Genomic DNA, 72,089 nt, shown 5'->3' on the forward strand with positions numbered 1-72,089 from the left:
AGGCTGGTTGCCTCTGCCAAGCATTTATTTTTTTCATCCCTAAGGAAAACTCACACTCACCTTTGCTGAGAACTCCATTTATTTTTATCTGTTATTTATTCTCCTGACTCATGAAATTGCACCCTTCAGGATGCCAGTACAAAATGTTTTAAAAAATTAGTAAAAATGCATGAAGTGGATGAAAGATGTTAGGCTTCTTTTATCTTCCAAAATATAAATTTAAATACTTTCACTTTATGATCCCCAGAGGAAGAATTAAATAAAAAGTAAGCACAAAAATTTTTATCAAACTCTTACTCCTTCCAACTTAAATGTTAAAAGTAAAAACAAAAACAGAAAGAGGAAGACCTTGGCCCAGCACAGGAGCGTGGTTCTCAAGGCGGATGAGACGGGCCCCTGACGACCCATGGAGCTGAGACCTCGTGACCTTCAGTCCTCACTCGGTGCCTCCCACATGCAGGTGGCAGCACAGACTGTCTGCCCTGGCTGTGGCACTGGACGCGAGGACGGATAAGCATCAGGGCTTGTTGGGGTCAAGAGGTGGACAACACCCCCAGCCCAAGCGTCCACACTAGGCTCTGTCCAGCGAGGATGTGCTGGCCAAGCGGCTGCCCTCACCGAGAGAGGCAGCACAGGAAGACAGCCCCCATGTACCAGAGCCTGCCAGGGAGGCAGATGAGCTCATGTGGGTGCCCGTGGCAGCACACAGGGAAGTCCGAGCCAGAAGGTGGAAACAGGTTCATGGAAGGCCACTTAGAGCAGGGCCTCCCAGCCACCTGGAGCCCCCCACCCCAAGCCCCGTGCCCAGCCCAGGACCCTGCAGGCCTGAAACTGGGGCGGGGGTAGGTACCCAGCTTCTCCTGTGGGCTCATTCACTAATAATTCCTAGAGGGGCCAGGGGCTGGCAGGCTGAGGTTTTGTTTCAGAGCATCAAGGGAAAGAAATGGGCTGGAAGAGAAGCAGGAGGGAAAAAGAAGCTTTAGATGGGAAAGCCTGGGAACAGGTCAGAGAAGCCAGGCCCCCTTCCCAGGGCGAAGGCAGCGATGGAGACCTCATCAGGGCGCTGGTTAGCCCAGGAGTCCCTCCTCTCCAGAAACAGCCCTCAGTGCTGCCGTGGCACACAGAGGATGGGAGGATGGGAGAGACGAGGGTCAGGGAGGCCACCAGGGGACGGGGCTGGACTCCACGAGTGACAGCCATGGCGGGGGCGAGCCGGGCAGCCTGTCGCAGAGCCACAGCTTCTGGGGAAGGCTTCCCTGAGCCTGGTCCCTCATTTGTGCTGGTGAAATGTCCCATTTTGCTGAAGAGGAGACGGACATGGAAGCCTTTGTCTTTAGTTCACGCTTACAAGTGGCACGGGGACGTGCCGGGGGATGAGTCCTGGAGGGGCTCCGGGTGGAGGCTTCCCGGCTGTCCCTGAATTGAAGCACAGGAAGGCGGCAGGGGGTCTTGGGAGGTCAGAACTAGAAAGTGCCTTCAAGATCTTCGTCCCAACTCCCTGTCCCCTAGACAGAAAGCCTCAGAGCTGAGGAGCTACGCTGACTCATCCAAGGTCAAAAGGGAGCTGGTGGCAAAGCCGGGGGACCCCTTGGCTTCACAACGTGGTCATCACAGGCCCTGATGGCATCAGGGCAGTTCACCCCCAAAGCGACTCGGGACACATATTGTGACGTAGTAGGGACTGGGGAAGGGGAAGCGAGTATGGTGGCTCAGATGAAGTAGTTAAAAGCAGAAAACGGGTAACTGCAGAAGTGCTGGTTGTGGGGGGATTTACGCTTCTTTTTCCTCCAAAGCACCTTGTCCTGGAAGTGCCAGGTGCCCTCTGGGAAGGCCCCACTTAGATTGATTTCTCTCTCTTTGGGCACTTTCAAAAGGTCCTCTCCAAAGCGCAATCCATCGACTCCGCCAATCTGTCACCAGGCAGCTCTGGGAACGGAGCCAGGGACTTGCAGGTGTGGCCTCAGCAAAAAGATGAGCAGGGTGGTGCCTCTGCCAGGGAATCGCCTCTGCCAGGGAATCGCCTCCGAGAGCTGAGCCCTAAGGCACGCTGGGCCCCGGCCTGATGGCGCAGAGGGAGGCTCCCCACCCTCCACTCCCTGGCTTTGTGCTTTGGGGCCAGGCACCTGTGTGGGGTGGGCTTCCCAGGACACAAAGGCTAGATTCAGTGAAAGTGATTCCTTGGTCAGAGGGAGATTTTCAGAGGAATCAATGGCTGTGCGCTTCACTGTCTTAAAGTGGTCTATGCCTCCTGACTACTTTCATGCTAAAGCCCATCTCTCAGCCTAAGGTTGAGGCCTGCAAATGAACTGGTCTTATTCTCCTGTGCGGATAAGCCACCTGTCAACCCCCGCTCCCCAAAATACACACCCAGTGCCATCCCCTGCTGATACCTCAGCTCAACATGCATTCCCAAGTCCATGCCCGCTGGGGAGCCCTATCTGCCCCATAAACCCCCCATCAGCCACGACCTTCACCAGGACAATGCGGGGTGCCGGGTGTCCTCCCCAAGCTTCTCAGATGCAGGTGCTGCCTGAGACAGCAGAAGGGAGGATGGTTCTGAAGGAAGCGTAAGCGGGGGCATCAGTCACGAAGCTTGGCCACAAAGAAAGTGAACAGCGGGAACCGAGGCTGTGGCTTTCCAGGGACCAGCAGCTGCAGGGGTGGGGCACGCGGCATGGATGGGGGCCACGGACAGATTTGGAAGGCAAAATCTGCTGAAAAGTTTAGAGAGGATAAAGCGGGGGGCTCTGATTTAGATTAGCCGTGGCCTGGGGGCACACAGCCCACCCAACTGCTTCTGCACACTGGCTCCTGGAAAGGGAAGCAAGTTGGGGCTGGGGAGGGGGCTGGAGGGCCCTGGCTATGACAGCTGGGTCTCCTCAGGACACCGAGGGCACATGAGGCAGCTGCAGGGGTTGAGCACCCCCAGACAGGTGGCCCAGACCTTCAGCCTGGGTAGGAGCAGGAGGACACTGTAGCATCCTTGGCCCCCCGCCCCCTTTTCACTCCACCGCCCTACGTGTGGATGAAGAGAAAGGACCTGGGAGGAGAACTCCAGGAACCCCAGCTCCTCCTTCACCCTCGGCTAGAGTGGGGACCAAGAAGGGCCTGTGCTGAGGCTGCCACACGGCCTGGCCTGGGAGGAGACAGCAGGCTAGATCACAAGGACCACTGCTGGTGCATGGCCCCCATAGGCTGTGAGCCACACACAGGTGGGGAGGGCAGGCCAGGCCAGGGTTCCTTGAGCACCGACCACGTGCTGGACGCTCTCCTAAGTGTCCTCATCTCATTTGAGACCCGCAGGAACCATGTGGGGACCCTGTACTCTGACAGTGTGAGTAAGTCCTGCAGCCAGTGCCTGGTGCAGCCAGAAAGCAAGCCGGGGCCATCAGAGCCCCAGGCAGGACACTGAGCAGCTGCCGTGGGAAGATGCCGGATAGAGTTTCAAGATTTACAGCATTAATTAGAACTCCTGTATTATTCAGAATCGATATCGCGGCTGGCCTCCATTTTTTAAGACTTGAAGTCAGAGGAATTCTGTATTCTTCTTTCCTAACAGTCAGCCGAAGCCACTCATCTCAGGCTGAAGGGGGGTTTTCTTCTTGTCGGGGGGATGTCCCTGGAGGAAGACTTTCCCTCTGGGGTCTCCCAACACAACATAGACAGAGAACCAGCCGAAAACAGGAGGCCACCCCTGCAGGCCAGAGGGAAGGCGCCCTGGAGTCTGAGCCGAAGCCTCAGGCGCATGGAAGGGCAGCTCAGCCCCAGGCCTCCGATGGTGGAAGTGATGTCAATGCTCCAGATAACACTTGTCCCGGTTTAAAAATCACTCAGCCATAGATGCAGGATTGAAAGGTCAACCCTCACTCCCTGCTAAGACTTCCTAAATTTTAGATGAACTGAAATCCATCTTAACAAAGTCTCCCTCAAGACAGAAGCATTCTGGACTTTGGATGGAGCAGGGAGCAGCCTGGGCGTGGGTGCTCATGATGCTGCTTGGGGCAGGGAGAATGGGGGACCTGGGGGCCTCAGGTGGGAGGAATCAGGACAGGCTTGGAATGAGGACCATTTCCAAGACAGAAGCACAGACTGCATGCATTGGCCAGAGAGGCTGGGAATCCAGAGAGACCTGGGATCCCCCAGCATCCTTTCTAGGCCCTGGTTTCTGCGTTTGTGAAGTGGGGAATTAGTTCCTGGCCAGGAAGTTGCAGCGAGGATGGGATGAGACCCCGGCAAAGCATGCGGCGCTTAGCAGGCATCCCGTGACATGGGTTCCTTCCCTCCCTCTCTCCCTACCCACTGCAGAGTTTCCTCAAGGGAAATTCCTCTGGCCAAGTGTTATGTGGGGCCAATGGGTGATGTTGGAGCTGGCGTCTGTTGGCACCTTACAGGGCACCATGGTACATTATGAATGTGGCTCCTGGCTGGAAGAGCCGGGTTCAGGAAGGGCAACTTCCCAAGACAGAGTTGCCTGCAGCTCAAGCCAGGACTTACACCTGGCTCTGCCCAAGTAGAAACCAGGCTCGTTCCCACCTGGGTGTTTCAGGGGAACCAGCCAAGGGCCTGACTGGGGACAGGAATGGGCTGTGGGCCACCCCTTGCCACCCATAGCTCATGATGTCACTGGTCACACAATATTAAAGCACTTAAAATAAGTAGTGGGCCCTCAAATACCTTAACTTGTGTTTCTAATTAAAACAGGAAACAAGAGTCAGAGAAGAGAGGTATTTAGGGGCATTCGTGATTGAGGTGACTTCCTGGAAGAATGGGCCATAAACCTGCCTGTAACAACCCGTAATGCAAGGCCATGTGTCCAGGAAGAGCGGCTGCAGGATTCAAGGGCCAGGGAAATCCATGGGAGGACAGCATCCACCCACCTGGAGATGGCACCGCCCAGGGCGCCAGGGTCCCCACAATGTTTATACCCCACAAATTCAGGTGTTGAAGCCTTAGCCCCCACTGTGATGGTAATTAGGAGGTGGAGCTTTGGGGAGGCAGTTGGGGTTAGAAGAGGTCATTAGAGTGAGGCTTATGCAATGGGATTCACGTCTTTATACAGAGACATAAAGAGTTCCCCGCCTCCCCTCCATGAGAGGACACACCTGTAAACTAGGAGGTGGAGCGGCACCAGGACCCAACCCTGCCACACCTTGATCACAGAGTTCCCGCCAGCAGGGCTGTGAGAAAATAAACGTCTGCTGTTTGGGTCCAGTCTGTGGCCTTTGGCTATGGCAGCCCCAGCTGAGGAAGGCACAGTTACAGGGAAGTCTTTTGAGAAGAGGGCCCTCCAGCTGGGTCTGGAAGGGTGGAGAGGGCATCTGGAGGCAGAGCCACCGTGCAAAGCAGGTGGTTACCAGGGTGGGTGCTGGGGTGTCCTAGAGGTCCCCGCTCATGCTGGCAGAGGTTCCAGGAAAGAGACAGAGACTGGCTTCTCCTGAGGACTAGGGAGGTGTCCGAGGATGCATTTGGGGGTTCACTGGCAGTTGGTCTGATCAGAGAATCGGGAGGGCATTTGGGGAAGGAAGAAATGAGATCTGTACATCACGGTGTATGGTGCCCACCACAAGCGTGGGACGGTGAGGTCTGCTGAGGCCAGCAAAGCGGGTTGGGGAAAGATCTTAAATCTTGGGAGGTCTTCAATTCCATCATCAGAATTTTATAATTTATAGAGGAAGGGAAAGAGGATGAGGCATACCTTTAAGCAGAGAGATACCTCTCCTGAGCCTCAGTTTCCACGTGCGCACCATGGTGTCAGACCCACCAGAGCCCACAGAGCTGGAGCTTCCATCAATCTTGCACTCTGAGGGTTTGCACTCTGAGGCCGGGAGACCAGAGTAAGGGGGTTGACAGAGACGCCTCTTGCAAAGGTAACTTTCGGGGCACAGCCATGAGGGAGGGCGCTGGTGTCTTCAGTCTGAGACTCCACAAAGTGACGCTCTTCTGTGAGGGACCTGGGTGCAGGATGGCCAGCGATGGCAAGTTCTGGGCCAAAATTCATGTTCTCTGGTGACCGTCCCAGCCCCCAGGTGACAGAGAAATCACTGGACTGAACGTCATTTCCAATGCAGAGTCTAATTATGATTCATGGTGTGTATCTGTGTTCTCGTGAGACTGTTATCAAGTCTCCTGAAATGGAGCCACATTCTCAGGGTGAGGAGAGAGGTGTTACCTACATCAACCCCACCCTGCGTCTGTCTCCTCCCCCCAGGCCTGCTGTCTGGTTTGGAGAGGGGCCTTGATAACTGGAGTCATTGCAGCCTTAAAAATCTCTGCCCATATTAATTGACTCACCCCAAGTAGAGAGGGGCTGGCAGATAACGCTTTAATATAGAAAGAGGCGCTTCCATTTTAATGAGATCGTAGCAGCCACCTGCGGAGCCCAAGGCTGGAGCGCCTCATTAGCAAGAGTAGAGCAGCCTAACTTTGAACTTGAAAATCGTTACAGAACTTGGGCTTCAAGTACTTCCCCAGAGACTTGGGGTTTTCTTTGCTGTTCTAATAGGAAATCTTCTTCCAAATGAGTTTTTCTATTTTTAAAATGTCTGGAAGAAACTACAAAGTGCAGGATTCTACTCCTCTGCAAGGTGGAGACTGTGAAAATATGTTGTTAATTGTGCAATTATGCACAATCCACTGGGACGGCAACGTGGGACATGGACTTCAGGATCTTTTAAAGAAGATGTGATGTGAGTTTTGTGCCAAATCAGCACAGGACACGTTTCTTTAAACCAGCCAAAGATTCCATCAGCCAAGTCCACGTGAAGAAACCCATCTCAACCCATCGAAAACAAAAGGAGGTGCTATCTCTCTGAAAGTGATCCAAGAGGAAAGCAAAGCCTCTTTTCAAAGGTGTGGGGAGAAGAACTTTGTGTTTGTTTGTTTGTTTGTTTTTTGGGTTTTTTTTAAATTTTATTTTACTTTCAGTTCTGGGATGCATGTGCTGAACGTGCAGGTTTGTTACATAGGTATACACGTGCCATGGTGGTTTGCTGGACCTATCAACCTGTCATCTAGTTTTTAAGTCCCGCATGCATTAGGTGTTTGTCCTAATGCTCTCCCTCCCCTTGCCCTCCTCCTCTTCAACAGGCCCCGGTGTGTGATGTTCCCCTCCCTGTGTCCATGTGTTCTCATTGTTCAACCCCCACTTATGAGTGAGAACATGCCCTGTTTGGTTTTCTGTTCTTGTGTTAGTTTACTGAGGATGATGGTTTTCAGCTTCATCCATGTCCCTGCAAAGGACATGATCTCATTCTTTTTTATGGCCGCATAGTATTCCATGGTGTGTGTTTGCCATATTTTCTTTATTCAGTCTATCATTGATGGGCATTTGGGTTGGTTCCAGGTCTTTGCTATTGTAAGTAGTGCTGCAATAAACATATGTGTCTTTATAGTAGCATGTGTCTTTATAGTAGAATGATTTATAATCCTTTGGGTGTATACCCAGTAATGGGATTGCTGGGTCAAATGAGATTCCTCAAGGATAAAGAACATTTTTAAATGAACGATTGGGAGGAAGTTTCTAGACTAAATCCATGCACGCTTGGCTTTCCTGGTGACAGGTGAGGCAAGTCCTCGCCTCAGCACTCCCCACATGCTCAGTGTCCACTCAGTGTCCAGCAGCTCTCAGAAGCTCCCCTGTGTCCTCTGACAGGGGTACAGGCCAGGACCCCACATACCATGCACAGTGAATAAGTAAATGAACGCACAAGGAGGGGGTTGTAATGTGGAGCTGTGTTCCTCCATATCTCAAGCCAGAGTGGATTTGATGAATGGTTTTGAAAAGATGCAGAATTTCCTGTGTGAGTCGGAAGGCTTATGCTTGAAATATTGAGGTTTTCTTGACACATTATTTGAAAATAATTATTTAGATAAATATTAATCTTGGATGACAAAGAAGCCAAAAAGCACAAAGAACACCAATAAAGAAGGAAGGTGGCCAGGCGCAGTGGCTCTCACCTGTCATCCCAGCGCTTTGGGAGGCTGAGGCAGGTGGATCACCTGAGGTCAGGAGTTCGAGACCAGCCTGTCCAACATGGAGAAACCCCATCTCTACTAAAAATACAAAAAATTAGCCAGGCAAGGTGGCATGTGCCTATAATCCCAGCTAATCAGGAGGCTGAGGCAGGAGAATCACTTGAACCCGGGAGGCGGAGGTTGCAGTGAGCCGAGATTGTGGCGCTGCTCTCCTCCATCCAGCCTGGGTGACAGAGTGAGACTCTATCTCAAAAAAAAAAAAAAAAAGAAGAAGAAGAAGAAAGAAGAAGGAGAAGCAGAAGGAGAAGAAGAAGGAGGAGGAGGAGGGGGAGGAGGAGGAGAAGAGGAAGAAGAAGAAGAGGAGGAGGAGGGAGGAGAGAAAGAAGAAGGAGGAGGAGGGTGATTTTTGTCATGTGCAGACGCTTTGTCGTGTGACTAGACGGATGTATATGGTTGCATCTTTGGACAGACAACCTCAATCTCTGTGCCCTACTCTGCCTCATCCAGAGGACTGTTGTGACTAAACATTTCACTCATTAAATGTTTCCTGAGCACTGAGGCCACTTTGTTCTTATTATACTGCATTGTGCAGAAAATGCGAAGTCAATAAAACACATCTCTGGCCCTCAAGCCCATCGTGGGACACAGAGGGGATGACGGAGGAACTGGAAAGTGATGTGCACAGTGACTGGTGCACTGATAGTCCCGGGCATGGGATGCCGTGAGCACCCCATGTGAGGTCACACTATCTTAGTCAGCTCGGGCTGCTGTAACAAAACACCACAAACTGGGTGCTTGAACAACTGGAATTATTTTTCTCACAGTCCTGCGGGCCAGAAGTCCAAGATGGAGGTGTTGGCAGGGCTGGGGCCTGGTGGGGGCTGTCCCTTTGGGTGGCAGACACCCACCCTCTCACTGTGTGCTTGTGTGGTCTTTCCTTGGTGTCTGCACCTGCAGAGAGAGAGTGAGTTCCCCGGGGTCTCTTCCTGGAAGGGCACTAATCCTATCCCTAAGGGATTCCTAGGCCCACCCCATGACTCCATTTAACCTGAACTAATTCATTTGAGACTCCATCTCCACATATGACCACACTGACGGCGAGGGCTTCAACCTAGGAATTTTGGAGGAAACAAACACTGAGTCAGGAACAAAAAGCCAGGCAGGCTGGAAGAAAGAGGGACACAGAAGGTTTTGCAGAAGATGACAGGTTCTTTTGGGCCAAGGCTACATGCAGAGCCCAGAGTGGTGGAGAGGGGGTCAGTGACAGAAGACACAGAGCATAACATGAGTGTGAGTGAGTGTGTGTGCACGAATGCATGTCTGCGCTTCCACATGCGTGTGTGATTGCAGATGTGTGTGTGTGAGCATGTATGCACGTGTGTGTTGTAGAAAGAGAGCTGGGCTGGAGCCCAATATCAGAGGTAGGAGTTAAGGTTGCAAAGCCCAGAGATAAAGAGCCACAGAAACCAGACAAAGGAGCTGGAAGTTGATCTTGAAGGGCGTGGTCCCCACTAAAGTGATTTACTAGAGAAGCACTTCAGAGAGATGTCCATTTAAGAAAGAGATTCTGTCTGTAGTGTAATGAACTTGGTGGAAGTGGGCAAGGCTGAAAGCCAGGAAGGCCAGGCCTTGGGCATCCCGCCAGGGTGTATTTTGTGGGATTGTTGTGAGAAGTGCAGGGAATAATCCACATAAAGGGCTGGAGATACCGAACACTCAGCTGGCACAATGATCTTTTTACAGGCCCTTTATTTATTTATTTATTTATTTTTTGAGGCGGAGTCTCACTCTGTCACCCGGGCTGGAGTGCGGTGGCGCAAACTCAGCTCACTGCAACCTCCACCTCCTGGGTTCAAGGGATTCTCCTGCCTCAGCCTCCCCAGTAGCTGGGGTTACAGAGGCTGATTTTTATTATTATTATTTTTAGTAGAGATGGGGTTTCACCATATTGGCCAGGCTGATCTCAAACTCCCAACCTGAAAAGATCCACCCTCCTCAGCCTCCCAAAGTGCTGGGATTATAGGCATGAGCCACCGCACCCAGCCAGACCCTTCATTTTTAAGGTGGTTCGGGTTCATGGAAGGAAGGGTCGGGTATTTTTTAATCCTGGAAAGTGCTGTTCCCACTAGAGTGTCTGGCACAAGGGATGTCCCATTCAGGTTTACAATGGGGAATTATACCTGTATGGTATTGTACCTCGTGGTGTCCCAAAACCTATTGGGGTGATTAATTAGCAGCAATGTAGATCTTTTAGCTCCAGAAATAAACAGCTCTTTCTTATTCTCTGTAGTTACTGGTTTTTGGGGGGGTTTACTAACATGGCTATCATTTTTTTACTCAACACTCCTTTTGTATCATTTTCCTTCTCTCTGAAATAAATACATTAGAAATGTCTGTAGTGGTATAAACTCTATCAGGTTTAATTATCCGAAACATCCTTTACCTTCATTGCTGAATGATAGCATCGCAGTTGAAAATGCTAAGGTGCCTCTTTGAAGACACAACTTCTCCTTCTTTTGGTTTCCATTGTCATGTTTAACATGTGCGTTGTTGTCATAAGTCATTTCCTTGTAAGTAATCTGAGTTCTTTTATCATCTTCTTTGCCTTTGAATTTCATGGTCCTTCACTGATGTAGCTTGATATTAATTGATTTATATTTCTCCAGGTTGGAATTAGGCTCTCAGTCTATGAGGATTCCTAATTTTAATTAGTTCTAAAAACTTTTTTGGCATTATGTTCAATACTCTCTGGGTTCCATTTTTTTTTCTGTCTCTTCCTCCCTCTCTTTCTTCCGCCCTGTTTCTCCTTCATTCTTTTCTTTTTCTGGAAGTCCTATTGATATGTAGACAGTCTGCCTCACTCTACCTTCCACTCCTCTCAACTTTCCTTTCATATTTCCCGTGTCTGAGTCTCTATGTGCTGCCCTTTGGACAACTAACTGAGACATATCTTCCACTACAGTTGTTCTCTGTTTAGGTATATATATACACAAATATATATACATAAATATATATTATATATAATATATAATTATATAATGTATAAATATATAATGTATAATTATATATTATATATAATATATAAATGTATAATTATATATTATATATAATGTATAATTATATATAATATATAATATATAAATGTATAATTATATATTATATATAATATATAAAATATAAAAATATATAAATATAATTTTTTTTTTTTTTAGATGGAGTCTCTCTCTGTCACCCAGGCTGGAGTGCAGTGGCATGATCTCGGTTCACTGCAAGCTCTGCCTCCCGGGTTCATGCCATTCTCTTGCCTCAGCCTCCCGAGTAGCTGGGACTACAGGCCCCCGCCACCACGCCCGGCTAATTTCTTTATATTTTTAGTAGAGACAGGGTTTCACCGTGCTAGCCAGGATGGTCTCAATCTCCTGACCTTGTGATCCACTCACCTCGGCCTCCCAAAGTGCTGGGATTACAGGTGTGAGCCACCGCACCGAACCCTGTTCAGATATTTTAACACTTGACTTCAGCCGATACATTTGAAAGTAAATGTCATTGATGAGATGTTTCATCTTGAACGTTCTATATGAGATATTCCTTATCTTTTTAATTGTCTTATTCTTTTCATATCTTCACTGAAATATTTATTTTCTAAATTTATTAAACACTCCTATTTTGTGTTCTTTCAAAATATAAAGTCATTGAATGTATAATTCTTCCGTTTGTTTGTTTTCCCTAATCCTGTTCACTCTTGCTGCGTCTTATTTGATTTTACGCTTTCTATGATTCAATTGAGAGATTGTGTTCTTTGAAACCCCATGGATGTCCTGGGAGGTAGTTATTGAAGAGGAGGAGTGGGACCACAAGAAAGAGTGTGTATTTGCATCGACAGTGTACTTGGGAGTGATACCAACTGAGACCAACGTCAACAAATGTATTCACCTGGAATACAGCTCCCCATTCTCAGTGGTTCCTCCTGTTTTATTACTAGTATCCAGAGCAAAGTCCCTCCTGGTATCCTTGAAGGGAAATTGTTTTCCACTCCATTTGTTTTTTCCATGAGGAGGTAGCATTCATTTAAGGGACATAGTTACAGATACTCACCTGGAGCCACTCCCGTGATACCCTCATAACTCAAGTCTCCTGGGTCCCTGGGATAGAAAATACCTTCAAGGCAGCACGCACACTAGCATTCGCTTACTGGACTTGTATAAGGAGGATTTTCTGTACTTTAGTTTAAGCTCCATGATGCTCTTTAAAGGTAAATTTAAAATTTATTTTAGCCTATTTAACTTATAAAGTAGGAGGTTTTCCATGGTAAGTAACCCACCATAGGCCAAAAATGGAAGTTCATCCTTTGGATTTCAGGGTCATCTTGGCCATGGTTTCGTTTATATCTGTTTATCCTCTATGTTGTCAGCAACTCATGTACAGAGACCACAGCCTTTTTAGCTCCAAGTCTCTCCTGCACCCAGCCCAGGGCCTTCTCAGGGTGCTGACTTCAAAACATGAGCATTTACTCATTCATCATGTCTTCACACCTCAGCTGCTTGACATACAAGGTGTAGCAGATGTCACCCTATTTTATCCTGCTGAAAACCTGAGACTTGGAGATTTTTAAGTGACTTACCTATGATCACATAGCTTATGCCTGCCTTGCTGACATCTTGCATTTTTTTTCATGAGACCCTGATAGCTTTCTGCATGCTCTGTCTTCATGTACAAAGCTTTGTCTGTGTCCAGGCAATGTGGTCTATTTATTTTACTACCTAAGATGGGTACAGAGTAAATTGCAGGCGTTAGGTTTACAGCCAGAGGAGCTGTTCATTTCTCAGCACTTTTAAAGCAGAGCTGCTACTGCATTTTCCTGCAGATGAAAAGTTCTTTGAAACTTCTTGAAAAATTTTTGCAGGCTTTGACGGAGGAATAAAATTTGATGAGTAGTGCAGGGGATTTAAAATGGACCATCATCTTCAATGACTCCGACCAGACGATGGGCAATTGCTGCATCCTCATTTCCTCCAGGTCTCTGCTCAATTTCACCTTATCAGTTAGACCTTCCCTGATGGTCCTGTTTGAAATAGCAATCCAGCCTCGACCCTGGCACTCCTCACACCATTTACCGTGCTTTGTTTTTATCTATCTCTTGTACCATCGCCTGATATGCTGTGTATTTTTTTTCTGCCACCTGTACTGGAATGCCAATGCCACAACATTAGGGACATTAGCGTGATGGTTCTTTAATGTATTTCCAATACTGAGGCTAATGCCTGGAACAGAGTAGGTATTTAACACAGTTTAATGAATGAACGATGATGATATAATTTACAAGTATGTGGCCCATTCTTTTAGCCATGATTTCAATGGAGATTCATACTAACCTTCTGAGGCAAGCAAGGAAGAAATAATTGATGGGTGTGTACACTCAGCCAGGAAGCAATAGAGTGAATGGCTGGATCCTGGTGCACTCCATGCCTCTCTGATCCCCAGGGAGTAGGGGAGATGATACTCAGAGTACATAGTCTTACCAGTCTCTGACTCCGTGTTATTGCTCAGTCAGGAGGCTGTCATGGCTCTTAGAGAAACTTTCTGGCTGAGGCATGGATACTTATGCAAGCCTTTGTGTGTCAGTGAGCACCAGACCCAACAGCAAAGTGGCACCCATGTTGAACAGCACCAGTTGGCTGTTCCCTGAATGCACCTGTTGTAAGCGTCAGGGAGGTCTGTAGTGCAGGAGAGGGGCTGTTGCACATTGAGGAAAGATTGCAACCATGGTTCTGCCCATTGATTCTTGAGTGGCTTTGTGTAATACACTAAGCCTCTTTCTACTTAACTTTTCCTATCTGTCATCTCTCAGCTGGTTTCCAGTTCTGAGTTACGGCGAGTGATTAAGGACTTCTTTTCTCATGATGTATTTTTATCAACTCCTGAACATATTTTCCCCTGTGCATGAAGGTGGTCATTCTCTTACTTGGGATCACTCTCTTCCAGTCATAATTTGCACCCCACACATTATTCTTTGTCTCTGTGTGGCACTCACATATATACAAAACCACACACATACACCATACACACACACACACACATGCACACACAATGAGCATACGAAGCCACCTTGGAAGATGCCCCAGAATTCCTCTACCCTCACATGATATGACTAAACTTAATAACAATCGCATATTAAGGGCTGACTGGTCCTAGGCAGTGTATTAAACGCTTCACATTGATTTTCCAAGTTGAGCTTCACAAGAGCATTGCAAGGTCATTTTATTTTCATTCCCATTCAAAGGATGAGAAAACCTAGTCTATTCTTCATGTTGTGAAAAAGCCGTCATTGTGAAGACTCTTTTTTTTTCTTTACTTTCTTTCTTTTTTTTTTTTTGTTAGGCGGAGTCTTGCTCTATCGCCCAGGCTGGGGTGCAGTTGCGCGATCTCGGCTTGCTGCAAGCTCCGCTTCCCGGGTTCACACCATTCTCCTGCCTCAGCCTCCCGAGTAGCTGGGACTACAGGCGCCTGCCACCATGCCCAGCTAATTTTTTTGTATTTTTAGTAGAGACCGGGCTTCACCATGTTAGCCAGAGTGGTCTTGAACTCTTGACCTCGTGACTCCGCCCGCCTCGGCCTCCCAAAATGCTGGGATTACAGGTTTGAGCCACCGCGCCCGGCCGTGAATACTCTTTTTAATGTCCAGAGGTTCAGCCTGCTCATCAAATGAAGTCCAGTTGCTAATGTCAGTGACACACTGCAGTCAGCTCCACAGCTGAGGACAGCTTTTGCTAACCTGAGGGCCTTAACAATGCACTACACAATGTACGACACAAAAGCATTTCTCAGGTTTGTTACTCATTCTGGTCAACGGAACGGAATAAACACTTTCACAAGATTTGGTTGTAAGACTACTGTGGGAATTCAAAACTGTCAAAATAATAAGCCAAAATGTATCAGTATTCGTTCTTTGTTCTCATCTTCCAAAATCCACATGTTTAACCTTACAGATTTTCTCACAAGTCATTTGAAATTCCCAGCTGGAGAAAGAGCCGAGACACATGTCTAAAAATTAGTCGCAAACACATATGCTAACACACCTGTATGCACACATACACGCATACACACACACACGAGTGCACACCTTCATACATGCACACACACAGGTGCACACACTCATGCACACACATGCACGGGCTCCATTGGATTTTGGTTCAGAGCCCTATGGTTTGTGACAATCAGCAACAATTATGAATTGCGATCCGTGAAGGGGGCAGGCCATGGTTGCATGAATTTCAGCATTTATTACAAGGATGCTGTTATGGAGATTTCACCACAGGCCCAGCCAGGCCTCACGTTCTCATATTTAAATATCATTTGGAAGCTGATGAAACTCTGGAAGTGCTCATCTCCCTGTTGGTTCTAAGATTTAGTCTTCCTGGAACTTTTATTTATGTAGCTAAGTGCTGAAATTGAGTCTCAAAGCAGTATTTTATTATATTTCTTGTGGTTGGGGGGCCCGGGTCTGTGGGTCTTGTGGAGCTCTCCAAGGTGCTGAAGCATCTGGTTCTGCAAGAAAACGTTAAAACCAGTGGTTTTCAAATATTTCACTCCAAGTGCAGCTTTTATCACCTTCTTTCTATTAACCCTGTGTTCTAAAATAAAATAGGTCTGAGAGAATCTGAATTTAATGAGTGCTATTTGATAATTTCCCCACGATTTCTTGGTCTAAGTTGTAATTCCGCGGGCTGGGCCTTATGCCTCCAACATTCAATGTGCACGTCCTTCTCTATTTTGGCTCACTGCAACTTCTGCCTCCCGGGTTGAATTAACTCTCCTGTCTCAGCCTCCCAAGTGGCTTGGATTACAGATGTGCATCACCACACCTGGCTGATTTTTGTATTTTTAGTAGAGATGGGGTTTCACCATATTGGTCAGGCTGGTCTCGAACTTACGACCTTAGGTGATTTACCTGCCTCGTCCTCCCAAACTGCTGGGATTACAGGTGTGAGCCACTATGCCCAGCTACAGTTCCTAGCTTCTATATGTACTCAAAAATATTTGTTGAACTGGAATCCAGCACAGATTAGAATTTAACAAACCTGTGTGATAAGCAGGGTGACCATCTTGAGTTGAAAACTTCAGCCACTGAAAATAACATCAACAGTGTGATTAGAAGACACCACTATTTCTTGAGGAAATAAATGCTTGCTGCAAGATACCCTAAAGTCCTTAAGACGAGAGTACTTACATCCTTACACCTTTTGCACAGCCTGATGTGCCAGTGAGAACTCAATTTGGAAAGCCCACACTCAGGCATTCAGGCCTAGGAGGACTCATCGACTCCTGTCACAACCTCTTCCCTGGAGCCTCCCTGTCCTTGCAGCCCTTAGAGGTTACAACAAATGCAATCAAATTTCAGATGGGCTGGATGAGCTGCATGGTCTCAGTTGTATGTGTGTGTCTCGAAGACTATGTGGTAATAAAATTGGAAGAAGAGACCAGAGGTAAGTGTTTTCCAGTTGTCAGGGATGCTCAAGGTTTACAACCCTGGGGAGGTCATCCCTAAGCAGTGGATGGTGCACAAATCCAGGGCACCATCCATGCACACTAGTGGGAGAGGCAAGAGGGCTCAGTCATCCTACCATTGGACAAATATGATGGCCTGACTGCTTTTGGGATACTCTTATTTATTGGTTTGTCACTGGAGAAAGGTTTTATCTTCTCGCCCAAACCATGCTATCTCACATTTCTGAGTTGCTTTGCCTCAAGTATTAATATAAGATGCTTTATTCATTCACATAACATTCCTGAGAAAGCATTTTATGGCAAATCCTAATCAATATATATTTTGGGGGATGGAGAGGACAGTGTTCCTTGGCATCAAAGAAATACAATACTAGTTGGCCACAGAGACCTTTGGGATCTGGAGGACTCTGGGGCAGGCACTTGTTCCGGGGATGAACCTGGATTGACAGTGGTCCTGGTGGGGCTGGACTTTACTGGCAAGTTGTTGAGAACTGGAAATGTGGACTGAAATGGAGGTTGGAGAGACCTGGCAGAAGAGTGGAAGACGGAGCAATGCTCTACACCTGCCAGGTATTAAAACGTGTTTGTTTCATTCCATGAAGTCCATTGTGCAGAAATAGCCCCAGTATTATATTTCATTAATTGCTTTTTGGGAATTCAATATAATGCTGTGTGCATGTGTGTGTGCGTGCGTGTGTGTGTGCAGGCATGCACTCCTGTGTCTGCATGGTTGAAATTTCACATTGCTATTCACAGGCACACACACATACACCTGAGGCAAAAACTCATACGGGTCAAATGATTTGTGTTGTTTACCATCGTGTTTACAATGCACAGGATTTATGCCTAAGGTCTGTTTGCTCTGCTGCAGCATTGGTCCCTGGGGTTGCTGAAGAAACAAGCTTACTCAAAGAAACAGAGACAGGGAGGAAGAAGGAGGAGGGGACAGAATAGATGAAGGGGAGGGGTGAGGACAGAGCCTCAGGCGGGGCTGTGGAAACTTGCGTCTGCAGGTCCAGGCAGTGCCATTTCATCACACCTCCTGGGGCCCAGGTCCCATGTCAGGGGAAGCTCAGCACCCCTCCCAGTGCCCAGGGTGTTGTCAGTATTCCAGATGATCAAGGAGCAAATGCTGCTGGGTCTGCCTTTGTTGAACCACTGAGGGAACAGGAAGGAGATCACATTGGGAATCGAGCCTCTCCACCATCCCCTACTTACCCGCTATACCCAGTGTTTCCTATTCTTGTCCAGAATACTGGCACACTTGAGAGCTGGTGGTCAGTGCAGCTGTGCAGCCCACAGAAGTGTGGAGGGGGTGTGTTGGGAGAGCTGGGGTCAGCTTGTGAGGGGCATCGTTTAATTACTCACTTAGTCACTCAACTGACACTTATTTGGCAGCTACTCTTTACCAAGGAGTCACTGTTACTTATTAGGGTTACTCAAGCAGGTAAAGCAACCTCCTGAATCTTGGACTTTGAGGAGAGGTGGGAAAGTGTCCCATCAGGGAGCAGCCCCACTTTCCCTGCTGCAGTGGGGAGCCAGGTTCTCTGCTCTGTGTTTTTTCTAAAACTCACTCTGGCATATAATTCACATAAAGCTTCACCTAAGTAAGAGGGGACATTCTTTTTTTCTTTATAAAATAAGAAGTGAGAACTTATGGGCCTCAGGATCCTCCTCCACATTGAAGACATAGTGACTTCACAGCTCTGTGATCTGCACTTGGAATAATTTCCTCTGTCACTGTCTCCACTGGATGGTGGCAGTTCATTTGTCCCTCCATCTGTCCACCCATCTGTCCATCCACCCACAGACCTCCCGCTTGCCTTCATCCACCCATCTGTAGTTCCCTCCTTTCCTCCCTCTTTCCATCCATTCATTCATCCGCCCACCCATCCATTCACCCATCTGTCCATTCATCAGTCCACCCACCAGTCTGTCCATTTATCCATTAATCCATCCATCCATCCGCCCATTCACTCACCCATTCATCTATCCATCCATCCACTCATCCATCCATTCACCCATCCATTCGTTAATCTATGCATTCGCCCATGTATACATCCATTTATTCACTCACTCCCCCATCCATCCATCCATCCATCCATGCATCCATCCATCTGTCCATCTGTCCATCCATCTGTTTATTCACCCACTCATCAGTTGATTTATCCATTTATTTCTCCACCCAACCATCCATTCATCCATCCATCTACTCACCCACCCAACCACCCACCTGTCCATCCATCCATCTTCCCACCCACCAATCCACCTGCCTACCCACCTATCCTTCCATCCATCTATCCATCCATCCATCCATTAATCTATGCATTCACCCATGTATACATCCATTTATTCATTCACTCCCCCATCCATCCATCCATCCATCCATCCATCCATCCATCCATCTCTCTGCCTGTCCTCCAATCACTCACCCAGGCTTCTATCATCCCTCTCTCCTTCTCTTCATTCTTTTTCACACTAAGTTAATCTGTTCTTCTACCTGGGTAGGCGCTGGGTTTGGGAGGGGTTGGGGAGAAGCATGTGTCCCTGGCTTTCTCCTCTACAAACCAGAAGTTTATTTTGAAGATAAATGTGATTTAATGCCAGTGCATCAGATAGAGCCTGGTGCATGGATGCCACTCAGCCCAGTTACAGGAGGCCAGGGGTTCAGGGATCTGAAAGCCTGCATTCCTCACCTCATGTAACTCTGAAAAGGATCCATTTCAGAAGGGTCCTTGAGCCATATTAACATGGATGATCAGTAAAGATCAACCTACAGCTGCCTGAAGTTTCCCCAAAATCCAAAATGAGAACTTATTTCCTGTGCAGGATACTATCTAGAACATAGAAGCCACCAACGTTCTCCTCATGCCAGCAAATGTCCTGCCCCTCTGGCTGCTGCCTCTGCAGTCTTGCAGAGCAGGAGCTCTCCGTGGTACTGTGGTGGCTCTGCAAGCACCCACACAGGCCAAGCTGGCAAGGGCCCAACCACAGCTAACCTGCGTCAGGTGAGAAGGCCTCCTGACCCTCCTGGAAGAGGGTGCCAGCATGGTGAGGAGCTGCCTCTAGGCATTTGCCATGCACCTCCCCTCCCTGTCTGCCCTGGGGGCTCGTAGGATGCAGATCCTCCTGCCCTCTCGATTCTGGTGATGTGTGGGGCTTCCTGCCTTGCCCTCTTGGGAATGGAGCCACAGATGGTAGACCTGTCTGGCTGCAGCCTGGATTCAAGTCCTCGGCAGAGGGCGAGCCCCAGCTCTGTTGCACTCATGGCCCTTTTGCTTCTGTGTGGCCCTTTTGCTTCCTGTGAGGCAAGGATGGCACCTTAGGCTCCTCTTCCTTTCAGCATCTATGTCAGGAATAAATCTCTGGATCTAAAAGCAGCTTGTGTTTTCACTGGCTGAGGCAGTAAGACCTTGGCCTTGCCTTTTCTCCTGTGTGCTTGTTAGGGACTCTAGAATTTTCTACTCCATGTCCTCTTCATTGAGGGCTGTTTCCTTCCATTTCTGCAAAGCCTCTTCCCTGACCATGACACCTTTAGTTAATTTCACTCATTCTGGTCACTTCAACACTAAATCAATGCTTAATTATTGAGTCAATTATTTAATCTTTCTGGGCTTTAGGAACCATTTAGAGTTGATCCCCTGCCTTTACAATGAAAAGATAACACTCTCTTTCCTCCCTAAACTTCTGTAATAACTTTCTTTGATTACTTTATATAGAGATGCCTTATCCAAATATCAATCTCCATTAGGCTATGAGTGATATCTTTTTCTTTTATTTATCTTCCACAAACCTTAGCACAGCTTTAGGCAAACAGTAGAGGCTTAAATAGTTGGTTTAATTAGTTTGAGCTCTCAGCACCCAATTTTAGTTCTCTGCCCCGGCCCCAGCTATACTTCTTCTTGGAGGCTGGAGCCTCATGCTCCTGTAGGCTATGGCCTTGCACCCAGAGCAACTTTATCTGATCATGATACCAGATTCCATCAAAACCCAAGCAGGTTCTTATCATGCTTCAACACGGCAAGCCTAGGGCACCAGACCTCAGCTTTAAGTTTTCTCTCCCCAAGCCTTCAAAACCCTCTGCCTGCCAGCCCACCTAGCAACAGGTCCTTTTGATTAAATACCTTTCATCCCTTTATATCCTTCAGATTTTACTCTGACCACAGACACAGTTCCTGCATTAAATGAAAAGAATAACAGGTATAACCTTTCAGAATGTGTCACCAGGTTGTAAATCACAGACATTCAGTGCGCTGGGGGAAGTTAGGATCAGGCAGCAGGGTAGGGAGGCCTGTGAGGGTGTGCATGCTGGGTGGGACAGGAACAGCCTCAGGAGAGGGGGGGGTGGCTCTCAGTGTTTGTGGGTGACACCTGCAGATGTCAAAGGGGGCTGTGAGGGTTCGGCCATCAACCTTCAATGTTTGTATCATGGACCAAAAATGCCTGCAGTGACCTATGTTGTAAATCATTTTCTGTGTACATGGATCTCAAATTCATATTAAAAAGAGATCAAACAGACAAAAGCCAAAAATGCCATAGGATAAGTTGAATAATGCTTAGACACCCAGGGTGGACTCACAGAATGTCAGTGGAAGGCCAGGTCACTTCTCAGAACACGTGAGGCTTTGCTGTGTCTGTCCCAAGAAATCCAGACAAGAGGCACAAAGCCGGAAGGATGTGGGCATGTCCAGATACGGGTTTCCAGGGAAGTGGTGCCAGGATCACAACTTAGTGTCTGGATTTCCAGAGCCCCAGGTGCCAAGCTCAATAGTTTCTATCTGATCATGGAGTCATGGGCATCTTCAGGTGCACGGTTCAGCTGAAGACTCCTCAGCCCCGCTTGATAACACACGTGTGCTCCGTGTCTGCAGAGGCCTCTCCTTCTGACTGGCCGAGGTTTCGCCGAGTTCTCGCTTTTTATAGAAGAGCTTCTTTATGTTTCATTTGGAAGCCGGCCTCTGCTTACACTGCGACGTCACTCTGTCATTTTAGGAGCTGCCAAAATGTGGTCTCGCCCCTGTGTGTGCTTTAATTCATGTGAATCCAATTGCACTTCCCTCAGGAGGTTGCTTAATGTGGTGTCAAAGTTGAATAAATAATAAATAGGCCACATCAGGGCTCCCACGTCTGCAGCTTGTGGGGCGGTGCTGGTGGCATCTTTTCCAGGAGCATATGCCGGCTGGAGGGAGAGGGGTGTGATGGCTCCAAGTCCAGTCCGCCCTGCCCTGGATGGACTCCCAGATCTGCCAATCCAAGGATGGGAGGGGCCCCTTCACTTCAGCACTTCTCTCTGTGTGTTTCAATTTAGTGCATGAACCAGCTCTCTTCCCCGCTGCCTGTGTGCACAGGGTCTGCAGCCCTCGACTAGTTTATATTTGGGGGCTGCAGGGAGTCGAGGTGATCACCATTTAATCAAAGGATACTGGACTGACACGATTTGGTGGGACAGAAGAAAGAGCAAGCCTTCTTGCTGTCTTGAGAGCAGGTGCCCAGAGGACAGAATGACTTAATTGGGCTTTTGCTGCCTCGTCTATCAAAGCAAGAGGCAAACCCCTTGGGCTTCTCCTAATTTGTTTGAAAAGGCAGGGCGCAGTCATGGAGTCCTATGAGGCAGCATCTATTAGGGACGTGCACCGTGGGCCCATAATTCTAGGTAGTGGAGGAATAAAGGGGCAAGGGGCTGCTGGGGAAGACATTAGAGAAATAGGTGAGAGGACCCCATTTCAGAATATAGATAGGAAGCAGTGGTTCCAAATCCGCTCTTACTGGTGGCTAGAGTCATGCATGATTTTCAAATTTATAATCATAGAAATTAAAAATAACACACACACACACACACAGCCACTTCCTCCTAAGTATATGCAGCTGTTTCATAGAGCAGGGCTCTATGTTCTAGATATATCATCAGCATTCTTCCCACACATATGAATCCCTAGGCAGAGCCAGGAATGCTCCTGACCCCTGAGCAGTAGCAAAGACCCCTGAGAACTATTCTGAATTTTTATACTACTTTTTGCTCCAAAGAAGGAGTTCTTAACCTGGGGCCCTACATAAGCTTCAGGAGCAGAAGCCATGAGAGCCCCGAATGTCATACAAAACTGTAAGCACCTGCACAGGTGTATTTTCCTGGGGAGAGATTCCATGGGTTGTCCTCAGATCGTCCAAGGTGTGGATGGGGTCTCCAGAGCTGAACCCAGGCTGCCTCCTACACCACTGACAGCCTCTCTGGGGAAGCCCCAGCTGGGTGTGGGAGCTGGGTTCTGCACAGGAGCACACCTTCCGCTAGCATTACACTGCGTTGGCATTTCTAGAAGGCAGCGAGAGATGAATTATTCCACAACAATGGGAGTCTGAGACAATTATTGTCTGATTTCTCTAACTGTGGCGTGGCAGCTCCTAAACCCAAAAGACGGAAAGCAGCAGCCATAAAAGACACATTAAAAGAATATTAAACCACAGGAGCATGGCTACTTCTTGAACAAGAGGCCGCCTCCTCATGGAGTCAGCTCCCGAAAGCAGGGCCAGGGATGATTCACGGGGATCTGAGCTGCTGAGGCTGCTCCTGCCTGCTGGGTGCCCTGACACCCCAACATCTTCAGGCTGGGAGTGCAGTGGTCAGATGTATGACCACCTGGAGTGGCCATGTGAATAGTGTCCAGTACAATCTACTCCAATTCCTTTCCCTTCTCTTCTCTATAAATCAAACCTCTGCAGACCCGGGGATCCCTCCACGTCTGAGCAAATCACCTTGACACCAACACCGAGGACCCTACTGAAAACTGAGTCCCAGAGGCATCCTGGGTTCTGCTGCATCCCACCTAACTATAGAAAAAAACAATGGAGGGTCAGAAAGAAAGTGGGGGAAGCCAAGGCAAGCATGCACGCACATTCTAAAAAACCAAAGACAAGACTACACAAGAGGTTGAGTAAAGCTAAAGTTGGAGCTTCGCAAAGGTAACAATATTAGACAAGAGAAATCAGAAAAAGGCAGAAGCCACCAAAAGCAGCATTAGGAATGACCTCAAAAAAGTGGACACTTTCACAGAGAATACCACTGTGTAACAAAGCTGGCTGAAGAGCAAACAAGAAAATAATGGAAGAGATGGACAGCCAGAAAATACGTCCAATGAGTAGTTCAAGAATTTTCCTTAAAGACCACTCCTCTGACCCTGAAGTCCATAGACCCAGCTGGACATTTTCCCTAGGATGACTCAAGGGTGTGTTGACCTGACCCAAGAACTATTTGGCAATGCCCATGGCCCCAGTCCTCACCCAGCCTGGCACCATCACCATCCATTCCATGTCCAAAGCCCAAAACTTCAGTCACTTCTGACCTCTTCTCGCACCCCTCAGAGCTTCCCTCTAAAAAGGTCTTGGATAGGGGCCCTTCTCATCACTGTCACTGTGCACAGCCTCCTACTTGGGGATGAATGACAGCACTCACCCCACATCCAGCCACTTGCCTGCTCTTCCCAGGCTCCTTTGCAGTTAGGGTGAGGTCATGTGACTCATTTTGGCCAATGATGGGACAGCATAAAGGATGAGGGTTGCTCTAGACAGAGGCAGCCGAAAGCCAGTGCATTCCTTTGTTTCTACCTCCCTGGAGGACAATGGGGCACCCAGCTCAGCTGCAAAGTGGAGGAAGACCACCTGGCATGCATAGGCCTAGAGTGGGCAAGAAATAAGCCTAGTCTTTTGGAGTTTGCTGCTGAAGTGACCCATCTATCCTGCCTTACTTGCCTGGAATTACAATTGTATCTTCCTCACTGGTGTCTCCGCAGCCACTAGAAACTCTCTCCAATTCATTTTTAATAATCTGCTCAGAGTAAACTTTTCTAAATGCAGATCTGGTCTATGTTCATGTGCACACATGCATGTGTACATAGACACACACACAAACACACACACATGCACACTCTATGGTGGCTTCCCATTCTCCTTAGAAAATGGCATCATCCTGTCCATATCCTACTAGGAAATCACCCTACAAACCCCTCAGCCCGCTTGCCCTCACCCACTCTGATGTCCCAGCATTCAGCCTGTGGTATGACTTGGCTCTGTGTCCCCACCCAAATCTAATCTTGTAGCTCCTGTAATTCCTATGTGCTGTGGGAGGCACCTGGTGTGAGATGATTGGATTATGGGAGCAGGTCTTTCTCTTGCTGTTCTCATGAGAGTGAATGAGTCTTACCAGATCTGATGGTTTTAAAAACGGGAGTTTCCCTGCAAAACTCTCTCATTTTTTTGCCTGCCACCATCCGCGTAAGGTGTGACTTACTCCTCCTTGCCTTCCACCATGATTGTGAGGCCTCCCCAACCAAGTGGAACCTCTTTCTTTTGTAAATTGCCCAGTCTTGGGTGTGTCTTTATCAGCAGCATGAAAACAGACTAATACAACTTCTCAGCATCCCCGCTACAGCCCTCATGCACCAGGTTCATCCCCTACAAGCAGTATCTAGCCCCACTCCCCGCCAGTCTGTTCTGTGCACCCATGAAGCCTCCAGATGCCAGCTCAAGCGTTCTCTCCACGCAGAACCCTTCCTTGACCTCCCCACATTACATTTCTTTATTGCACTCTCACTGAACCATGCTTTTACCTTAAAAACTCCTATCTTTGTGTGTCATTCATAATTAATCAACATAATTACTTCTTTGATATCAGACTCCCTTTTAGAGTAGGAACGTGGCTACTTCTGCTCAACTTCATATTTCTTAGTACTCTGCACGTGGTTGAAGCCCAAAAACTCTCTGTGGGATACTGAATACACAAGAACAAAGAGCATAACATGGGGAGTTTCTGAGTCCTTCTACCCTGCTTTGCCTCATGCTTTCCATGGCTGAGCCAATTTGGGGAGGTTTTGTCATCCTGTAGGAAGGACAGCCACACCTTCCTAGTAATGGGCCAGGCCTTCTCCCTAACACAATGCACTGTTTCTAAAATCTGACTCACCTTTTGCAATCAATCTGTCGGTGGAGATTCTCATCACTAATTTTGGGCCTTAGTATGTTGAGCCCATGGGCCAATTCTGAGCCCATGTGCTATCCCATGGTAGAGTATAGAATCTGAGAAGCTACCCAGATCTGTGGCCCATGCAAGGAAGAGGACAAAGAGGACTCCATCCTGCCTCTGCCAGAAGTCCTCTAAGCATGAGACATTTCCCAGAGGGTTGATGGACTGCAATGGTTACCAGGAACATCCACTGCAGAAAGTTGGTCAGGGTCAGGATCCTGGAATTGTGACTTACCAAGTGAACTCATGTTGCACAAGTTTTCTATGCCTTCATCCCTCAACAACAACATCTACCTTAGAAAGTGTTCTGAAGATCAATCAAGCTAATTCACGCATGCAAAGTACTTAGCCCAGTGCCTGGCACAGCCTACTTGCTTAACAAATGTTCGATGTGGTTCCTCGCCACAGTTGGGCAGCTCTGACAATTTTTCCTCTTTCTGAATCCACATCTGTTACCCTGTAATTTCCTTCCATCTGTCTTGTTCCAATCCCTATGGCCACGCAGAATAGACCTGTTCCCTTTGCACATGTCAGCCTGTCAGAGGCATTGTAAGACAGGAATTGTCTCCTTCCAAACCTTGTCTTCCCGTCTTGCACCTGACCCAATTCCCAGGTCAGCTTCACCCCTGTTGAATGCTGCGTCGAGCGCCTGGTGTTGTTTTGTGACTGCTCTTAAGGCTGGGGCCCTTTGCTGTTACCACTGCTATGACAGATTTGGATCAGCCCTCTGCTTCCATCCTCCCTGGAATAGTTATCCTGAGAACTCTCTTTGCATCCCTACAAGATATATTTTTTTCCTATTTTGTTTGAGCATCAGATTTTCTAATGAGATGCAAAATTTCTAAAATTTTCTTCCTGGGAATAAAGTTGGTTTTATGCAAGAACTCAGAAATTGACCCATTCCACGGAGCATCGTGTTTGGATTGTGGGAGGGAGACATTGTGAGAGTTTCCCCCAGAACCAGCACTGAAGAAAATGCCCTTTGCCAGATACGCTACCAAAGGAGCTTAGCAAGGACAGGGGCCAGCTAGTGTTCTCTGGACATGGCCTAAGAAAGTGCAAGGTCTCCTGAAGGGTTTACAGACTTTGGTCTTCTTTTGGCAACTGCTCTGTGATGGTTGAGCCCCCCTGCCGGTGACTCCTTCCCCTGTGGAGGAGACTCTGCATCACCTAATAGTTCCAACGGCGACACGATGAGCCCTGGGGCCTGCACACCCCCAGGGCTTCTCCCTCCATAGGAAGGTCCTGCTGTTGAGTGTGCTCCTCCAGCCTCCCCCTTGGTCACAGGACAAGGGGTTCCACCCCTGCCTCCATGTCTCGTCTCTGCTGTGTCTAGCAGCTGCTCCTCACTCCTCCGCCTTCGCTTCCAGGTGTGAGAGCTGCTGCCCCTTCTCCCTCCACAACTCTGCCTGCAGTTTTCACAGGGCAGGACCTTCCTGAGGCTGAGGTCATCTCCAGGTGGGCCTCTGGTGGATGTCCCTGAACACAGGTGGTTTTCTCCACCCTGCCTTTAAGTAGCGTCACGCTTCTTCCAAACCTTATTACCCATGGCGTCTCACCTGAGGAAGGTTCCCTATGTATCTGTGGGCTTTCCCTATGTGGGGAATCTGCACCGTGGCCATGTGATACACAGCTCATTATTTCCCAAAAGATCTGGGTAGCTTCTCAGATTCTATACTCTACCATGGGATAACACATGGGCTCAGAATTGGCCCATGGGCTCAACATACCAAGGCCCAAAATTAGTGATGAGAATCTCTACCAATGGACTGATTGCAAACGGTGAGTCAGATTTTGGGAGTAGTGCACTGTGTTAGAGAGAAGCCTTGGCCCATTGCTAGGAAGGTGTGACTGTCCTTCCTACATGATACATGCGATACACAGCTCATTATTCTCCTCTTTTCGGAGGAGGATTCTGAGACTTGCGGAGTTGGCAGACTTGCCTAAGGTCACACGTTGAGTTTGTGGCAAGATTTAAATACAAATCTGCTGGCTTGAATTCTAGCAGACCAGGCCACACAAAATCTAACAGACTACAGCACAGTCCGATGACACTGCCAAAGTCAATATCCAGAAGCAGTGCCATTGTCCTTCTCCATTGCAGACAAGACAAAACAGCTCCAGAGGTGTCAAGATGCAATTTCCCAATATCAGACAGCAATGGACAGAGAATTCTAACCTAGCATCTCCAGTTTCCAGCTCAAATCAGTCTCCATACACCATAAGCTACAATGCACTGAAAATAGAGGTCACCTGATGAGTCCATCAACAAACACACTGGGCTGAGCAACTCCTCAGCACCAGGATAGAGAAGGGAAAGGAGCTCCCATCCTTCAAGAAGAGGTAGCAAGGCACCACGGGGCTCCTGGCTAGGGAAGGCCATGTCACCGACAGCACAGTCAGGAGAGAAATTAGCATAGTGCCGGGAGAGGGCTTGTCAAAGCTCATGGGTAGACTGGATTTATTTATTTTTACTCAGCACACATACAGCACTCACTGTCCTCCAAACACTGTAATAAATGCTTTACAAAATTCGCACCCAAACCTCAAAGTGGCACACAGGAGGCACTCTTCTTATCCCTACTTTGCAGATGAGGAAATTGAGGCAAATTGCCGGTTTCAGTTCATTGTTCAGGGTCATTGGTGGCAAAGGGCATCTGGGCCAGACTTTCCAGTCTCCTCAGAGATGTAGGCCACAGTGCCAGTGCCCAGGGTGGGGGTGGTGGGAGGGGCCCAGCAAACAAGTGCATGTGTGCCACGGGACCCTTCAGAGGGACACCCCTTCCCACTCCTCCACTCGCTTCTCGCCACAGTCCTCAGAGGCCCAGACCCTGTTTCTCCAGCGTCAGCACTTTCCACGTGGACAGTGAGCACTGAACACAGCCCTGGCACCCACACAGGAGAAGCTTGTAACCATGCCGCCCCCAGGCCCGGGAGCTAGGGAACCAAGGCAGCATTCAGGGCGTGGGTGTAAGTGAGAAACTAGGGAGGACCAGCCTAGCACCCCCGGAACCAGGGAAGCCCCCAGCTGAAGAAGAAGGGGGCCTCCCTCCCAGACCCTCCTCCCTCGGGCTGCCATGAACACAGCTGGCATGGGGGGCAGAATTCAGGCTGTCAACATGAGGGCTTTTGACAAGACTGGTTCTGACAGCCTCAGAGAGCCACACACATCCCAGCATCGTAACTATTTCTAACTTTGTGCTTCTTGTCACCCAGAAGCAGGGGAAACAAAGCAAAGCCATTTGGTGAAAGGTTTGGGCAGCTGCGATGCGGTGGATGCATCTTTGGGGAGGGGCAGGGGGACCATCCATGTGGGCTTCTGGGGCTGTGGCCTCTCCACGGACAGGAAGCCAGCTGATGCCCTTGCCCTGGAGCTAGGACAACCCAGGCCTTCCTGAGCCTCAGATGCAGGGCAGGGTGCTGAGCTCAAATGAGTCAATGCCCTGGCTCACCCGTGACATCATCTGGGAAGATCTTCAAAATACATATGGCTGAATCCACTCCTAGAGCTGGGGAATTGATTGCTCTGGGGTGTGCCCTGGGAACCAGGATTTTTTAAGGTCCCTGAGTGATTCCAATAAACAGCAAAGTGTGTCAATCACTGGATCAGGTGACCCACAAACACAGTATGTGGTTTGGGGCAAGCTATTCCTTCCTCTGAGACTCAGTTTCCCTTTCTGGGAAATAAGCATCTCAGACTAAATCATTTACAAGTTTATTTCTAGCTTAGCTTCTCTATGATTTAAAATGACACTGTCCTCATGTATGATTCCCCGTATAACTCACAATTTCTGGCAACTGCTGCTCAGATAATTATTTTGTTGGCTGGTGAAGAAAATAACAAGACAGGAAAGTCAGCAGCAAGAATTCAGCTTTCTGGCTGGCCAGGCCTTGTGGGTCTGGTGGCGATGAGCCCGGCTGCCAGGCAGCACAGCGGCCGCCCGTCTTGGTGGGAAGCGCGGCAGCACGCGCGTGTGGAGATGCATTGATGTATTAAGTCTGTCTGAAGTATCTCCCACAGTAATCTCATCTGGTGTTTTTTCTGTCTGAATTGCCAGCGAGCTACTGATTGTGACATCCACTTCTTCACTCCTTCGCGTCCAAAGCAGCTCTCGGAGTCTATTATCCATCATCATTTCTATCCTGAGTGAGCCTGCGCTGCCTTTAGAGCACAGAAAAGCTTCATGGGGAGTTAGAAGGGCTCTTTCTTGTGATGAGTTTACAGAGAGATCAAAGCCAAACCAAAGCACAGGGAGGAGGGCAGGGGAGGGAGAAGCCATTCTCACCTGTCCTGCCCTGCCCCAGCCAGCCTAAGACCAGGCCTCCAGAGCCCTGCCTGGCCCCTGCAGCTGCCTCCTCCGTGATCTGCCGGCCTCCAGTCCCTTCCTGTTGACGCCTTCACTGAAGGCCAACAAGACCTTTCTGGCATTTGAATCTAATCATGGTCTTCCTTTCTCTAAAATCCTCAGTGGATTCCCCAAGACCTTCATCAACACCCCTAAAATCTGAACCCCTAATCCATGGCTCAGGGAGAATCTCCAGTTCCCCACCTGGGGCCTCCCCCAGGCCCTGGGAGTTTCAGGGATACATAACTCCCAGAACTTCCCTACCCTCCCAGCTCCCACCCAGGCCAGGCCTCTTGAAGGCCGGTTCCATGTGAGACCTGCAGGCCTCAATGTGAGACATTGAGGAGACACTGGGTCTGGATTTTAGTAGTGGAGAGTTGTTCTAAGTCCTCCCCCGTGTCTTTGCCTGAGGAGGCCCTGCCATTCCCCAAGTCCCAGGTCAGGCCTCATTGACCCTGTGAAACCTCCCACCGCCAGGCCTCTCTCCCTACAGAGCCAAGGCCCACTTCTGTAGATCTCTTCTTTCCTTTGAGCCAGCTCCAGAGTAGCACCTGCCGTGGCTCATGGAGCTATTTCTGAGCATGTCTGAGCCAGGACGGCAGTTTGCCCATTGCTGTGTGCCCAGTACAGAGCCAGGAGCCCATCTCCTGCACTCTGCTCCAGCCCTCTGTGCGTGTCCTGGCAGCTGCCCCAGGATGCGTGTGTGCCCATGCTGTAACTCGAGGCCCCCTTTCTGCACTGCCCACCTGGATAAACCCTGCTCCATTGTCAAGACTTAGATCAACAGTCACGGCTGTGGAAGGTGTTACGGGTTGAGCTGCGTCTCCCAAAAAGATAAGCTCAAGTTCAAAGCCCTAGTACCTGCCATGTGACCTTATTTAAAAATAGGGTCTGCGGAGATGAAGTGGAGTCAAGAAAAGGTCCTAGTGGAGGAGGATGAGCCCTAATCCAGCGACTGACATCCTTAGAAGAGAGAAATTTAAACAGAGAAGACGCAGGAACGACGGCCAGGTGAAGCCAGTGGCAGAGACCGGAGTGAAGCGACTATGAGCCAAGGGTTCCAGAGAATGCAGGCACCCCCATGCCCAGGAGCTGGGGAGCATTTTCCCCGGGAACCACGCCTTTGTGTTGAACGTCCAGCCTCCAAACCGTGAGACAATCGCTTTCTGGTGCTTCAACCACTCAATGGTGGCACTTCATGACAGCGGCTACGGGAAGGTGCTGCAGGCTGCCCGTCCCAAGGCGGGGTCCCAGGATCCTCTGTGTCTTCTCTCCCTGTCAGGGTGGCTTTCAGTCAGCCCAGAAGCCTCCTCTGTGGCAGGCGAAATCTGAGCAGTGTGGCCTCAAGGCCCTGGGAGGGGCAGATCAGATCACATAAGGCGAGCACCGCCCAGCATCCACCCACTGCGCCTGGGTGGCCTCACCGGAGACACCAGTCACCCAGAGATGTGTGGAGTGTAGGCCCTGACTTCCAGAAGCTCAGAGGAGGCAGAAACACACAGCAAAGACAAACCAGAGAGGGTCCTCTCTGTAGCAGGGGGGTGCACAGTGAAAGGGGTGGTGTCCACGCAGGGCTGGTCAGGAAACCAGGTCCCTCCATGGGAAACTGAGAGGTGACTGGGGACTCACATGGACATTGGGAAGCCGAAGGAACATGGCTCAGGAATGTCACCGCAGAGTTCAGGAGAGCTGCGCCCTGCAGCCCAAGGGTATGGTGGGTGTTGCCTCAACGCTCCCCTGGAAGTGAAAAAAGCAAGGAGAGTGTCCACGTGCCCATGGAGAAACTGTGGGTCCCACACCTGCCTGTATGCAGGGCTGTGGCTCCTCTGAGAGTCACGGTCCTGCTCCTCTTCCTCCAGCCTCACAGGCATCCAGATCATCACCAAATCCTCACCCACAGGGGAGGTGATTCTGGGAGGCATAGCTCCTGCAGTCTGTTGTCCCTTGGAGAGGAAAGACGGTGGTGATGGAGTGACCGTCGGGCGCCTGGCAGTGACCACTACTTGGTCATCTGAGTGCCTGGGCCACCCCTTTGCCTGCCCTGAACATCCAGGTAGAGGGGAGAGCATTTCAAACTTAGGTCCCACAAGACACAGCTGAACCTATGACTCCAAATTCACACTCAGTCTCTGAAGAGGGAGACAACAAAACCCACAGTGTCTATCTTTAGGGGAGGTTATTTCTTGGGTTCTGACACAGCCCTTCTCTGACATTCTGTAATTAAATCCTGATGTGTAGGGTCAACACCATGACAGTACCTTACATTGGGTGCCAAGAAAGGCGGGAAGCAGGGGAAACAAAGCAATGTTTGAATCACAGGTGAGTGGGCGTCTTCTCTTCCACGGCAGGGTTCGCTCCTGTGAGCCTTGTTTCTGCACCTGGTTATTTAACACCGTAGGTTTTCATACCTTCTTTCTTCCATTAACCCATGTCCTCTCTGCCTTCACCTGGGTCCTCAACTAGCTGTAGATCTGTGCAAGGTGAAGGGACCTAAACCTTTATCTCCAAAGGGCCTGGGTCGTTAGTGGCCTTGCCCCAGTTGGTTGTATATAGTTGTCCACTAACACTTCCAGTGGACCCAGGGCCCCACAGTGCGCTGCAGGACCCTGGGCTTCGGGTACACTCCTTCCTGCCCCCATGGCGGCCTCTGGGCCTCCTCTTGGTCAGGAGCAGTCATCCCAGCCAGCACAAGAGCCCCCCACTGCCTATGGGGTCAGAGGCATGGAGGAACCAAAGGCGCTGGATGGCCAGGCTCAGCTTCCAGGTCAATGGGCCTTTGCTGTCTCCCTGGTACACACATCTTCCTTGGGAGCTGAAACCATTAAGCCTACAGAGCCCAGAATCAGGAGGACAAAATGCACATGTTTTGCTCATGTATGATCTGAGGTCATGGGAAAAGAAACCTCTCCCAGTCACTTTCCTCATCCCCAAACCCATGGATTTCTTAGCTATGGGAGAAATAGCATCGTTTACTGGGCATTAGGTGGTATGGGTTGAAATGTGTCCCTTAAAAACAATATGTTGATGTCCTAAACTTCAGTACCTGTGAATGCAACCTGATCTGCAGACATAGTCAAGTTAGGATGAGGTCGTTAGGCTGGGCCCTGGTCCATAGGACCAGAGTCATTATAAAAAGGGGAAATTTAGACACGAAGACATGCACGGAGGGAAGACAACGTGAAGAGACACAGGGAGAAGGCCATGTGGGGATTGGAGTGAAGCTGCCACAAGCCAAGGGATGTCTGGGGCCACCAGAAGCTGGAGGAGGGAAGGAAGGCTCCTGGCCCTGGAGGTTTCAGAGGGAGCGTGGTCCTGCCCTGCCGACACTGCCATGTTGGATGTTTAGCCTCCAGAACTTGAGGGAAGACATCTCGGCTGTACGAGCCATTCTGTTGTGGTCCATTGTTCCTGCATCCCTGGAACATGCTGCCGCAGAGGTGATGCCATGTGAAAGGCACAGCAGAGGGCGAGGCCCCAGCATGGCTGCAGACGGAGGTCTGGACAGAGGCAAGAAACGCAGAGCTGTGTCCAGAGAAAATGACCCCGCCACCACCGAGGATAAACCGCTGCTCCCTCTGGGATGGCAGTGGTCCAGCCCAATGCCTTCCCACCAGAGGAGTGCCTGGGTCACCAAGGAACAATGCCATGTCAGTGTCCCCATGGGGGAGAGGCAGACGGGAGAGTCAGAGCCAGAGATGGAGACGTGAGGCTGTAAGCAGAGTTCAGGGATGATGATGGGCCATGAACTGTGGAGTGTGGGTGACTCCAAAAGGTGGAAAAGGCAAGAAAACGGTTTCTCCCAGGAGCCTCCAGAAGGAACCCCAGCCCCACCCACGCCCTGCTTGTATCCCAGTGAGGCCCACTGTGGACATTTGACCTCAGAACTGTAAAGAGAATCAATGTGTGTTGTTTCACCGCAGCAACAGGAAACTAACATGCTTGGTGTTTCACAGTTAGATTTTTTTAATCCCCACTAGGGCCCAGCAGCAAGCCAGAAGCTATTTCTCAAAAAACAGGAGAGGGCGTGTGTTGCTCTAAAATCTTGAAGTTCACCTAGGCCTATACAGACGCCCTCTCAACCACAGAAACCCCAAGTGCCACCAATCTGCAGCCTCTCAGAGATCCAGAGGCAGGGCAGCTTGCATGGAGCACAAGCCGTTGCAGAGCCTTCTCTTTTTCTGGGCACCACTCAAAACTAGCAGCCTTTGATTTCTTGGCAAATAGGCCAGAGCAGTGAGCCCACGGTGCATGGCTTGCCTCCAAACCCTGAGACTCCACACCCACGATGGATTGGGCTCCTCATGGCTACAGTGACCAGATGCAATAGTTAGCCCATCTCCTTGGAGGGAATATTTTGGCATATCGCAGACCACTGAATCCCTAGAGACCTCACGCACATGGCAGCTTCCTGCACCTTTAGAGAATGCAGTTCCTGGCATTGGCCCTACTCAGGCCATGGTGGAGAAGGACAGGGCCGCCCCTGTGCTTACAACACAGAGCATGGCCCCACGAGCCCAGGCAGGAGGGGAGACGTACATGGCTCACATCAGGAAAAGAGAGAACCAAAGAGCCTTCAAGACACAGAGAACAACCAGGCCAAGTTTGAGACCACCCAACCCATCTCTGGCAACAGGTAACACCTGGGGTGGGGGCCGGGGGAACAGTCTCCAGGAACTTTAAAGTTTCCAGCGGAAGGTGAGGGGGCAGTTGGAGATTGATTTAGCTACTGGAGTGTTTGTCCCAGTTTTTGACTCAGAAAATGTTTGAAACCTCCTCCCTGTCTTTGAAGATTTCCAGAGAGGGGAAGACCCACACCTCCTCCGCACGGTGTTTGGCAGCTGGGCCCACTAACGGCAGTCCTCTTTCAAGTCCTCACTAACAAGGAGCCTGCTCCCCCTGTCACGTTTCTCATTTTACACAAGTAAACATCTTTTAATTGAAACTCCTGGGCATTTAACATTATTTATAACTCCTCAAATTAAAAGCCTCATGGAACTCTGGTTACATCTCATAACCGGTGATTCCCGGACTGCTCCCTAATTATTTGGGAGATGTTGTGTAGCATCAGTAATTATAGGGTTGATTTAAAACCCAGTGATCGGGGTTGCCATTTCAAAGGGAGCCAAAAAGGCAATATGCATTTGGACATCAAAGTCTCTTCTCAAGAGGAGAACCATCCAGGAAGCGTCAGAAGCCAAACTTCTAAGTTTTCACTTAATCGACAACAGTCATCGTGCTGGAATTATCCCAGGCCTTGCCTTGTTTTTGAATCTAATATCGTCTCCATCCTTAACCTCAACGGCTTACGTGCATGTGCTTGGACAGCCTTCCTCTACCAAGCAGCACCCTCCCTCTATTTGGAATTTGATGAAAGTGGCAGCTCACAGCTTTGCAGTGCTTAAGAACCACCTAGGAGCACCTGACAAAACCTTTACGCTGTGGGCACTCACTGGAACCATGGGGTGAGGCCTAGGGAAGCAGCATGGGTGAATCTGATGTGTCCTCCCAACCCCAGACTACATCCCCTCCAGGAAAGTCAGGCTTAGATATCCCTTGCTGTGTTTCTGCCTTATCTTTGCTGAGACGATGGGCTCCCCAGGCTTCTGGGCACAGCCACTGTGCTGTGGGCATTACCGATGGTCCCCTGGGCTTTCAAGATAGGTGGCAGGAGGTGAGATAAATGTTTGAGTCAGAAAGGCCTCAGCTTGAGCTGTATGGCTTCAGCCTCATTTTCTCTGCACCGTCTGCAGAGGCCTGTCTCCTTGGCAGTGCTATTTTAGTCCTTGTAAACACAGCCACCAGGGAACAAAGGCCATCAGAGCGCTCAGCCTGGCCCCACGGAAACCTCTCCAGGAGGCCATTCTGCCTGCTCACTCCAAGGGCTCTGCCTTCAGGTCTGCCGCCTGTGCCGCCCCCTGCCCGCTCCTCCTGTGCTTGAAATCTCTGTTCATTGACTTCTGCCCTGTTGAGCACCTTGGAGAGGTGACCCGGGTTTAAGGACGTTGCAGGGCTCTGGCCTCAGCACTCTGTTTCAAACAGGCCATTGGCGTTAACTTCCACACTTGACCCACAGCAAGAATAAGTGAGAAACATCCTCTAAGAACTAGGACACTGTTCCCCGAGTGGAAGAGGTCGTAACACATCCACCTTACTTGGCTGGTTTCAGGGTAGAACCGAAAATTATAAAGCTTTTTGAAAAACATACGAGAGAAAATTTGGGGGATCTGGGGCTGGGCAAAGAGCTCTTAGATGTGAGCCCGAAAGCACAAGCCCTCAGAGGAAAAATGATCCACTGAACCTCATCAAAATTAAAAATGTTTGCTTTATGAACAAAACTGTTAATGGTGATAAAACAAGCTGAAGCATTGGACGAAATATTTGCAAATCACATATACAACAAAGGACTGGCATCCTAAATGTATTTTAGCTGGAGGTGCCCTGTTGACGTCCAGCCCACGAGCCAGGTGGGTGTGTATGTCCAGCTTCTGCCTCCCATCCCTCAGCATCCCAGCAGAGGCAGAGATGACTCACACTGACTCACTGCGAGTGGGTGGGGTGGAAGCTTGGGTCCCCCTGGGCCCCACTGATGGCTTCTCAGCTCCCCTAACTCATTGCATCTGAATGGACACCTCTGCCATCAGGGAGGGAGTAAGCTGAGGGCCAACTTACCTCTTTCAAAGGAGTTATGTGGGGGAAGTGGGGTGTTTCCTAGTTCCAGCCTGTAGCACTTATGCATTCTCATTGATGTCGGGTGGGGCTCAGTCCTTCTGACACCATTTCTGCAGGGATTCAGACCGCCAGCTGCTTCTGTTCAGCATGGTTGGGGCACAGTGGAATGAAAGATAAACTCTCTCTGGGGCCCCACAGAAACTGCAAGTGGTGTGTGTGTGTGTGTATGTGTGTGTGCGCGTGTGTGGTGAGCATGTGTGGTTTCCCTTCCGAAGAGTGTTTATGTTAAATTTTGTCAACTGTTCTCTTCAAGTAATATAAACCAGTGATTTGTTTATTAGCCTGGTCATATGGCGCAGTACATTGATTTTGTTAATATCAAATACCTCTCATTCCCAGGACACACTTAACTTGGTCGTGGTATATTATACGTGTTTATTTATCTCTATGTAAATATAGCTTATATGTATATAATACAAATATATAACATAAATGTATATTTATATGTATATATTTTTATATACAACATTCATATATTTGCATTTTATATATATTGCCGGGTTTATTTAGTTCCTATTTTGTGGAATATGTCTGTGTTCATGCATTTTGTTCCTGAGGGATGTTCTGTATTAATGTTTGTCTGTTTTTTTCCACTGTCTTTGCCTAGTTTCAGTGTCATGGAAATGCCAACCTCATAAAATGAGTTGGGAAATGTTTCCTTTTCTGTTTTCTAGAATAGATTGTGCGGTGTCTCCTTTAACTGTTTCAGAGATTTTATCATGAAAATTCTTTCACCTGGAGATTTATTTGCTAAGGGGATTTAATTGGGAATCTATACTGTATTAGGTATAGCATGTGTTTGGTTACCTATTTCATATTCAATGTAACTTGGTACTTTGTGGTTTTCAAGGGAATTAGACATTTCATCTGCTTGTCAAGTGTGTGTGTAAAGTATTTGCAGTATTCTCTTGTTAGCCCTTTAATGTCTGTGAGGTCTGTAGTGATTTCTCTTATTAGCCTTTTAATGTCTGTGAGGTTGGTACTTTGTATCTTCTTTCTTATTTTCTTTTTCTGCCTTGCTATAGATTTTTCAATCCTATTATTCTTTTTTTTTTTTTTTTGAGATGGAGTGTCACTCTGTTGCCCAGGCTGGAGTGCAGTGGCACAATCTCAGCTCACTGCAACCTCCACCTCCCAGAGTCAAGCAATTCTCCTGCCTCAGCCTCCCGAGTAGCTGGGACTACAGGCATGTGCCACCATGCCCAGCTAATATTTTTTTGCATTTTTAGTAGAGACAGGATTTCACCGTGTCAGCCAGGGTGGTCTTGATCTCCTGAACTTGTGATCCATCTGCCTCAGCCTCCCAAAGTGCTGGGATTACAGGCATGAGCCACTGCACCCCGACAATCTTATTATTCTTTTTAAATAAACAAATTGGCTTCATTGATTTTATCTGTTTTTTGTGGTTTTAATTCTATCAATTTCTACTTATCTTCATTATTTCCTTTCTTCTACTCATTTTGAATCTATTCCTTATTTTTAGTTAATACTTTTTAATTTTAGTTTAAGTTTATTTTTTATTTTTAGTTATTATAGTTAGTTAATAAACCACAAAGATAATTTGTGGTTTCAAGTTGTTGAAAGTCACAAGACATACCTATATATTATTTTATCAATAAGTGACTCTAAAAATTGTTCAAAATCCTTTTTTGTAGTTGAGAAAACTGTTAACTGGTCTGTCCTATTTCTCAGAAGTTCATATGAATGCAGTGAAATCTGAGAAGCCAAACCGTAAAATCCAAGGAAGCATGTCTACACAGAGTTCATAGATATGTGTTTACAGGATGTTATATGAAAAAACAATTTTGAACAAAAAATTAGTAGTAATAATTTAAAATTATGCTTGTGTGCTGATTTTAATGGTAATAACATTGCTAATTTTACTTTTCTAAAATGAGGTGAAAACTTAAATTATTGATTTTTGCCCATTCTTATGTAATGTCAGCTTTCAGTGCTATACATTTTACTCTAAGCCACTGCTTTGGCTGCTTCCCACACAGTTTTATGTGTTGCATTTTAATTCATGTGTTGCATTTAATTTTTTTATGTGTTGCATTTTAATTTTCATTCAGTTCACAATTTTTTTAATTTCTCAAAAGTTTTCCTCTGTGACTCATGGTTTCTTTAATAATACGTGCTTTAATTTTTATGTGTTTGATGAGTTTCATATTACCTTACGTTATTCATTTCTAGCCTAATTCCATTATGGATACAGAAGATGCTTTGTGATAAATAAAATCTATTTTGTGATAAATTAAAAATACATTTATTTTTTCTGATCCAGGATTTGGCTTATTTTGCACCTTGTGCCCTTTAAAGTATGTTTATTCTGCCACCAGTAGTGAAGTATTCTATACATAACAATTAGATTCAGTTGGTTGATGGAGTTTTTACATTCTTCTAGAGCTCACTTAGCTTCTGTTTACTAGCACTATTTGCCACTGACAGAAGAGTATTGAAGTCTCCAACGGTGTGAATCAGTCTATTTCTTTCTTTTTTTTGTTTTTTTTTTTGAGATGGAGTTTTACTCTTGTTGCCCAGGCTGGAGTGCAATGGCACCATCTCCACTCATTGCAACCTCTGCCTTCTGGGTTCAGGTGATTCTCCTGCCTCAGCCTCCAGAGTAGCTGGGATTACAGGCATGCACCACCATGTATGGCTAATTTTGTATTTTTAGTAGAGACAGGGTTTCTCCATGTTGGTCAGGCTGGTTTCGAACTCCCGACCTCAGGTGATCTGCCCACCTTGGCCTCCTAAAGTGCTGAGATTAAAGGTGTGAGTCACAGTGCCCAGCCAAATCAGTATATTTCTTATTTCATTTCTGTCAGTTTTTGCTTTATGCATTTTTAAGACCTATTATTAGGTGCATTCAAGTTTATGATGTTATATATTCTTGGTGGGTTGATATTTTATTATGTTTTGTTCCTCTTTATCTCTGGGAGTTTTCTTTGTTGTGAAGTATAATTTATCTGATATTAAAATTGCCACTTAAAGTGGAAAGGGGAAATCTTGTTAATATACAGGTCTCTTTCCTCTCACCCCTTTATGTTGTAATCATCTTACTATTACATCTACATACATTGAAACCCTTATCAGAAAATGGTACCACTTTGCTTTTGATTGTCAAACCTAGTTTAAATAACTCAGTAGAAAAAATAGTCTATTGTATCTTGCCAGTTAGTTATCATTTTCATTGCCAATTTTTCATTCCTGAGTTTCCAAGTTTTCTTCTGGCATTATTTTTTTTTCTGAAGAACTTTCTTTATAAATTCTTTTAAAGTAAGTTTGCAAGAAATAAAGTCTCAGTTTTCCTTCACCTTAGGATAGCTTGATTTCACCTTATTCTTGAATGATATTTTCACTGTATTTACATTTTTCATAAATAGTTCTCTTCTTCAGCACTTTAAACATGTTGTTTCACCTCCCTCTGCCTTTCATAATTTATGAATATAAATCCACAGTTAATAAAATTGTTGTTATTCCAAAAGAAATGCATGCATCTTCTCTGGATGCTATCAATATTTTTCTATTATTCTTAAATGTTGGCATTTTTATCATCATGTTTTTGGTTGTAGATGTCTTTTCTTTTTAATCTTTTTTTCCTCTCTTTTTCACATTGGTTAATTTCTATTACTCTATTCTTGGTCATCTCCAGCCTCCTATTGATCCTACTTAGTGGATAACTTGGGTTATCATCGTTTTAAGTTATAAAATTGTTATCTGGTTCTTCTTTATATCTTCTGGTTCTTTGTTGTGGTTGCCTCTTTTCCATTTGTTTCAAGAATGTTTATGCTTACTTGTTGGGGCATATTTATAATAGCTGTTTTACAGCTTTTGTTAGATATGTCCAACATCTGCTTCATGATAGTATTGCCATCTGTTGTTTATTTTCTTGTAAATTGTGATTTTCTTGGTTCTTTTTATACTGAGTAATTTTGGGCTATATCCTGGATGTTCTGCATATTTCATTATGATAAGCTGAGTTGTGTTTAAATCCTATTTAAACATCAAAAATGTTGATGTTTTTGTTTTCGTTAGCAATTGCCTCAGCTGAATTCAGGCCTGCAGTTCCAACAGGTTTTGGTTGGTTGTGGCTCAAGGATCAGTTTCATTTTCAAAAATTTTGCAAAGCTATTTAATGTATTCCATGTGTTCAGCACCCAGTAGCAAGTCTGATATTTGAAGAATAGACTATTTTACAGCTCAGTTCTCAATATCTACATATACCATTTAAGATCAGATATACATAGGCACGTCTTGAGTAGGAGTCCAGGCATTGACAAACAGCCCTGAGGTCACTTTCCCAAGCTCCTGCCTCTCCACAAGCTTCTTGGTACATTTCAGCTTTCTCTTTATTCCTCAGCCAGTTATCCCACTCCACCACCCATTCCTGCAACTGCTCTCACAGATTAAGCCAAGCAGGAGGAGCAGACAAAGAGAAGAAAAGCAAAGAGGGTTTTCCCCACCCTCCTGAGAGCACAGTTTCTTTCACAGGAGAGGAAGGCATCCCTCCTAGGTAGTTTTGGCTCCTAGGGACTCCTGTGGCAGCTGCTGTCTTGCCACCACTGTATTGCTTGGGAGCATGGGAGAACAGCGTAAAGAGAAAAGGGGAAGTGAACAATTTCATCACCCTTCTGAGTTTCCATAAGCACCTTGTCTAACTAGACGGTGCTCCTGGGGTTCTCTCTGTCTGTACTCAGGTGGACACTTTGGGGTTCCAGGATGTACTGAGTTCAGGGTGCAGGAGTCCAGAGTGGGGAACTCAATGCCTGCAGGTGATATTGAATTCGGTATTCAGTACTTTTAATACTGACATTTATTTTCCAATCTGCCTGCTACTGTTTACTTTTCTGAATCATCAAATGGCTGTTCCATACATCCTGCCTGTGGTTTTTTTTTTTTCTTTCTTTCTTCAGTGGGAGAGACAGGGTGGAGTGTGCTTACTCCATTTTACCCACAACCAGAACTGCCACAATTTTTTGTTTTAAATTGCATTGTTGCTCCACAGTAATGTGACACAGTCTGTACACAGAGACACACGTGTGTGTGCACAAACACACACTGACTTCAAAGTTTCAGGAAAGTCTGCTAAAGATGCTAACGACTAGTAGGAATGATGTTAAGGTGAATCCAGAAAGTTGTCTATTTCCCTTGGACAGCTCACATGAAAGGTCGAGACAGCCAAAACTCACCTTGAAGCTATTTTTATTTCCTAAAACCAAAAACTAAATAATTTTATGGCCATAATTAAAATATAACCCCCCAAATCCCTGATTGTAAAGTCTATGGCCAAATCCAGGCAGAGGCAAGCACACAAAATGGTAACGGATTAACTGGAAAGTTATTTTGCTGCAATACAGAGCTGATTGGATTCAAGTCCATGAGTATTATTTTCTTTCTTTACCAATTCAATTCACCAAAACGATATTGAATAAAAGAACAGTGTCAGACACTCCTTGAATTGGATGTTTTTGACCCGGTAACTTTGAAGAGCCACCTTCCCATGTGTCAAGGCATATCTGGGTCGAGAGGTGCCACCCAAGCATTCAGTGTTTAAATGTGAGGACAGAAAGCAGGGCAGAGAACAGGGCATCATTTGTGCAGAGCACTCTTTGAAGCCACCTCCAATCAAAGCCTCCTTTGCGTCCCAGGCACCTGCTTTTCATTTCCAGGACACTGCTTCTACCTTGGTCTCACGTAGCAAGTTAAAAGAGCCTGTCAAAAGAAATCTGGATTTGTTTCCAATCAGTTTACATCATGTTCAGTTGACATGACAAGTTTTATAATTAAATTTCCTTGACTCCTACCCCGTCAGGTGCACCGTAGACACTTCTCACAGATGTGTTTTCACACACACAGTAGCAATACGGTCGTAATGATAACACCTCTTTGGATGAGTGGGTGATGTTTACAAAGGGAATAATCTGATGTTCTAATTTGTCAGGATAGGCTAAATGGGAGAAAAAATAAATAATGCATATTTGTTTCAACCATTTGTCTATCAAGTATCTGCTGAACATCTAAGCGGCCCAAGGCCTCTCCCAGCACTGGAGTCTGTGTGTTACAGAGTGATTTTTATCAGCTGAAACTTAGGTGGATCGAAACACAGCTTTTGTCATCCTCAAACTAGCCTAGTTTCTACGCGGAGTTCTCACTCCACCACACTGAAATAGAAACTTTAACCTTGCCGATTTAAGGTATACACAATCAAATTAGTATTTCTCATTAATTTCAACTGGGAACAAACCCTCTCGTGGATTGTGGCTCACTCTTCCTTCTCCTTGGTGATCCCCCATTAAGAATGGGAAGGGACTTAGTGATCCTGTAATTTGAGGGGTGGAGAGAGATATCAAATCTCCAGTTCCCTTCTTTTGCCTGCTGGCATCAGTGAATAGTAAGTCAAATCACTGGTGCTGGGTAAAAAGCTTCTCTTCCCTCTGCCTGGGCTGACGGTGGCAAATGTCCTCCATGGCCTGCAGCTTGCACGGTACCTGTTTATATCAATAGCATCCTTCTCCATGACCAGAAGGGACCTTTCATTCTTCCCACATTTTCTCACAAGGAAAATACTTAAACACTGCTCTATTCCAGCCTGGATTTGCAGGAGTTGAGACCCTCTCTGCCTGAACATGTCTGGTGGTGAAGCACCCATGGCAGCTGCTCAGCCTCTTCCACAGGGCCTCTCCTTTGTAAGTCTTGGATTCTGTGCAGGCTTCACCCGGAACACTAGGAAAAGTCCTTTCTGTCTCAGATTTCCCCAACATGATTTCTATCATTCTCTCTCAGAGGCCCACACCAGTGACTAACTCTGTTGCTTGGCAGCCCTACCTCCAGGGTTGCCTGCCTTCAAACACTCTTGCCAGTGACAGTTTATAACACACAATTGTGCTCAGATCTTTCCAGCTCTTAGGCTTTTGGGACCCCACTTACCTTTTATTAATTTTAACACTTATCCATTTCTTATCTGTGGCACTGGCATTCAAAACTAATATGGTTTGGCTCTGTTTCCTGCCCCCCCTGCCCGCCAAATTTCATCTAGTGGCTCCCCTAATTCCACGTGTTATGGGAGGGGCTTGGTAGGAGATAATTGAATCGTGCGCATGGGTTTTTCCCATGTTATTCTCAACGTAGTGAAAACGTCTCATGAGATCTGATGGTTTTAAAAATGGGAGTCTCAGCGGGCAGGCATGGTGGCTCACGCCTGTAATCCCAGCACTTTAAAAGGCTGAGGCGGGTGGATCACGAGGTCAAGAGATCGAGACCATCCTGGCCAACATGGTGAAACCTCGCTTCTACTAAAAATACAAAAATTAGCTAGACATGGTGGCACCTGCCTGTAGTCCCAGCTATTCGGGAGGCTGAGGCAGGAGAATTGCTTGAACCCGGGAGTCGGAGGTTGCAGTGACCCGAGATCGTGCCACTGCACTCCAGCCTGACAAGAGAGCGAGACTCCATCTCAACAACAACAAAAAAGGGGGAGTCTCCCTGCAGAAGCTCTCTCTCTTTTTGCCTGCCACCGTCCACATAAGATATGACTTGCTCCTCCTTGCCTTCCACCATGATTGTGAGGCCTCTCCAGCCATGTGGAACTGTAAGTCCAATTAAACCTCTTTCTTTGGTAAATTGCCCAATCTCAGGTATGTCTTTATCAGCAGGATGAAAATGGACCAATACAAAGACTTATATATATGTTGTGTATTTCAAGACCTTACTATGGGGAGAAAAAAGTCAAATATCAGACTCTGTTTCTGCCTACAAGCAACCTCCGAAGCAATAGCTGTAGTTATGTAAGGGCCATTGGAATAAATCCATTGTCAAGGAAAGTTCCCTTGACAAATATTTCCAGATAAGAAGGAGACAAATCCCTCAAGAATATCAGTCCACTGGGCAAGCACATTAATTACGGTAGGCTGAACCATAGTAACAATAGACCCGTCTGAATGCCAGTGGCTTAGAGATAAAGTGGGTTTTTGAAAATCACTGAAAGTCCTGGGTTTTGCATAATCCGGTGGGAACGATCTCCTCTGGGATCCTGGCTGACTGTTGTTCCATGTATTTTGCACAACACAACACCATTAGCCAGAGAGGGGAAAGGGATGGCGTGCACACATGGGGTGTGTTCTGGGTCAGAACTATTCCATGAGCTATGACTCCGTCCTGCAGTCCCTCCTAACTGCAAAGGGATCTGGAAATGCAGGGCCACTGTGTGTCCGAGAAGAGGAGTAAATGGATTTTGGTGAATATTGCTGTCATGGTTTGACTTTCTGGTCACCAAATATCCATTTGTCAAGTTCATCACATACAGAACACACTCCTCCACTGATATGGTTTGGCTGTGTCCCCACCCAAATCTCATCTTGAATTGTAGCTCCCATGATCCCCATGTGTTTGGGAGGGACCCGGTGGGAGATAATTGAATCATGGGGGTAGTTTCCCCCACACTGTTCTCACGGTAGTAAGTCTTACGAGATCTGATGGTTTGATAAGCAGTTTCCCCTTTCACTTGGCTCTCATTCTGTCTTGTCTGCCGCCATGTAAGATTTGCCTTTTACCTTCTGCCATGACTGTGAGGCCTCCCCAGCCATGTGGAACTGCAAGTCCATTAAACCTCTTTTTCTTTATAAATTACCTGGTCTCGGGTATGTCTTTATCAGCAGGGTGAAAACGATCTAAAATACCCACCTTACCAGGAGAGACAACCAAGGTCCCATCCAGCTCAATGTTCAGGATTTCCAGAAGATGCTCAGTCCTCTTTCAGGTCCAAATATGGATCCCCTTGGTCCAGGGACCTAGGACATAAAAAGAGAAGCAATGTGTCTCCCCCTCACCCTGTCCCACATACACCCAACATGGAACACTAGAGCCAGGCAAGGATATCTGTGCACAGCAGGTCCTGGTCCATGCAATGATAGATAAGCCTGGAAGGCTGGGCCTAGCTCCCCTGCCCAACGTGGGAAGCTGTTCCATTAGGAAGTCCTCTGCCTGTCATTCCTCATGCCCTGACCTTATCTTCTGGAAGGTGTTCCATTGTCCACCACCATCTACAGCCACATCTACCCTGGGCACAGTCAGTATGTCTCCCATGGGGACTGCACAGCTTGTCCAGCCCACTTCCTACTGTGCAAGCTCAGGGAATCCAGAATCATTTTAATGCTCATACCGTAAAAGCCTTCTGTAATACAGGTGTATTGTTTCTTTAACTACAAAACTGAGGGGGCTTAGTGGAACTGGGGAAAATCATTTCCATGTGCCAATAATCATATCAAAAGATTTTTGCTTTTTTTCCCCCTAGACATAGTAAATATCCATTAGTTTTTAGTTTCTCTGTTCCCATACCCTTCTCTCTCTGTGTCAATTTAATGGCAACTTCCTTGAGGCTATCAGAGGAAGAAAAAGAGGATTTGGTAAATAGACAGTATCCTTAATCTGTTCTTTGCTGCCTGGTTAACTTTTTTTTGTTTAATTGAGAAGTCTTAATGGGATTTTGAAGCTCAACGCCTTTTCCATCTTGTTTCCTGCTGTTTGGGATCCAGAAGCACTTTTCCAACCTAAATTTTTGGATGATCTGTATTCCCTTTAGTTTTGATTTGCAGACTATTTCATTCTTCCCCAAGCTTGCCTCTTTCTTGTAAATGTGGGCTGTGACAAGGAGCAAGCAGTTCACACATTCGTAGTTTGGCTCTTCCCTGCACAGCGCAAGCCTCCACTGTGGCTGCCTCCGCTGCTTCACCCAGATTCATCTTTCCCGAATGTGGCGTGTGGCATTGTCCCGTGCTTATCAGCGAACGCTAAGCCGATGCCGTCTACTTTAGATTTTTGATGCTGCAGATACTGCACTTCAGTATACCACGTTCTGTCATCGCTGTGGTACGCTAGGAAGAGATTACACACAGATCTTGAAATGTTAATGTCTTAAAAAATAAGAAAATGATTTCCTTTTCAATGAACACTTCTTGACTTGTGTCCAGGGTAGCAAGTCAACTCTCTTACACGTGGTCCTCCAGGGATCCAGGCAGACAGCGGTTCTGCTTTCTCCTTGTGCGGCTTTCCAGGTGCCCTGCATTTGCTAGGGGAAGACAAGATCATGAAGAGGCATAGCGGCTGTGCCATGGGTCAGGCAGAGCCGGGCGTGTGCCACTTCCACTAGTAATCCACTGCATGGGACTCAGTCACATGGCCACACCTGACCACAAGGGAACTGCAGAATGCAGTCAGGGGGAGTGGCCAGGAAAAAGCAGAAATGTTTTTTCCTGAACAGTTCAGTTTGTGCTACAGAGAGGCTGCTAGGAAAAGATTTCTAAAGCGGCACTGTCCGAAGGCACCTGCACACTGTCATGGAAGCACACCGGCACCAGGGCCAGAGGCACTCGGCACTTCCTGGAAACTTTGGAAGGGAAGTGCATCTGTATTTCTGCAGGAGAGAGGAGTGTGAGGTTGTGTGGACAGGGAGTGAGGACAGGATTCTGGGCAGAGGGAGTGATGTAGGTAGAGGCTGAGCTGCATGAGAGGGGAGTGTGAGATCGTGTGGACAATAGGTGAGGACAGGATTCTGGGCACAGGGAGTGGTGTAGGTAGAGGCTGAGTTTGCAAAACCCTGACAGTTGACAAAGGTACAAATAAGTTGGGATGGCTGGGACACAGGTAGGTGGATAGAGGAGAATAAAGAGTGGGGGAGGGGCCTAGGGAAGAGAGTGGGGGAGGGGTGGGGCCTGGGGAAGACAGTGAGGGAGGGTCCTGGGGAAGGGGGTGGGGGAAGGGGAGGGGCCTGGGGAAGACAGTGGAAGAGGGGCCTGGGGGAAGAGAGCAGGGGAGGAGCCTGGGGGAGCAGCAGGTAATGTAAGTTTTCCAAGACCAGTGGCCAATCAGGCAAATTATGCTGAACCTAGAGAGAAACATGGATACAATTAAACAACATTCCTCATTACCTCAGGCCCCAGTAACTGAAATTCAGATGACACAGGTGGGCTGGCATGGGAGGAAAATGGTCGGTACTATCTAGGTTGCGCCTCTCTGCTTTGATCTAATCCAGTTCCCTGAGGGACACCACCCTGCCCTGCTAACGGGGTTGTGTTTGCATGCAGATTTGTCCTTCTATGACCTCAGTTCCCTTAAAAAGGCCAGATGTTGTCAGTGAAGAGGGACTTCAGAGTGGAAACAGGACAAACAGTGGGCTTTTAAAAATATGATTTTGAAAAACAAAAATAGGATTTACGAAACTGGCCCTCTAATTACCAGTGAGACAAAGAGGGGCGCAGACACCTGCAGGTGGAGGGTGCCGCTTTCCTTCCCATGGAGTCCATGCTGTCCCTCCAGTTAGGCCTGGATCCCTGCCTCCTGCCCAGGCTGGCTTCTCACCTCTCCTGGGCCACCTGGAGCTCAGGGCCTCAGAGAATCACAGCCCTCGCCAGGGCAGACACCAAGGACTTTTTAAAACATATTTTTCTTTTTTGAGACAGAGTCTCGCTCTGTTCCCCAGGCTGGAGTGCAGTAGCACGATCTCGGCTCACTGCAACCTCTGCCTCCTGGGTTCCAGTGATTCTCCTGCCTCAGCCTCCCAGGTAGCTGGGATTACAGGCACATGCCACTATGCCCAGCTAATTTTTGTATTTTTAGCAGAGACGGGGTTTTACCATGTTGACCAGGCTGGTCTCAAATTCCTGACCTCAGGTGATCTGCCTGCCTCGGCTTCCCAAAGTGTTAGGATTACAGGTGTGAACCACGGCACCCAGCCTAAAAGATATTTTCCTATGCCTGGACTATGAGTTCTGCGGCAGGGGTCACCATGAAACTAACACAAGCAAAAGACAGATAAAAGGTGTGCCTTGCAAGGTAATTCACCCCTTGGGGAATGATGGTGATTCTATAATTCAATGAAAAGCTTTTCATGTCACAAAGACATCAAGAGTAACCTGATCTATCTTTAAAACAATTCAGAAAATAGAACAAAACTGTTTAAAGAGAGATTATGAGCCAACAAGAGAAAACAGTGGAAACAGATAAAAACCTTCCAGAACTAAAGGCTATGTTAGAGGTAGTACAATTTCGTGGATGGGATGGGGAACTGACTCCAGTCAGAAAGATGGTAGTTATGTCATCTGGACAAAGACAAAGGAAATACAAGATGTAATTGGTACTTTTGAAGAACTGAACAAAAAAAAAGTATGTAGACATATAACAAAAGAAAGCTTTCCTGAAGTAATAAAATACTTGAATCTGCAAATCAAAACAATATGTGATAGCCTAAGAGAGAAATAATAGAAAAGAATCAACACTGCACAGATTCAGAAGAAGACATGAATATCCAGGAAAATCATATGAGGATCTTTAAGGGAGGTTGGGAGGTGGAACTGAGGTTGGCCTTAGATTTCCTGTCAGCAACTGTCAAGAAAAGACACCCCAAACACAGTAGGGCAATGTTTATACAAAGGAAAGAAGGCAAATTATCCTTTCACTATAAAGATAAGGGACGGACATTCCCATATGCAAAAATACAGAGATAATAATACCCAAAAGTCCTTCTTGGGAAGAAAAATCCATCTCACAAAGGGGTGAGCCTAAATGAACACAAATGGAGAAGCAGCATCCAATAACTAAGAATGAACACTGAAGCCATTAAATATTAAACTAAATTTAACAGTGAAAGCTGTGGGCTGGGTGGATTCCAAGCAGGAGGCATAGCTATTAATACAAACAAAATAAAAGTTATAGCATAATAGAAATGGAGCAAAGTGTAATTGTGCTAATTATTCACTTTTGATGGGAGAAGGTCAATTACTACTATACAAATTTGAAACACATACATAAAAATATGCAATGATTCTATTTCCAACCGAGATGCCAAAACCTTTCAATGGGAAAAGAATAGCCTTTCATCAGCTCATGCTGAAACAACTAGATATGCCAAAGAATGAAGTTAAACTGCAAATGCACAACATATATAAAAATTAACTGAAAATCAACCACAGATCTAACGAAAGACTTAAAACTATAGAAATTTTAGAAGAAAACATAGGAATGAGTCTTTGTGATCTTGGCTTAAGCAGTATATTCTTGGATATGACATCAAAAGCACACGCAACAAAATTAAAAATAGATTGAATTTTATCAAAATTAAAATTTTGTACTTTGCATAATACTGTCAAGAAAGTAAAAGAATCTGCAGAATGTGGGAAATATTTGCAAATAATATATCTGATAAGAGACGTGTAACCAAAATATGCAAAGAGCTCCTACAACTGAATAATAAAAGATATTTTTAAAAACTGTATTTGAAAATGGGCAAAGGATTTGAAAAGTCATTTTCCAAAGAAGATATGCAAATAACCGATAAATACAGGGAAAGAGTCTAAACATAATTAAACTTTAGGAAAATGAAAGTCAAAACCACAATGAGATGGCACCACCACCCAGCAGGATGACTATTACCAAAAGGACAAAAACAACAAGTGTTAGTGAGAATGTGGAGAGGTTGGAATCCTCATACACTGTACATGAGAATGCAAAATGGTGAAGCGGCTGCTAAAGCAAGTTTGGCCATTCCTCAAAATGTCAAACATAGAATTATCACGTGATCTAATGATTCTCCTACAAGAGGAATGGACACATTTGCACACACGAGCTTATGCACAAATGTTTCCAGCAGCACTCTTCACAAAAAACAAAAAGTGGGCTGGGCACAGTGGCTCACACCTGTAATCCCAGCACTTTGGGAGGCCAAGGTGGGTGGATCACGAGGTCAGGAGATTGAGACCACGGTGAAACCCCGTCTCTACCAAAAATACAAAAAAAATTAGCCCACGTGGTTGTGGGCGCCTGTAGTCCCTGCTACCTGGGAGGCTGAGGCAGGAGAATGGCATGAACCTTGGAGGAAGAGCTTGCAGTGAGCTGAGATCGCGCCACTGCACTCCAGCCTGGGTGACAGAGCAAGACTCCGTCTCAAAAAAAAAAAAAGTGGAAATGATACAAATGTCTATCAACAGATGAGTGGATAAATAAAATGTGGTGTATTCAGACAATGGAATATTGCTTGGCCATGAAAAGGAATGAAACCAATATAGGCTATGTGGATGAGCCTCCAAAATATTATGCAAAGGGAAGGAAGCCCTTCACAAAGGCTGTATATGTGTATGATTCCATTTGGATGAAATGCCCAGAATAAGCAAATCTACAGAGACAGAAAATAGATTTGTGCTTGCCAGGGGCTGGGGCCTGGAGGAAATGGAGAGTTTAGGGGTGCAGGATTTTTTTTTTGAGGTGATAGAATATTCTAGAATGAGATAGTGGTGATGACTGCATTATTTCATGGATATACTAAAATCACTGAATTGTATGCTTTAAATGAGTGATTTTAAGGGAAGCCAATTATATCTCAATAGAGTTGTCATAAAATATACAATAATTCCAACATCTTAATGCATTTTACACTGTGCACACATTTTTGAAACTAGTAACTCTTATGAACAAATCTTTATTTGAAACTTCTTAATTTCATTAACTTCTCTTCATTTAATTTGTATCTAATGTTTATATTCTTTACGCTTGAAACTATTTGAAGCATTCTATGTTTATTAATTCCTTTACTTCCCACAACTATGAAGAATCTACTATTATTATTATCCCCATTTTACAGAGCAGGAAACTGAGACTCGCTTAGGTTAATTTGCTCATATAAGGCTACACAGCTAATCTGCGGTAGCATCAGGATCTGAGCGTGAACAGTCTTTTCTCCGAGTCTCTCAGCCCATACTCTACGTTGCTTCTTCAAGTAAAATCACGTTGAGTTCTTTTATTAAAAACTAGATAAGTTGGAGCCCATTTTCATTTTACAAGCCCATTTTATCTGGCTTCCACATTTATCTGCCAGTCTGTCAAGGTATCCTTCAATCTTTATATATCCATAAAGGTAAGTCTGAAATAACCTTCTCTAAATATTAGCTATGGTTATTTCTGGGTTCTGAGAATTGCAAAATCTTTACTTTTTCTTTTGTCAGCTCTGAGTCACCTGGCTCTCTTATAATAAGCCTGTGCCCTTTTTATAAATAATAAAAATCATTGTTCTTTTACAATGGAGTTACCAATGGCAAGATGGATAGACATATAAATAGACAAATGGATGCATGAATATTTTAGATAGATAGATAATAGAGATAGGTAGATCTCTATCATTTAGATTTAGATAGATAGATAGGTAGATAGATACACAGATGGATGGATGGGTAGTTTGAGAGAGAGAGAGATACATGGATGGATAGACAGATAAATAGAGATAGATGAATATGGATGGATAGATAGACATGGAAGGATGAATAGACAGATGATAGATGATAGATAGATGGATACATAGATAGATACATAGATAGATACATAGATAGACAGATACATAGATAGATAGATAGATACATAGATAGATAGATAGGTAGATAGCTAGATAGATGATAGATAGATAGATAGATAGATACATAGGTAGATAGATAGATAGATAGATGATAGATAGATACATAGATAGATAGATAGATAGATACATAGATAGATAGATAGATACATAGATAGATACATAGATGATAGATAGATAGATAGATACATAGATAGATAGATACATAGATAGATAGATACATACATAGATAGATAGATAGATAGATACATAGATACATAGATAGATAGATAGATAGATAGATAGATAGATAGATACATAGATAGATAGATACATAGATAGATACATAGATAGATAGATAGATGATAGATAGGTAGATAGCTAGATAGATGGTAGATAGATAGATACATAGATAGATAGATAGATAATAGATAGATAGATAGATACATAGATAGATAGATACATAGATAGATAGATAGATAGATAGATAGATAGATAGATAGATAGATAGAGATAGGTAGATGGAGAGAGAGAGAGAGAGAAAGGCAGGAGGGAAGCTACAGTTAGATGCAGGTGATGGATTCTGGCTGAGTCACAGATCTGCTGACCAAGAATCTGGGCTGCGAGCTGGGTGTGTGCAGGCTCTCCTGAGTGATTCTAATGCAGTGAGTCTGCTGATTGCTATTTGGAAACCTCTGATGTGTGGGATCCTGCTGGAAACCAGGTGCCTGGAGACCTGGGTGTTAGTTTTCAATCTTCCACCTGGTCCTGTCTAAGAAAAGACACTTCGCCTCAGGGGGCTTCAGTTTCCCAACCATTATGTGTGCTAAGAATTAGGTCCCTTGTCAGTCTATAAGAGCCTTTCTTTCTTCAGGGACTGGTGTGACAATTGCAACAGTATGTGACAGCACGTTCTAGGTTGTTAATCTGTGTTCTTCTCTTGCGCATTGTTTTTAATGACTCCTTAATTAATACTTTATCTCCCAACTGCCTCAAGCCCTTCACCTACATTGCTTCAGCGATGAGTCCATGTTCTTCCATCCAGCCCCCCCATCATTTCTATAGCCATCGAATGAAGTATTACCTCTTGTAGTTGTGCAAATTCAGTTCTGTTTGCTTTACTTTATAAATCTACACCCCTTTCTCCAAGAACACCAGCCTTACCATGAATTCTTTCATTTATTTACTCATCCATTCATTTATCCATTCACCACTAATTCCAGGTACATCATGGGCCAGTCATGATTTTAAAGGCTGGAGACATGAAGTATCCGCCATAGTTCAGTTCTTGGTTGTCTGCAGGAGCACAAACTGCCTGAGAATTGGGAAGAGGGACTGAGCAGCAGCCACGTAAGCCGTGGGTCCATGGGTGACACTCTCATTAATTCAGTGAGTACAGCGTCCCACAGAACACACAAGGCTTTCCTAAGAATCTCACAGTGGAGATAAAATTAACAAACCATGGAAGGAAAACAAAACTCCCTGCATTCATTCACTCATCCACTGCTGCATAAGCTGGGCTAGGTGTCAGGTGAGCATGTTCACGGCTCTGCGGGAGCTCAGAGGCCACCTTGGGATTGACGTGAAGACAGTCATACATAAATAGAAGGGGAAGGAGGGAGACCTCCACCCAGCGGGGTCAGGAGGGTCTGAGTTAGGCTTGGACAGATCATGGGGAGTTCAGTGAGTAATCAGGGGAAGGTATTTCATGGTGCAGAAATGGCACGGGTAATAGAGTGGAGGTCTGGAATTTTTGGGCAACCTGGGAATTAGAAATAGTTCAACGAAATGTGGGGTTGGCAGGCGAGGGGAGGGCGGGCCTGACGGCTGGGGAGGGCAACAGGGTCAAGCTCCAGGTCTGCGTTTCTGCACTGAGGAGCCAGGGGCAGGCAACAGGGCTGCGTTTTGCACTGAGGAACCAGGGGCAGGCAACAGGGCTGTGTTTCTGCACTGAGGAGCCAGAGGCAGGCAACAGGGCTGCACTTTGCACTGAGGAGCTGTAATGTGCCCAAGGCAATGGCTTCCTGGAGCGGCACCTTGCTCAGAGTACTCATGAGATCAGACCTCCCTGGCCTTAGGAGGGGACACACTGGGGACAAGGAGAGCAGTGCAAATGGTGCCTCTGATGGCAAAGTGGGCGAGAACAGTTGTCTCTGGATTGGGAAGAGGGGTGGACACAGCCAAGAAAGTAGGAGGTGGACGCTGCAGGCTGCATCTCCTACTGACCTGTGTCAGTTTTCTCATTGGACACAGCAGCTCAGTGAGAAGCAAGTGTCCTGCAGAGCTTTCAGAGGGACCATTTGTGAGGTCAGATGCATGACAGGGATCTGACAGAGCTTTTAGAAGAATATTTGTGGCTGGGAGTGGTGGTTCACGCCTGTAATCCCAGCACTTTGGGAGGCCCAGGTGGGTGCATCACTTGAGGTCAAGAGTTCAAGACCAGCCTGGCCAACATGGTGAAACCCTGTGTTCCCAAAACACAAAAATCAGCCTGGCATGGTGGTGTACGCCTGTCATCCCAGCTACTTGGGAGGCTGAGGCAGGAGAATCACTTGAACCCAGGAGGCAGAGGTTGCAGTGAGCCGAGACTGCGCCACTGTACTCCAGCCTGGGCAACAAAGCAAGACTCCATCTCAAAAGAAAAAAATGAAGAAGAACCATTTGTGAGGTCATATGCATGGTGATTCCACGAACTGAAATGGCAACCAGGAAGCAGAGCAAGGTTTGGGCAGTCTGGGCTGGGATGGAGACAGAAATATCAGGAATGACTTCTGTAAGTGTCAACACAGGGCCAAACATCAATGAGCCAGATGCTAACTGCATTGCTAGGAGTGCAAAGGAGGGAGACATCAATGTCAGTTAAAGGGTCAGGGAGTCTCCTGGGGGTGAAGAGACTCTGTTGAGTCTTAAAGGCTTTAGAAAATGTAACATGTGTTGAAAATCGAGTGGGAGGCTTCAGCACATCTCCCACAACAAGAACCATGGGTGTCAATTTTTGCAAAATCATGTTTAAGAGATATTCTCCTAGATTTTGGACTCTGTTGCTTTCTTTCTTAATTAACTGTTCCCTCACTAAAAACAAACTACAATGACAAAACCTGAAATCAACAGCCTTACTTCATGAATTTGCTGTTAAAATAAATCTCATGAGGCTGGGGGCGGTGGCTCACGCCTGTAATCCCAGCACTTTGGGAGGCTGAGGTGGGTGGATCACGAGGTCAGGAGATCGAGACCATCCTGGCTAACACGGTGAAACCCCGTCTCTACTAAAAATACAAAAAATTAGCCAGGCATGGTGGTGGGCGCCTGTAGTCCCAGCTACTTGGAAGTCTGAGGCAGGAGAATGGCGTGAACCTGGGAGGTGGAGCTTGCAGTGAGGCGAGATTGCGCCACTGCACTCGAGTCTGGGCGACAGAATGAGACTCCGTCTCAAATAAATAAATAAATAAATAAATAAATAAATAAATAAATATAAAAATAAATAAATCTCACAAAAGCATACATAGAGTGCCTGCACACACAACATGCTCAGTGGTCGGCCCTTCACTCCCATCTTGGATCTGCAGGGTAATTACATAGGAAATGCATTTCTGTCCCGATACCCTGGGTCTCTGTGGTCATCCTGCAGGGACAGGGCCTCCCAAGAGCTGCTGCATGCAGCTAGGGCTCTCCATCTCCCCAGTCGGCATCCTGACACCAAGCACCCACATTTTATCCCTGCAGTTGAAATGTTACGGCTGAAATAACCACGTCCGTGAGAAAGCACCATGTCCTGCCATAAAGGCAGGTAAAATGAGATGAAATGAAACGCTGAGTGCTTGCTTTGGTCTTTAGGGCTGATGGATGGGCCCAGCCTCCCTGGCCCTCGCTACCATGTGGGCTGCAATCAATGCCTCTTCTCCCAAAGGTGCCCGACCACCTCTGACTCCCTGCTCAGTCACTGGCAATACCCTTGCCATGAACACCTTGAGTTATCACAGAGCTCCCTGTGCACATCTGCACTATATAACTCAACCAGTAAAGACGCCTTCCTCGCAGGGCCAAGTTCAGACTTTTCTTAGATTAAGCAACTACAAGAAAGAGGCATTTTATGATTTGGAAACTCCTGTTATTATGGTTCTTCCAGGGCCTCCCTCAATCATGAGCCCATGTCTGGACTCAGAGACCTAGCTCAGCCAAGAGGTCAGGAAAGGCGCCTGCCTGCGTCACACCAGCCTCCCAGGGCCAGGGGCTGTGGTCTCCTTCTCCTTCACAGAGCAGCAGCTGGGCTCAAAATTAATCAATTGCTCCTTCCTGGATGATCTCCATTCGGTAAAGCCTTTGGGAGGTTTTTCTACTTACTACCTTATTTCCACACCTCGAGCCTGGATGGGAGGGTATGCTTTCTGGATGTGATTCCTATAAATAACGGTAGTAATGCCAACAATAAATACAGCTCACATCCCTTAGCAGGCACTGTGTGCCTCCCATGGACTGCTTTATAGGAGCCGCTTCATTTAACCCTACAAATGGCCCTCTGTGGCATCAGCCCAGCCTTCCAGATGGAGGAAGTGACTTGCTCCAGCTTGCAAAGACAGGAGGAGAAGGTGGTAGTGGTGGATTTTGAACCCCAGGTCTCTGAGTCCATACTTGGCCTTTCTTTGTTCAACTTCAAATTGACATATAACACACACAGAAAAATGCTCATAGCCTAGGAGCATGTCTCTAAGAATTCTCATAAATGGAGACCACTCCTGTGAACAATATTCAGATCAGAAAGCAACACTTTACCAGCATTGGAGGAGCACAGCTTAGGAGGCCTTCCGGGCACTGTCCACGCAGAGGCATCTGTCTACGCTCCTGACTTGTAACTTGGTATATTACCTGTTTTGGGACTTTATACAAGTGTGATCATTCGGTGTGAGTTATATCGCACAGTTCGCATACTTCCCCTGGTGTTCTGTGTGAAGACCCATGCTGCTGCATTTTTTGCGTGACTGTAGATGGTAGAATTTTCCCTGGTGTGTAGTATTCCGTTGTATGACCACAACACCGTGTATTCATTCGTTCCCTTGCCAGTGAGAATTGGAGCGGGTTCCAGATGTCTGCAACTGTGAGGAGGGCTGCTAAGGAGAGGCAGCTCCGTGTTTTATGTGGAAGCTGCATAGCCTTCCCGTGGGTGTCCACGCGGTCGCTGGGAGCGCATCATCTGCCTTGGTCCGTTTGGGCTGCTAAACAAGGTACCATGAACTGGGCGCCCAGCTGCAGGGGAGGCTGCAGCGCCTTCCCCAGGGCATTTCTCCCAATTGTCTCGCCTGCTCTCCATTCCGGCCCTTCACGGGCTCCTGAGTTCCAAGAAGTGTGCGGCTTTCACTCCCCAGCGGCTAGTTCATCCCCGGCCTGGCCCTCCCGGCTTTCTCTCCTGTCTCAGGAACCAGAACAGCCCTGGGCAGGGGAAGGAAGCAGGGTGTGGTTAACTGAACAAGCCAGGGCGCTGCAGATAATACGCCTCGCGGCACTCCTCCGTCATCCCTTTTCCTCTCTGTGCCTGAATCCGACATTTAAAGGTGGCATTCCCCGAGTGGAGGCATGAAAGGAAAACGGACTGGACGGGGCACCGGAGAAGCGCCACGTCCATCCTGACACCCGTTGGGTTGACAACTCATTTAAGTCCCGTAATGGAGTCGCCAAAACCCAGTAGCCGCAAACAACACACAAAGGGGGTTTCTCACAAGCCCGACATCAGCGGATCTTAGAGTGGCTTTTCTGGGTGGCCTGCTCTACACGTCCCGCGTGTTCCGTGGGGGACCCCCGCCCAGGGTGGGGACCGCTTCTCATGGCGCAGACAGAGGGGCTGGAGCAGGCAGGTCCAATCAAAAGCTTTCCCAAGATCTGGGGCACGGCTGTGAACATCCCAATGGCAAAGCCATTCCCAGGGACGGGTCCTGGGTGGAGGTTAGCCCTGCCACCATGGGAGGGCGCAGCAAAGTGAGTGCAGGTGGTATAAATACAGGGTGGCAGGGGAAGGGTTGGGGCCAATTTCTCAACGTGCCACACAGCCTCAAATGTAGGAGCATCAGGAGAACATCTGCTCTTGTTTCCTGACTGAGCTGTGGCAAGGAGGCAAATTGCTCACTGAGGAGTGCTAATTAGGGAAATAGAGATTATTATAACGGGGTGAAGCTGACGGTGCCGGGGGGCACCCGGTTGAGTGAGAAAGACCCCATTCACAGTACTCACTGGGAAGAGAGCTTGAGAGCAGGCAGGGGGCCAAGAGGTGGCATGTAGGGAGACGGCCATGGCACAGGGCTCGCCTGGCTGCAGAAGTCCCCTCTGTAACCCGGGAGGCTGAGCATGTTGAAGAAAACACATTGCCTATTAAAAATCACACACCTTCCTCAATTTGCATTTCTGCAGTGTGTTTCATCCCCGGACATCAAAGATCCTGGCTCACCATCTCTCCTGCGGGGTTCGAATGGAAAATGTCGTATCACAAGCTTCTTTCACATCTAATTATGGGGGCTGAATGCAGGGTTGTCTGGCCTGAAAGCAAAGAGGCCCCTCTCCTCCTGCCTGCTCCAGGGGGCACACGTCTGCCGGATGCCTTCGGGCGAATTCAAAGGCAAGGGAAGATTTCAGCAAAACATTGACAGAGCATCAGGATCTGCAAAGCTCGCTAGGACAGCAGGAATGCAACCGGGGGATGGTGGTCACTTTTTTGAGAGGGAAGAAGAGGTGGCTTGTTGTGCCGTGTCATTAGTCCTGGAGCCTAGAGACAAGTGAACCGAGAGTAGCCCACAGTGCAGAGCCCAGCTGCACACCCACAGGGGAAAAGGGGAAGGGATAAGGGGGAAGGGGACGTGGCACTGGCTGAGCTACCTGCCTCTGCCAGAAGTCAGAGCCTTCATATAAAAGTGAACACCCTTTAGGTCTGGCTTGATCAATCCGGTCACATAGATGCATCACCAGAGGCCTGAGATGTTGTTACTTGAAGGAGGAGATGCAGTCCCTCAGTGGTGTAGCTGGCTTGGAACCTCAGGTGTGGATCTGTCCTTACAATGGGGCTTTCTCCACCATCCCAGACCCAGGAGGCCCCCGTGGGTCCTATGAGCTGACCTGGCTGGCACGTGGCATCTGGCTACCACAGGACACTCAGCTGCACTTCCACGTTTCCCTGTGGGAGCAAGAGGAGAAGGGCTGAGCCCAGAACAGGGGAGGAGATTACAGTTCTCCGTGATGACCCAATGGGGTCATGTGGGAGGTGCTGGGGAGACCCTTGCTGAGCATCTACATGTGATTCTACTGCCTTGGCGTGCCAGGAAGGGAGAGCACGTGTCTGACTTGTCTCGGGCTGCAGCTGCTGTGAGGACAAGCCATGGTGGCTTTGGTCTCTGTGATCGCAGTGACTGCCCCAGATGCATTCCTGGCATGGCCTTATTCACTGGCTGTGAGCTACAGCCACAGAGAGGAGCCAATAGGAGAAAGTTTCTGACCCTACCAAGTTGGGCAAATGCAGAAATTCACTGAGCAGGCGGGCTTCTCCTTGTGGTGAACAGGGGGTATGCGAGCCCCCACTGTCACTGTGGTCAGGAGTGCTGAGCCTGCCTCCAGCTTATCTGGTGGACAGTGTGATGGCCTCACAGCCATACTGTGACCTGAGAGCAGCCAGCATCATCTGTCTTAGTCCATTTGGGCTGCTAAACAAGGTACCATGAACTGGGTGTCTTAGAAACAACAGAAACATATTTCTTATGGTAATTCAGCTCTGGAGGCTGTAAGTCTGAGATCAGGGTGTCAGTGTGGGACCTCCCAGGTCCCATCTCCTGACACCATCATGCTGGGGGTTAGGGTTACAGCCTCTGAATTTTGGGGGGACACATTCATTCCATCACTCTGTGCTTCCTGAAGGGGGATTCGAGGGCCTCTTGAGGATGTGCTCTGGATGATCCAGTGAAGCCTGGTGTCCACTTTGTCTACTACACCACCATTAAAAGGAACGAAAAGCCTCTGGTCTCTGCCGCCAAATGAATCCTGGACATGTATCCTCTGTGGTGTCACCTAAGAGCAATGAGGAAGGTAAAGGGTCAGGTCATGAGTGCTGGCGTCTCCCTTAAGAGTGGGGAAACAGAGAGGGGACCCTGAAGTTGTGGAAGCTGTCAGTGCTGTGGCCACATGGCGGGAGACTGCTGAGTGAACTTTTGAAAATGACTCATTTGCCTTTTCCGGGCCAAAAAGCTACCTCGTCATGAGTTAGTGATGTGGCAGTGCACAGCTTCTAGCTAAAATGCTTGTGAATGCACAATAGAAAAGCAAAGGTGGGAAATCAGCAACACTGAAAACTACGGTGGACATTCACATTCCTGATAGAATCAGAGAAGAATTCCCAATAACCAACAGGGACTGGATGTAGGCAACAACTGGTGGCCTTTGCTTGCTTTCCCTGGAGATAACGTGACCTCAGCCATATGGGGGAGAAAGGAACAAGTGTCCTCAGTCTCATAGGTCTATCTCGTGCTCCAACACAAGGTCTGCACAACAAACAGTCCTGAAAGTCATCCTTTTCCTCGGTTGTGCTTTCTGAGGCAGGCAGGAGGGTAGATCTTGTTCCTATGTCCCCACACTCTGCCATCACTAAAAAACATCCATGGAAGGACTCCAACTCCCAGCAAATCACCCTGTAAGAAGCCTCCACCACAAAGCTCTCCAAGCAGAAGTCTAGATAGGAAGACTACAGAAACCACAGGCTGGCTGCTGGCTACAGATTTTCAGGTATCACAAATGTTTGATGTGTCAGAGAACCAAGCATTGGGCAACGAAAAATCAGATATTAAAACATCCCCCTATCCTTCCATTGAATATTCATTCATTCATCAATCCATCCATCCATCATTCATTCATCTATTATGCATCCATCCAGCCATCATGCATTCATCCATCATCCATTCATCCATTCATCCATTCATGCATCCATCATCCACCCATCCATTCATCCATTCATCTTTCATTCATTCATCTGTCATCCATCCATCTAGCCATCATTTATTCATCCATCATTCATTCATCCATTCATATATCCATCATCCACCCATCCATTCATCCATTCATTCATCCATCATTCATTCATCCATCATCCATCCATCCATCCATCTATCTAGCCATCATTCATTCATCCATCATCCATTAATCCATTCATTCATGCATGCATAATCTACCCATCCATTCATCCACCCAGGCATCCATGCATTCGTCATCCACCCACACATCCATCCATCTATACATCCATTATTCATTCATCCATCCATCCACCCCCATCCATCCATCTAGCCATCATTCATGCATTCATTCATTTATCCATCCACCACCTATCCACCCATCTAAATGTCATCCATTCATCCATCCATTCATTCATCCACCAATCATCGGTTCTTCCATCCCTCTGTCCATCAACTCATTCACCCAGCAAATACTCTCAATGGATCTCCCATGTGACAGACACTCTTCTTAGCAGTTGGGTGGCAACAGAGAATAAACAAACAAAATTTCTTTACTTGACATATAGAATTTGTATTACAGTGTGTAGGAATAAAATAAGTAAATAAATAAGTAAATATGAAGGATGTTAGATTAAAAACCTGCGAGGCAGTAAAACAAATGTAGGGAGCAGAGCGTGTCCGCAGTGAGGACACTGGGATTTTAATAGGGCTTTTAGTCAGCACAGAGCTTCCTCAAAAGGGGATGGAGGTGAGGGAGTGAGCAGCGGGAAGGACAGTCCAGGCCGGGCTGCAAGCACAGACATCTGATTCTGTGCCGGGCAAGGGATGGAGGAGCCCAGTGTGACCAGAGTAGAGTCAGGCTTGAAGCACATCTGATAAGAAACAAAAGAGGGCAAAGAAGACAGGGTGAGGGTGTGGGATTTGGAGCAGGCAGGTGGTATGATCTGCTGTATGTTTTCAAAGATTCCTTTGGCCCTGAATGGGGACTTGTGAGGCAGAGTGACCACGATAAGAAGCCATGTTTGTCTTTTCTGCTACCAACAAAATCTCACAAAGTCCCTGACCCTGTGATGATGGGCAGCTCTCCCGAGGAGTGGATGGAATGGAGCACACAGCCCCCCACATCTCTTGCCTGAGTCACTAATATGCCTTAAAACACAAACGACCCTGCTCCTTGCGGTTTCCTACACAGGAGATAATGCCTGACAGGGTTAGTGAACATGCCTCTGTAGTCGATGGCCACGTGAACTCTTTCTTCCACCCCTAACCTGGATGTGACTCTTGATGGAACTCTTTCTTCCACCCTAACCTGCTTTCATGTGAAGTCCAGGAAGTCTGATGTGATTCTGCACATATGGCACCTCTACCACCTGGATGTAACTGTGAGCTGAAACGCTGTTTCAGGGCAGTTGGACAGAACCTTTCTGAAAGACTCCTCCCAGGCTGTGGTCCTCAGGCTACAGTCCTCAGTAAGAATTCTGAATAAAACTCACTTTAGTTCTTTAAGAGCTTACCTTTTTTTCTTTACTCAGCTGACTACAGTGGGGCAATTATGGAGAAGAAGGAGACCAGACAGAAAAAACCGTGATAGGAGGAGAATGATGGTGCTTGGACCAGCCTGGGGTCAGGGGAGGAAGAGGAATTGGCTGGATTCTGTGCTAACTTTGAAGGGATTACCAACCTGATTTGGTTCCAATCAGCTACTGGATGACAGGGTGAGGGGAGAAAGAAAGCAATGCTCAGAAGAACCAGGCAGGCTCCCACCTCTGTCCCGAGCACGTGGAAGGATGGAGTTCCCGTCTGCTGGGTTGGGGAAGATGGTGCAGAAACAGGCTGGAAGTGGGATGATGGGGAGTTTGGTCTTGGATGTATCAGTCCAGCACAGTGCACCAGGCAATGCAGGTCAGCCACGAGATAGTATCCTAGGAGTCAAATACACCAATCGGCCCTGATAGCAAGCAAAACATTTACTCAGAGAGCACATTTGTAGGTGGGAATAACCCAAAATTTCCATCTAGAAACATACAGTATCTACAAAACAAAGGAAAAGGATATTTCCTCAAAGAGAGTGACCAGGGTTCTACTTTTGAATGTAATTCACTAAAAGAAAGGATGAACACTGTAGATGATGCTTTTATGAGGAGCAGCCTTGAGAAAATAACACAGCAAGATGGGAAAGGCCAGTCACAGAGGGCTCGGGGGGCTTCCGAGATTCTGCCTGCCCCTTCACTCCAGGAAGCTCTGCTTGACCAGTCTATGAAGGGGTGGCGGTGCTGGCCTCTCAGATTACAAAGGCAGGAGCAAGGTGAGGGGTGCATCACAAGGCCTCATTCCTAACAAGAGCCCCCCATTGCCTGGAGGAAAAAGAGGAATAAAGGAGGCCTAGGTTAGTAAAGACATAGCTACATGGCTGAGTAGGTCTCTGGGACGTTGTAAAACAATGAAAATTAACGAACATGTCAAGAGTAATGAAAATACCTGACACCAACATCGAAGATGGGAGGGAGTCAAAGTTGCCGTTGTCTAACACTCATGGCCTTTGATGAGGAGAACAGATGTGCTACTTAACATTACACTCTGCTAAGCCTAAAAATGGTGAAAAATTAAGGATAACTATTAAAACGTTAAACATGTAGCATGTAATTTTCAAATCATAAACAAAAAGTAGGAAAATAAAAACAATTCAGTAAAACCAACACAAAGAAGAAAGAAAATAAAACAAACAAATGAAGAAACATGGCAAATAGAGATGACAGAATGGACAGGTAGAAATGAACTTCAATATTTCAGTAATCTAAGATTCATTGAAAAGGATTGAACTCACTAGTTAAAATATAAAGTCCCACATACCAAAAAAGTAAACAAACAAAAACAAATAAAACACCCCAAAATAGACAAGCACGTGTGCTGTTTTGCAAACCCCTGGAAGCCACCTAGGATGTGGTGACATGAAAAGATTGGCAGCATGGGGAGAGAAATCATTCATACCAGGCCAATAACACAAAATAAAGCTCCAAATGAGCTGGTGCAAATATACTGATATATGAAATAAAACCTAAGGCAAAAAGCATTATTATGAATAAAGACAGCTAGTTTAGAACGATTGAAGGACTAATTCATGAGAATAAAACACCAATAATGAGTAAGTATGCACTTAATAACATGTCCTTGAAATAGATGTAGCAGATCCGTATGGAATCATAAGAAAATTCTGCAACACACACATATGCAGGCACACACACACGCACACACACACACACACACACACACACACACACACACACCCCTCATGGTGGACTTTAATACATTGCTAAGTAACTGATGCATCAAGCTGAATAAACATCCATATGCACAGGGAACAGAGACTCCTTAACTCCTGCGTGTTTTTGTAAATAAAGTTTTATTGGAACACAGCTGTACTCACTTGTTTATTTCTTTATTGCCTGTGGCTGCTATTTAGCTACAGTGGAAGAGTGGCGAAGCTGTCACAGAGACCACCTGGCCCAAAAAGCCAAAAATAATTTACTACTGACCCTTTACAGAAAAAGTTTGCCAACCCCTGACATGGAATCTTTCAAAAGCGTAGTGAGTGTTCTTGATCAAACAAACATAAATAGAACTACAGTCATGCCTCACAAGGGGGACATGCTCTGAGTAATGTGGCGTTAGCCAATTTTGTTGTTGTGTGGACATGACAGTGTACCTGGACTAACCTAGGTTGTCCACCCTACTGCACACTGGGGCTATGTGGTAGGGCCTGTTGCTCCTGGGCTACGCACCTGTGCAGCGTGTGACTGTACTGCATGCTGCAGGCAATGGAAACATGACGGTAGGTGTCTGTGTATCTAAGCCTCTCTAAATGTAGAAAAGGTGCACCAAAAATACAGCATTATAATCTTACGGGACCACCCTTGTAATCCAGTCTGTTGCCGACCTAGAGGTCTAGGTGACACATGACTGCACACCCACCCAAGTTAAATAAAATATCCTTCTCTCAAGAGCACACAGAACCTTTACAAAACTTGACCACATTTCAAATCACAAAGTAAGTCTCAAAACTACCGAAAAAACATCAATATCACTCAGATCATGTTCTCTGACTGCAATTTGATAAAAATTCATTTCTAAATGATTTGTGGTTAAAAGGAGATAAGAAAATGGAAAAGAGAACAGACTTGAAACCAAAAATTAATGAAAATGCTACTTATCAAAATGCGTGTGATGCCGTCAAGGCAGTACTTAAAATAAAATTTATACCTTCAAAACGACTACGTTTGACAAGGGAGAGAGATGATAAAAATTAATGACTGAAACGTCCTACTCAAAAAAAATTAGAAAAAGAACAAGATAAAGCTCAAGAAAGTAGAAAGGAAAAATAATTTAAATAAATAAGTAGACATGAGTAGAACACGGGTCTTGGGCATGAGTTAGGGCAGGCACAGAAGCCAACGGTGAAAGTTTCCGGGGCGGAGGTCCTCAGACCCAGGGGTTTATTCCATCACCTCTGCCCTTTCATCAGGAAGAGTGTCTCAGAATAGGAAAGCCTTTTAGGTTTTATGAAGGGGAACTTCCCATTGTTTGACAAAGGCCATGACTCTAAACTGGTGGAGAGACTGAGTTCTGCTCGCCCTACAAAACCTTACTCTGATGTGTTGAATTTTGTCTCCAAAAAATGGTATGTTGAAGTCCTAACCCCAAGTACTGCAGAATGTGACCTTATTTGGAAACGGGATCTTTTGTAGAGGAAATGAAGTTAAAATGAGATCCTTAAGATGGGACTTCATCCAATGTGACAGCTGTCCTTAGAAAGATGAAACGTAAACACGCACAGAGGGATGACGGATAGGAGTGATGTCTCTCTACGCCAAGGAATACCAGAGGTGCCGGCAAACCATCGGAAACTAGGAAGAGGCAATGAAGACCCTTCCCTACAGGCTTCAGAGGGACAGTGGTCCTGTGGGCGCCTCGATTCTTGATTCCCGGCCTCCAGATCTGCAAGGCAATCAGTTTGTGTTGCTCTAAGCCGCCGAGTTAGTCATACTTGGTTTCAGCAGCCCTGACAAATGCACCTGCTGAAGATATAACTTCATTTTGTCATTGCCAGGCCTGGGCAGGCAGTGCTAGGTCTGCTGTCACCAGGAGGCATCCTCCTTCCTGCTGTTTGCACTCACTCGAAGGCCCGGGTAGGAAACTGGCGAGGCAAAATCCATCCTCACACTTGCCTCTCCCTGCTTTATGTCTCTGCGTTGCTCATCACTTTCTAAGCAAGTGTTTTACTGATTTCCATGGTCGAGTGTCCCACTATCTCCTCTCCTGCAGAGTGAGCTATGGGAAAGTGGGATTGCCTGTCTCACTCCCCAGCAAATCTGCACTGCTGCCAACGGAGCCCGAAGCTACTGAGAGCTCCATGTTTGTTGAATGAATAATAAGATGAATGAAATGATACAGTTTTAAACCCACACTTTTATTTTGGCCTATAATACAAGCATCAAGAAGATCACGAAACCCAATAAATGTTCAAAATTAGCCAAGAGAACTTATCACAAAACCTAGTGAGAAAGCACTCCATATACCAGATACCTGCCACAAAGCCACTGTCATTATTAAAAAAATCTCAAACGGCATAAAAATAGACACAGAGAGATGAGCAGACTAGAATAGGGTTCAGAAATACAACATAATATCTTGAGGGATTTAATATAAAACCAAGGAACTCTTTTAATTCAGTGTGAAAATGATGGTTTATCATCCTAATTAAAAAAAAAAAGCTAAACTCCCACTTCACACCATATACAAAAATAAATTACAATGAGAAGAGAAAATTTTTAGAATAAAATTTTGAAAACTACAGTTATACATCTTTTGTGTTAGGGATACATTTATAAATTAATTTTATGTAATGCCTCTCCCTTCCAAAAAATATTTAACAATGAAATGAATTTTCCTGTGGGTGAAAGAAAAGAAAGAGAGGAAGACAGACAGAAGGAAAATAAAGAAAGAAAGAAAGAAGGAGAGAAAGAAAGAAAGGCTTATTGATATGTTATATTGTGTTGGGAGGGTGCACAAAGATAGGAGTGTGTGGATTTCCCCATCTCCCAATTCTCCCATTCCTGCTCCAGGATAAAATGTTAGGAGTTTCAGAACTCTCTCTCTCTCAGATCGCAGCCCTCAGGATGGGCTAAGACTCATCCTCCCAGCAGGGTTGAGTCTTGAGGCATTGTCTGCTTGGGTTGCATGTTAACACCAGAGAAGTGGAGCCGGGCATGCTCAACCCACCCCTCCCTCTCTTGTCCTTTTGGGATGCCTGTTCTCCATTTGCTCTTGGCCAGATGTAAGCTCAGAAATCAGTGCAGGGGAGCACTAGCAGGTCAGGAGGTCCCGGCCTCAGCGACGTCTGCAGCCAGCTCTTGGTCTTCTCAGATGCCTGCAGACACACGGCTCACTCCTCACCACTCCTTCTCCCCCACAGGACTGTCACACCAGAGTCAGAGGACGCATCTTTCAGTGGCTTCTTTGAGAAGTGTGAGGTTTTATTTATAATTAGCTCAACTCCTCTTTCCTTTTAGAGAGAAAATATTGGCGGTTCTACAAATCAATATCTTTTCCTTTCTAGATTGTGTTGACCAGCACCAAATTATCTCAGTTTGGTGACACATAGTTTGATAAAGGACAATTACCCCCCAAGCCCCAAGCACGTCAGTATGACCTTAGCTTTGATTTTTCCAATGGAAGAAGTTCAGCATCATTCTGTGGAATAAATTTACCGTGTCTAATCCCATAAATTCCTTTACCTTTCTCATCCTGCAGGGAGCTATAGAGCCATGAGCAGAATTTTTAAATTATATTAACACAATTAAATGGGTTATTTTTTAATGTCCTTGTAATCTTTTCTTTTCACAGTCAAGTTCCCTAAAATAATTTCAGCAAAAAATTTTTTCCAACGCATTAAAAAATCACGGTAAATAGTAAAATGCAATCCCATGGACTCATTCTCAGATTTCCTTGATGCTATCATTTTGCTGTAATTACTTCAGGTTGGAAAAGAGAATTCTACTAAACACACCCCTCAATCTCCACCCACATTGTGACTCATGTCAGAGAAGATGGGATCCAGACAGCTAGAACCAAAATGGCAGCTTTATTATCATAAAAGCTGGACTAGAGGACAGTGCTGTAATGGGTGACCACATAAATAGGTTTGTTAATGCTACTGGGATTGATCGTGGTATATCCATAAAATAGAATATCATTTGACCATAAGAATGAATGACGTGCTGATACGTGATACACATGGATAAATCTTGAACACATTGTACTCAGTGACAGAAGCCAGTTACAAAAGGCTGGATTCTATTTGTATGAAATGTCCAGAATATGCAAACCTGGATAGACAGAAGCTAGATTGGTTGCCCAGCCCCTGGTTGTTTGAGGGTGATGTCAGAGTGAGTGTTAATGAGTACAAGGTTTCTTTTCGAGGTGATGAAAATGCTCTAAAGTTAGATAGTGGAATGGTTATACAACTCTGCGAATATACTAATATACTAAAATCCACTGGATTACATGCCTTAAAGAGATGATTTTTTTGTTATGTGAATTGTGTCTCTATAAAGCTGTTATAAAAAGGTTTATGGCTAAATTATTCAAGCTAGCTCATGTGTCATTCAGAAGCAGAAATGTACATATATATGGCAATTAAAATACCCATACAAATAAATACAGATACTTAAAGTCAATTCATTCTAGAATAGAAATGGATTATGTTACTTCTAAATTCTGGGAATGGTAAAATAGCTTATACTGAACTAACCTTTCCATGAATGGAATTATAAACTCCAGGTCAATTGTAAAGACAAATATCTAGGTTATTATAAAGATGACTGCCTGAAGGCACTGGGATGTGCAAGCCAAAGCAAGCAGAAATTGGATGTATCTGCTGCCAACCAAAAGGAGAAAACATAGTGTGTTACAGGGTGATCAACACATTCAACTGCATGAAGTTAAAATATTAATATTTTTCTTTTCTTGAGTTCTTTAAAGAAATGTACATTTAAAGCAAAAATAATAATCAATTTTGATATTTATATCATATATGAAAGAAAAATGTGTAACAGCAAGAGCACAATAGGCAGTCAGGGAAAAGAGAAGGCTCTGACATTGTATGCAAAAGGCGTATTATTTACTCAAGATGAATCATGATGAATTAGGGATGAGTATTGTGGATCTCTTGAGCAAGCACTGAAGGAAAAATAGAAGAGGTATAGGTGAAAAGCCAGCTGAGGTTATAGAATGGAATACTAAAAAATACTTGACTCAGCCAAAATAAAGCAGGAAAGAAAAGAAAAAGAATCAAAGTGTGTGGGAGAATGGAGAAAACAAGTAGCAAAGTGGTACACTTAATCCCAAACATATCTACAATTACATTAAATGTAAATGGATCAAACACACCAATTATAAATCACAGTTTCTCAGGCTAGATTAAAAATGAAAGACTCAACTACATCCTGTCTATGAGAGGGACGTTTTAAATGGAAAGACACAGATAAGGTGAAAGTAAAGGATTAAAAAAGATATGACATGCAAGCAAGAAGCAAAAGAAACTTGGGTGGCTATATCAGACATAGTAAAGTTCCAGGAAAAGTGTTATACAGGTGAAGAGGGCCATTTCATAGTGACAATTGAAAAAATCCATCAAGAAGTTGAAAAACACAAACTAAAACTTAATGTATATAATATCTAATGAAGGAACTTCCAAAATACATGAAGCAAAAATTGACAGAACTAACGGAAGAAAAAACTCTCTAATAATATAGTTGGAAACTATAATACCTCTCTCTTTGCAATTGATAGAAGAACAAGACAAAAAACAGTGAAGATATGAAAGATCTGAAGACACAATTAGCCACCTGGTCCTAGTTGATAATCATAGAACATACACCCAACAAATGAAGAACACACTTTCTTTTCCAGTATAGATGATACATTCACCAGGGTAGTTGCAATGTAAGACAATAAAACAAGTCACAATACATTTAAACGGAATCAAATCATACAGAGTATTTATCTGAAGCAAACGGAATTAAGTTAAAAATATGTAATGATGATTTACCTATAAAAAGTAGCAAATGTTGAGGTGACAACTCTCCCTATTGACCTATAAATGGAGAGAAATCGCAATCAAAATCCCAGCAATTTTTAAAAATTGATATTGATGAATTGAAACCAAAATATGTACAGAAACATAAAGATATTAGTATAGCTGGTGAAATTTTGAAAAAGAAAAATTTGGGGTAATTATACCACCTTATTTCAAAATTTAATACAATGATAATGATCAAGACTGTGTGGGACAGTCTCAAGTCAAGACCAGTGGATGAACTGAGCAGAAGGGAAACCAGAAATAGACACATGTGGCCTGTGAATTGATTTCTGACAAAGGTGCTATTTTAAATTTTTATTTTCATCATTACTTCTAACATAGCTGGCATTAATTTTGGTATTTATTGAGAGATAAGATTACAAGATTTTTCCCCCAAAGCACAAATCAAATATCCCAGAGCATTTCAGTGCAAAATCCAAATTTTCACAAAAAAAGTATGTATTTAATTGTAATGAATTATTTTTTCTCATTAAAGAAATAAATGTTTACATTTAAAACTGTAAGAGAATGATGAAGATACTAGCATCGTCTGAATTTGTGAAGTTATATGATATATCATAACACAGGCATGTTGTCCATCCATGTCCCATTGCTGTGGGTTGGCAGGGATGGGGTGGAAAGTTCTCGCTCCACGAAGACACTCGAGGATCCAGGTGTCTCTCTTCTTGTGACTCTACTATCCCAGGGTCTTGGTGTCCTCATCTGGCTGGCAAAAGTGGGGGGAAAAGAAGTAGCATAGGACCTCAAGATTGGACCTAAAAGCAGCACATGTCACTCTGCCCCAGTCCACTGGCCAGAACTCAGTCACACACTCTCCTCATCGAAGGCGAGGCCAGGAAATGCAGGCTGACCTTGGGCTGGGAGGACATGGAAGGGCCCGGTAGACACATGGCACGCACCCAAGTGCTGGGCATTGTGAGAGCTTTCTCTGTGCCGGGCTCTGCTTGTGAACAAGAGCCCTCTGAGACAGTGATGGGAACCATCTGCATCACAGAAGCACAAGCTCTGGTGATGATGAAACCAGATCAGCAGTGTGCAGACGGAGGCGGTGAGGTGGACTCAGGAAACATTGAGCAGGACTTGGAGATTAACTAGACAGTGAAGGAGAAGAAGGTCCCCTAGAGACCTACACTTCTTAATGTTGAAGGCCTGAGCTGCAGGGGAGGCCACAGATTGAGCTGGGGCCACATCAGGGAAACACAGGTGGGTGGACTGCTGCCCCGAGCAATCGAGGCTGAGCTGAGGGTTTGCCACACTCCCCAGTGCAGCCCCTGCCGACTCTCCCACTGCCCCTTCACAGTAGAGAAGGGCAGAAAGGTGCTCGGGCTCCAGAGCCAGACCTCGTGGGCATCAATACCCCTGCTGCTCTTGGTAGCTGGGGGACCGTGCCTTGGGATGTTGCATAATCTCTCTGCACTTCAGCATCCTCTCTTATAAAATGGGGACAGCAGTAGCTCCTACTGCATGCCAGTGTTGGGAGGCTCAATGATTTCAGTGACACCTGTGAAACTATGCCTGATGTGGCCAGTTAGATATCATCCTATTACAAGGTAGTCTCAATCCACACCCAGTGGTACTCTACCCCTAGTGCCAGGCTTCCATGCCAGGCTTCCACGACTTTACTCCCTGGGGTCCCACCTTCCTGTGGTGCCCCACCCTCCTCTCACCCCTCCTCTTTCTGAGTCATTCCTTGGAATTCTGCAAGGCGCAGCTCAGCTCCAGGCTCTCTAGGGTGTCCTGGCTGACTGCTCCCCACCAGGGTTATCCTGGGAGCTCCCAAGGCACCCTGATCTTGGGTCTCCACGGTTTCATGAGGAGCTTAAGCTAGAAGTGGATGGAGGAGAGGGGGCTGAGGAGAGCTCTCTGGCCTCTAGTCTTTTCCCAGCACCCTGACACCTGATGCAGAGACTTCAGCCTCTAGCCATGGCTGCCAGCTTCCTGGTCCTGATGCTACCCTTGGGCTGAGAAGATGACAGGGTGGAAAACTACCAGGATGCTGTCCTGCAGCCATGTGACAGGGAGCGTT

General features: G+C 46.3%; 1 long non-coding RNA gene across 1 annotated transcript, besides 4 other annotated features; it reads right to left on the reverse strand.

Moving 5' to 3' along the window:
* Positions 914-1,705: an enhancer, noted in NCBI's record as "H3K4me1 hESC enhancer chr22:48548671-48549462 (GRCh37/hg19 assembly coordinates)". NCBI's record gives its function as "activates a minimal SCP1, AML or CMV promoter by ChIP-STARR-seq in naive H9 embryonic stem cells {active_cell/tissue: H9 hESC(naive)}" and the evidence as "EXISTENCE:reporter gene assay evidence [ECO:0000049][PMID:30033119]".
* Positions 4,860-5,361: an enhancer, noted in NCBI's record as "H3K4me1 hESC enhancer chr22:48552617-48553118 (GRCh37/hg19 assembly coordinates)". NCBI's record gives its function as "activates a minimal SCP1, AML or CMV promoter by ChIP-STARR-seq in primed H9 embryonic stem cells {active_cell/tissue: H9 hESC(primed)}" and the evidence as "EXISTENCE:reporter gene assay evidence [ECO:0000049][PMID:30033119]".
* Positions 15,235-36,673, reverse strand: LOC107985581 (uncharacterized). Its single transcript, XR_001755596.3, has 3 exons — positions 36,505-36,673; positions 16,053-16,098; positions 15,235-15,519 (listed from the first exon to the last, which is right to left on the reverse strand). It is a non-coding gene; the product is annotated as an uncharacterized LOC107985581 (long non-coding RNA).
* Positions 15,379-15,579: a silencer, noted in NCBI's record as "peak4510 fragment used in MPRA reporter construct". NCBI's record gives its function as "represses an SCP1 promoter by STARR-seq MPRAs in K562 erythroleukemia cells {active_cell/tissue: K562}" and the evidence as "EXISTENCE:reporter gene assay evidence [ECO:0000049][PMID:32103011]".
* Positions 32,890-33,091: a silencer, noted in NCBI's record as "fragment chr22:48580642-48580843 (GRCh37/hg19 assembly coordinates)". NCBI's record gives its function as "represses an EF-1alpha promoter that drives an FKBP-Casp9 reporter gene in an ReSE screen in phorbol 12-myristate 13-acetate-treated (for megakaryocytic differentiation) K562 erythroleukemia cells {active_cell/tissue: K562(+PMA)}" and the evidence as "EXISTENCE:reporter gene assay evidence [ECO:0000049][PMID:32094911]".
* Positions 36,674-72,089: the final 35,416 nt, after the last annotated feature.

This window comes from Homo sapiens, chromosome 22 (assembly GCF_000001405.40).
Source record: "Homo sapiens chromosome 22, GRCh38.p14 Primary Assembly".
Taxonomy (NCBI): Eukaryota; Metazoa; Chordata; class Mammalia; order Primates; family Hominidae; genus Homo; species Homo sapiens.